We start from the raw sequence: 72,089 nt of genomic DNA, 5'->3' as shown, positions 1-72,089 counted from the left end.
CGAGTACGATCATCAACAAACAACACAAAATATGCAAGACCATGAGAATTAATATTGGGAGCCGGACCCCATACATCCGAATGGACTAAATCAAACAGTTTATTTGCTCGAGTGATACTGGGAAAATAAGAATGATTATGGCTCTTAGCCAGTACACAAGTTTCATAATCTAGAGGAACAGTACAATCATGAAGTGAAGGAAAAAGTCGATTTAGATAACCAAAAGAGACGAGTGACCTAAACAACGATGCCAAGTCCACAAGTGGTGAGCAGAAGATCCGTGAGCAAGCATTGCACTATTATTTTGAATCACCTCATCAACATAGTATAGTCCATCTCGTTCAGTATCACGCCCAATAATTGTCCCTGTCTGAGCATCCTGGACAATACAACCATCAGAAATTAGGAGCACAGTACAATTCATTTACATGGTTAACTGGCTTACAGACAATAATTTATGAGATAAGCTGGGAATTAACAAGCAGTTTTTAATATGAAGAGAGGGTTAAATATCGACCGACCCTGCTTGGTCAACTGGTACACATTCCCCATTAACTGTCTGGATATGGGTTCGGTTGGTGGAGTGAGTTGGCAGGAGATCACAAGGGTCAAAGGTCATTGTGTCCGTTGCCCCGCAATAAAATATCCATTGAGAGTTTGTTTTGTGGCTAAAAAGACTTGTGGGTATTTTGTGGTTTGGGTTAGAAATATTTATGGGCTTTTTATTTGGGTCAAAACTTAAAAACAAATGGGGTTTTGTTTTTAAAATTCCACCTGGTTTTATGTGGGATTGGGTTTGAATTGTGTGAGGTAGGGTTTGTGTGGAAGTAGTATAAATGATTTGGTTAGGAAGATTTCCATGTCCCTCCCCATGTGTTGCTGTTGTTTCTCTCAACTCTCTTTGTTCTTTGTTGTTTCCAATTACTGTGTCCATTAGGTTTCTGGTCACTGTTTCTCCTTCGTCCCCCTTGCAGTCCTTCACATTACCTGATATATCACATGATGATGGTTGGTCAGCAGTAGTTAGGTGAGCCTTGCCGCCGGTCCGGCTTGTTGGTGCCTTGGTGGCGGCTTTCCTCTTCTATAAATCGTCCCACTAGTCTGGGTATTCCACAAGCTTGAAACATCCCTCCTTAGTATGGCTTGAGCCACTACAGTGAGTAGATTGGAGTTTTCTTCGGTCATCTTCATCTCGATTTCTATGGGGGTTTTTGTTTCGCATGGCCAACTCCGATCCAATCTCTGAGAGACTTATTCCCAGTGATGAGACGCCGTTCATTATTTTTCGTCGTGATATTTCTCTTCTTATGGTGGCGTAGGCCACCTCCACGGTCGGTAGAGGATCATTATTGAGAAGGTCTCTTCTCTCCTTGTCTAGATTGTTATTGATTCAAGTGAGGAATTGGTAGTCTTTTTCTTTGTATGTATTTGTTAAATTCTGTGATGTCCTTTGGGCACACCATCGGATTTGGCATTCTCCGGTCAATTTTCTTCCATAAAACATTGAGTTTACTATAGTAAACTTCAATAGTGTCATTTGCCTGTGTTAAAGTGACTGCTTTTGAATTCAGATCAAAGATCTGGAGTTCGTCCCTACCACAGCCTAAGAGGTTTTCAATTCCCTACCATAAACTATAAGTGGTGGTGTAATCTAAGAATTGAGTGACAATTTCTCCGTCTATATTTCCAATGATCCATGCTATGACCATGGCATCCCTCTGTTCCCATTGACCGAATTCGGGGTCTGTCGGTGGTGGAGGTGCGGCAGTGATGTGACTGAGTCGCCCTCGACCACCAATTGCTACGTGCATTAATTTGCACCATTTTTTGTAATTATGGTATGTTATTTTTTTTGAAATTCGGACTGTGGTTGGATTTTCTGTTTAGCTGGTTGTTTGGTTGAGTTTCTGAAACATCTGTAACATTTGCTCCATTTGTTCCATGGAGATTATTTGTTTCTGTACTGGTTTATCTGTGGATTCGACCATTATAGGTAAGACAAGGGAGATGATGAGTTCTTCCCGGATCTAAACCCTTAGTCTCTGATACCATGTAGTATTAACAGTTGGGGAAGGTTAGGGTTTTGGGAATACTCTTTGTATTAAATAAATGAGCAAATCATCCACCAATATATACATGAATACTAATCACTGATTTAGGAAACTAAATATTCTATAGACTAATTAAGGGAAAACAGAATAATCTAAATATATGAAATTATATATTTTCCCACACATTCATTATAGTGTCGATTCACTCGTTTATTATCAATAAATGGCAATTGAGGTGTTTAAAGTTATTTTCAGTTTCTGTTTTTCCTATTTTCTCTCCTCTTTATTAGTTTGAATCTTTTGTATAATCCAAATTATATTTTTATTCATGACTTCTAATTGTGAACTTTTACAATTAAGATCTGCCCATCGAATTTTTGATTTTTTTCATTTAGAGCAAGAACATACAATTGGGTATTTAGAATGTTATAGAACGTTGTAATCTTTGGATTTCAATAAGTGAAATTTGCCATAATTATTTTATTAAATCAAAGGTTTTTAAGCACTGCTATGCTATAAGTTGTGTTCTATGTACTTGAAAACATTTATCTGATTCTTGAATGAGTAGATTAGGATTGAGATAGCCACATCACATAACACTCAATTTTGTATGTTATTTTTGCCTTAATATTTCCGTTACTCAAATAATAATTTTGAGCTAGAATTTCTTTGTTCTTGTTCTAAAAATGACATGTATTTGTTCTTTTTTACATGTTTAAAGAGCTTCTTAATCTGTTCTCACCTCTTATTGTGGACATTGTAAATAATAGAAATTACTTTGACACTAATTATTTGAAGAGTATTTCCTTCATCTGCAAAAGAATGCTAGGTTTAACCATATTTTATAAGTCTATAAAAGGGCCCCAACTTATAATTTTGCCTAGGGCCCCCGAAAATAAAGTTAGTCGACCTGAAGAGCAACCTATAATTATACTGATAAGTTTGCTAATCTAGATCCATCATCTTTTGGGAAGTATTATGCACATAATTTAAATTTATGAAGCGAATCCTTTTTAATGATTTAAATGATGATATATTTGGGTTCAATTCTAGAAAAATATCTCAGAACTTTACAAATTCTGATGTTTATGATGATGTGTACTTTAAATGTTCATCAAGAATAATAGTTTTTCAGGAGGTGTTGGTAGGTAAGGGTGTTCAAAAATATCCGGTTCGAAAAATCCGACCGGACTTATTCGGTATTCGATTTCCAAAACTGAATAATTTACCCGGTTACTGAAATTCGGATAATCCGGACTAGGTAACCAATTTTAAAACCGGGTATTTAGGTCGGATACGGATTGCACTTTATGCAAATCCGGATACCCGGTATCCAATTTATGAATTTATTCAATTTTTTTAATATATATTTTTGGAAACCATAATGCTAATGCTATTCATTTACTCTATGTAATACGTCGTTTCATAATTCATTTCATCACTTACTATCTTCTAACTTTTTAGTATCTTCTTTCTCAAAAGTTTGAGTGAAACCTTTATTATTTCACTCCTCCATCAAGTGGTCATCACTCATCACTTGCGTTTAGTTTTCGGTAGTTTGATCACTGGCTAACTTCTTAGTATGTTCTAACTTCTTAGTATCTTCCTCCTTAAAATTTTAATCGCTTGCTTTTAATTTTTAATAAATTTATGATTGTATTTCAATTGACTTATAGTTGTATTTTAATTTTTAAACTCTTTTTATCACTTATCCTATCATTTATCTTTTATGACTAATTAAGTTAAATATTTCTAAAGAGAATTAGTACTTGAATTTTATATAAAAAAATTCTAAAAGAAATAAGTGAAAAAACAACATGTTTAAAGAAATAAATAAAATCAGGTAGGAACCGAGTCAAATTTTCAGGTATCCAAAAAATTGAGTATCTGGATTTCTGGATTCAGGTCGACCCGGTATCCGATTTTGAACACCCCTAGTGATAGGGTCATAGTCGGGGCCGTTTTGAGGATCTTTGTAGCACCATTGGAGACTATTAAGACTCATTTGATGGTTGGAAGTAATGGACATTATAGACAAAAGCGTTTAAGGATAGTGGTATTGGAGGTGTTGTATGGTGGTGATGGTAAAGTTGACATGAGAGAGATGTTGGAAGGAGGTCCAAGATGAAGTTCGTTAGGGACCGAGAGAGTTTTTTTTTTTTTTTTTCTTTCTTTTTTTTTTTGTTTTTTAATTTTTGAATAAAATTGTAAGAACATGACATGTGACGTTTTAATTAACAGCCGGCCTCCTGAGAGACCATTTTTTTTAGAGACGTCTTTCAAGTCCAGCATATTAAACCTTAATGTCCACTTTTTGTATCCTTGATGCTTACTTGCATTTTCCTTAATGCCTACTTATAATATACTTAATACCCACCGAAAAAGTACTTAAAATGCCTACTTATAATATTCTTAATGCCTACCGAGAAACTTAGCCTGCTAACCTACTTACCATATCCTTAATGCTTACTTACAAATTTTTAATGCCTACTTACATTATACTTAATGCCCACAGAGCAAGTAGTTAAGTATTTACAATATTCTAAATGCCAACTTACAACATTTTTAATATCTACCGAGAAAATTACTCTATATTTTTCTTTTTGGACAAGGCTAATTAGAGATGGTTTCTCAAAGAGACCGTCTCTCACAAGAATTTGTGTTTAATTGATGAGATGGAGTAACCTGTTACTCTAGCTAACCATTACTTAGTAGCTCTTTTGTGGCAAATAGGAGTAAAATGTTGAACCTCTGTAAAATAAAAGCAAGATTTGCCCTTAATCTACAGATGGATTAAAAATTAACATTTTAAAAGCAAATTTTATTTTTTTAAAAGTTCATTACAAGGTTAGTTTCATAAATATACTTTCAGCTAAATATGAGAAAACTTTTGCTACAATAGATTATAATTAATTAGGCATTTATTTTAAAAATATTCAAAATAAGAACACGTAATAGTAAAAGATTATGCTGGAATCATAATATCATATTAATTAAATGTACTTAATTTAAAAGATTCTTTTTAATTAAAATAGGAAACATTGTTCATAATAATTCAATCTTTGTTCAATTTTTTTATAATAGCTCTAACTTTTGATTAATCATGAATAATATGAACTAAGAGGGGCATTTTCCTTTAACATCCACGTAGGTAAATGAACCTACTATTGTAGATAATTTGATTATAAAAAAAAAACAAAAAAAAAAATTAAATCAGCCACTTCATACTACCACCAATCCACCACCATCAACCCACCATCACCATCCCTCCTTTTTTTCCGACCACCACAGCTTCCTTTCCCTTTTGACACCTGTCCATGTCCCATTGCCAATACCAATCTCACCTTCATCTTCCTCTTCAACCTTCATAACCCTTTAATGGCTTTCATTTTTATTTTCTCTCTCCTTTTCATCTTCAACCTAACAACACTATTTTAATGACTTTATCTTAGCTTTATCTTCAACCTTCATAAATTTTTAATAATTTCATCTTGAACTTCTCTCGAAAAAGTCTTAATAAATAACAGTGATTTGTAAAGTTAACACACTTTTATATAATTGGATTTGATAGGGTGAGAATTTTGGAATTTGAATTTACCTTATTTGATTTTGTTTATTTTATTATTATTATTATTATTTTGTCTTTTTGTGATGATTTATAAATTATGATTATTGATTAGAAATTATTGTTTTCTCTTTCCTCTTCATCTTCAATCTAACAACACCACCACTTTACCTTTCAACTTTAAAATCCTTTAATGGATTCCATGTTTTCACTTTAATGGCCATGGTGGGGAATTGACTCGACGTTGAAGGAAGACGGGGTGGGAGAGTAGGAGCGTGAACAAGCAGAGGAAATGTACGTATTTTGAAATTTTTTTTTTGAATTTTCTTTTTTCTTTAAGTGATACTCTCTCCATACCAATATAATTGTCACACTTACTTATTTTGGCAAAATAATTAGGGCTGCACACGGTCCGATCTAGTCTGGTTTGACAGAAAAATCAGACCAGACCAGAAATTCCGGTCTGGAAATTTTTCAGACCAGACCAGACTGGACCAGACCAGACCGTTCTAGAACGGTCTGGTCTGGTCTGGTCTACGGTTTTTTTTTTTTTTTGAAATTTTTTTAATTGAGTGAGAATCTAAGATAAACGATAATCTGTAAACAAAATACATCATCAAATCCAAAATACATCATCATCAAATACATCAGCAATATCCTGTGAAATATATGTGAATTATATTCTTGTATGTTATCAGTATCATCCCCATTTATCCACATTCCCTTTCTAAAAGAGTCAAGATTGCTTAGTCAAGTTGTAACACAGGCCACCAATTAATAACATAAAATGCCAAATTGTCAATAGTAATTAGTTTAACATATGATCGCATTCTCAATTTACAACTCATAAAATGCCAAACATATATTTCAATTCATTAACATGAAATTTAATATCAAAAACAAACACCCAGATGCAAATCATATCCAAAAACAATCAAACATAGACCCTAAACATAAACCCTAACAATTTTTCCAATCGAATTACTCTCAAAATGCTCTAAATCGCATAAATTTCACATAATCAATCACATAAATTTCAATGCATAAATTTAGAACCCTAATTCGTCCATAACCAATTAAACAATCCAATAAAATGTTGATTCTTCCAAATTCCAATACTGCAAATAAACAAAATGAAGATTAAGCAATCTTTTTGAAGGAAGTTGAGATTATTTCATTTAACATTCAACTGAAATCAACCAAAAGCAGAGATTAAGCAAATAAACAAAATTGAAAACTGTATATTTAGAACCCTAATTCGAATTTAAACAAAAACTGATAAAAAGAACCCTAAAAAATCAAAAAATCAACCAATATACTTACATTACGAGATTCTACACTTGATTCCAAGGTGAATGGTGAGATTGAAGAATGAAGATTGGAGGAGGAGCGTCGAAGAACCACTGAAGCAGAGCGTCGTCGATGGGTTGAAGCTTGAAGAGTTGAAGGAAGCGAGGAAGAAGAAGAGTCGATGGCGTCTCAGACCTGGGCTGCTGGGCACTGGGCAGGATGCGAGGAAGAAGAAGAGTCGATGGCGTGGCGTCTCAGACCTGGGCAGGATGCGAGGAAGAAGAAGAGAGGATGCTGGGCCTGGGCAGCTTTTGCCTTTTCTAATTTACGGCAGCAGGATCAGGAGAATAGGAAGAAAATGTTTGCCCTAATCCCTAATATTAGAGTCTATTACGGTTTATTGGTCCGGTTTGGTCTACAAATTTAAAAACCGGGACCGGACTGTAAACCGTTTAAAAGAAAAAAAAAAAAACCGGACCAGACCATTCAGACCGTAGACCAGACCAAATACTTAAATTACGGTTTGGTCCGGTTTGGTTTACGGTTTAGACCAAAACCCTGTTCAGCCCTAAAAATAATATCAATTGTCACATTTCTATTTTTGTCAATCTTGTTTTTACCTAAATATCCTTTGTTCACACAAGTAATTACGAATATACCCCCATATAGCTTACTTACCCAACTACCATTCACTACTTACCCTTCACTAACTACCCTTCATTACCTACCCAACTACCACCTTTTTAATGGACCTCACACCACTCTTAATATCCGCGCCTAAGCAAATGAGACATTTATATTGGTGTGAAGGGAGTATGTTTTAACAAGTATTAGGTAATTTGGGATGTTAGTGGAAAACACACCTGTTAATTGGTATTATTCATGCTTAATTAAAGGCGGGATTATTAAAGGAAAATCAAACAAAAGTTAGATTATTCTGAGCAATTTTTCCTAAAAATTAAAATTAAAATATACATAGACCAATAAAATAATATCATAAATTCGTTTTTTTAACCTCCTATAGTGGTTATTTACATTAAAACAAGTACCCTTAATGTTGGAATCATATCTTCATACAATTTAATAAAAGGCTATAAAATTTTACGTGCCATCTTTATGGAGCCCTGATAGATTGAAAAATTTTATTGGTTTATATTGCCATATACGGCAAATAAAATAAACCAATATGTCATTTATAGTCTTCCTAAAAATTGATTAAACTAAATAACTTACCATCTTTAAAAAACAAATAAATTGAATGATTTTTATTTACAATGAGCTATATAAAATAAATTAATGATTGGATTTTATCACCTATTGTAAATTTACCATTTTTATAAACTAAACAATTTGGATATTTTTATAAAAATAATCAGCTAATACTTTTTAATAAAAAAACTATAAAATTTCAAGTGGCATCCTCATAGAGCGTCGCTAGATGGAAGTAGTTTATTGGTTGGTTTTAGCTTATATGGTAAATAAAATAAACGAACATGTCATTTATGACCCTCCTAAAAATTAATTAAACTAAGTGACTTACCATTTAAAAAAACAAAATAAATTGAATGATTCTTGCTTAGAAAGAGCTATTATAAAATAAATTATTGATTGAAAATAATTAACCATATTTATAATTTAAATAATATGAATAATTCTATAAAACTAATCGGCTAAAAAATTTTATTGCATAAAATAATATAGAATATGTCATATGTATATCTTAATTATTATTACTTCATATTTAATATGTAGTGTGATTATTATTAAAATATTTTTAAAATATACATATATATATATATATATATATATATATATATATATATATATATATATATATATATATATATATATATATATATATATACACATATATATATATATATATATATATATATATATATATATATATATATATATATATATACATATATATATATATATATATATATATACATATATATATATATATACATATATATATATATACATATATATATATATACATATATATATATATATACATATATATATATATATATATACATATATATATATATACATATATATATATATACATATATATATATATATACATATATATATATATATATATACATATATATATATATATATATATACATATATATATATATATATACATATATATATATATATACATATATATATATATACATATATATATATATATATACATATATATATATATATACATATATATATATATATATACATATATATATATATATACATATATATATATATATACATATATATATATATATATACATATATATATATATATATATATATATATATATATATATATATATATATATATATATATATATATATATATATATATATATATATATATATATATACACTAAGAAATTTGTGCATTATATAGAGTTTTATACTAGTACTCTAATAAAAACGCAACATTTAATTTTTTATTATTAGAGCACCTAAAATTAAAATTTTTAAAGTCATTTTTTTTCTTACCATTTTCTTCAAGTGGACAACCTTTATTTTAAATATTAGCCAATTGTAGCATGCAACTAGTCTCTTTCTAGAATGATATGAAGATCTTGAATTAGTAAACACTCTACAAAGTTTGGGATGTGCCATACCATTTATTGTGCAACTTGAAGTTAATAGCTTATCCTTGGGCTTCAGAAAATTGTTGCCATTATATGCCGAAAAGATTTAAAAATATAAGATTTTATGTACGTATTTTATTATTACCGTGATCGCTATATATAATAGGATTTAAGAATATAATTGTTCCTATGTTAAGAAAAGTGTTTAAGAATATAATTGTCTCTAGGTATGGAGAAGTCAAATTCATAATCGATTAGACAGTATAGACTTGTTAAAATCTCAATTTTTTCTCATTTTTATTTAGATCTGATTAAACATTATACGGTTTCATTGTAAAATATTTTCTATATATTAAGCCGGCTCATATAAATTTAGTGCACTAAAATGATCACTTACAACATAATTATAAAGTGATCAATTATATTATTATATAACGGTTTAGCCTACCTTAACAAAGACTATAATAAGATAACATATCAATGAATTAAAACTTAAACGCCAACTTGGTGATTGGCGTGCGTGCTCACGAGTCCCGGGACTCGTTGTGCCGGCTCCAACTCATCCTCCACACGACGACTTAGAGACTTAATTATATCTCCAATTATAACTTAAAAACTTATTTAGATCTCTAAACATCTATTAAATTTGGATCATTTATAAATTATAGTCGGAAGGTTCAAATATTAAAAATTATTTATGAGTTATAGTCGTAAAGTTTGAGTTATCTATAAATTATAGCCACAAATAAGAGTTGGTATGGGTCTAGACGCAATCTAACCCTAAATTAAAGATTTGAATCCACCAATGTTTGGACCCTACGGATCCTGGGGGAATTGAGTCCATGATTAGAGTCAAAATTTAGGTATGGGTCCACACTTTTTGAGAAGCATACCCGATCTGTTGACCCTTTTCCATTTACTTTTTTTTCAAAAATGTAAAAACTATAATGTGTGTTTGTTTGTTTATTTTGAAAATTTGTTATATTTAATTTGGAAATTGAGTGATTTGTAATTGAGAATTTGTCTATTTATGTAATTTAAAATGTAGTCATTGTAGTCATTGTATTTAAAGAACATAAATGTTAGAAAAACTTTATATATTAGCCGCTCAATTAGTACAAGCTATTTGAAAATCCTTGTTAGTTAAATATGTTTAAATAATTTTATACGAATAGGCAAAAATTGTATAATATATTTTTAGAAAAAAATATATATTTTTGAACCCCAAATCTAGACCCTAGACGCCCTAAACCCTAAGAGTCAAGGTCTGTGTCCAAATTTTCTAGACCAGATAGACCTGAATTCAGGAGTTTCTCCAATTGAAAAATAGTGTATAGATCTAGGTGTAGCTTGACCCAATCTAAATTCAACCTATGCACATCCCTAGCCAAAAATTTTCTATATTTACGAGTTATAGCCGCTAAAAATGAATAAGTACAATCTGTAACCACGTCACCTGATTTCGATCATTGACATTATAAACGACCATTGACACTTGTTATATATATATATATATATATATATATATATATATATATATATATATATATATATATATATATATATATATATATATATATATATATATATATATATATATATATATATATATATATAATTGGAGTTTATTTATGGAAAGAAGGTACTAATGACTTATAGAGTGTAAACATCATCTTTAATTTGTCAATATGTGACAATCAATCCCAATACGAACCAAGTTTTCCCGATTGGCATTACAAAGGTGTTTGGAATATATACTTGTGTCACTATAATTGTTATGTACAAGCTTTGTAGCGTTTTCAAGGGTATTGAAAAGTAAATGAGAAGTGAAAAAATAAATTTGTATAAAATAAGTAGTTAATGAGATTTAAAGAGAGATCTTGAATTTATGAATACAACATAGAGAGATACGAGTATTATTCCTAATTTTAGAATAAATGAGATAAATTAGTATGCATATAATTAAGTGTCCATTTAATACCTCAGAAAGTTAAGTTACTTAACACCTATAATACATGTTGCACATGTCGAACAACAAATCTGGTAGAGAATATACTCCTAAAATGATGCTTTATTGAAAATAAAAGATAGTACTAGTTAAGACTACAAAGATAAGTATTATACTCTATTAATAATATTCTCTTACACATGAATTTTTATGTTAGAAGTGTAGATGTAATATTGCTCTGATTATTTTATACATGAAAAAAAAAATCTAACGATATTTTAACCTACAATGTAGGTTTTGATTATCGGTCATTTTAAAGAATTAGCAACTAAATCATTGATTATATAACACATTTTGAGGCAATAATCATATATTTAAGTTTTTGGCAGTGTTATTTCAAAACAAAATTCTATGATTCTCTAGCTTCCAAGGTTTCTCTTCTCTCATCCAAGCTTTTTCAAAGTTCAAAACTTTGACGAAGCTCTATTCCTCTTCTACAAATTGTAACAAAAGTTTTAATTCCCTAACAGCATATGCCATTGTCATGCAAAGAAGTGACACTTTCCCTTATCTTCTTCATGACAGGATAAGAATGTGAAAGATTACAATCTTAGATTCCATTCAACAAATTTTCGAATCATTTTTAGTTTATATTCTTCTGTCAACATAACAACTCAATCAAAAATTTAAATTAATATCTTATGATCGAAGTCACTCAGAATAGGTTATAAACACTAACACCCCAAATTTGAACTATATTATAAAGTAATCCACATTTATTCCCATATCGATAATTAGATAGCTTAACTTACGTAATAAGTATTATATAATATGAGTTCTTTTTATAAAAAATTTATCACCAACACACAAATTATGCAATTCAACAGTTTTCATATACTCTTATATGACAATATTGTATCTTATACTCCCTAGTACTCATTATTATCTTCTCATTTACTTTTTTGATATTATTTTTAATCATTCTTAATATGATTTATAATTTGAAATATAGTCAAGTGAGATCTTGTTTTATTCGTCTCCATGAAGATTTCACACCATCAACATTTTATAATTTTTAATTAAATATAATTTGAGATTTTTATAACTAAATACGTATATTGGCTAATGTGCAAAAACCAAAATAAGAGAATAATAAATAGGAGGGAGTGCTATATTTTCTTTTTTTGTTCATAATATTTGTATTGTACTTCTACTTCATATTAATTCTTTAATATTGTATAATTTTCTACTTAGATGGAATAAAAGAATTAGCTAAATATATGGATAATAACTGAAGAAAAATTATGGATAATGATTAAAATAAAAATGCGATAAATTAGATGAGACCAACTAAAAATAGCGGTGAGTGACATTCCTTTGCTTGTGAGAAAGAGTATTGGCAAGGTTTAAAAGTATAGGTTGTTATTTGTTCACTGAATCTTCACTTAATTGAATGGATATTGGCACGTTAAAAGGGCATCTTAATGAAGTAGGGGTCAACATTCAACAGTTTGTAGTTGATGCTGTCCAGAATTCTGACATACTCCTGACTATAGCTGTGCAACGGGCCCAAGGCCTATTGGAGACCCTTATTCAACCCTTAATTTCAAGGTTTTAAAAAGAATCGGGTTAAAAATAAAACGGGTTGTAAACGAGTCTTACAGACGATGCGAGTTGGATAAGGATTGTAATGAAAGTTGACGAAGGGCTGTAGTGAGTCGATTGCGAGTGAATTTGTCTGGAGTCCTGACATATTCTTATACTCTCATTTGTAAACTTCACATTGGAGATTTCCACACAATATAAATGATTCTTTGACAATCAAAGTGGCTCAACTGTTAACATGTGTTCATAGTGCCTAAAATACAGCTGCCTCTTGCTAACTTGTAGAAGTATCGCTTTCTTTTCTTCTATTGAATGTGTGCTTCTTTTTATAAGAATATTACTTTTGTTATAATATTTAAAATATAGAAATATAAGGTTCTATCACAAAAACTTAGTTTTCGAGGGGTTGTAGTCTTTTTAACATTCGAAAAACTAAAATTTTTTTAAGATTCAATTATTGACATGAAATGAAATAAGTAAATATCGGGATGAAAAATTATACTTTCATAGCGTGAATCCACTAGCAAAATATAATCACGAGACTAGAACAGCAAATGAAGTTCCTCTAGTGTAGTCCACCCACATCTCGTATACTAGTACGATGTTTTTAATAACAATTCTTAGGGCATACTTAATTTAAGTGTACATATTTCATGGGGAAAATTAAGTCAAACTAATGAAATAAAAGCAAATAGAGATGCATTTGAAGTAGTTGACATAGTTGTGAAAGATGAAATGAGTATTAACTAAAAATAATAAAGGAAAAATAAGATGATTTCCCAATACATTCCCTCACCCTTCTCTAGGATAAACATATACCCCATAAAATTAAGAGCTCTCTTCATTTTTCATCACTTTGTAACTATTCTTCCATTTCTACAAGAATCAAATATCACTAATTTCTTATTTATCAACTTCATTTTCTTATTTTAATTTTTTTTTCAACCTTAATATTTACATCCAATCTAAACATGTCCTTAAACTAATTTTATATGTATAGAACCCTTGTATTTTTACTCAGAATTGCTCTCAAATTTTTTTTTTTACAGAAAACCCACAAAACCTAATGTGTGGCTTAAGCTATATCTTTGAAAACACATATAACCTTTTCTTTTAAAGACTTTGGAAATCTCATTCTATATGAATGCCGGTTATACCTAATAATGCTAATTAATTAGTAGCTCAATTGGGTGTTTTGAAGAGTCTCATAAAAAACATTAAAGGTTAATGCTAAGTAGTTACATACTTAATTTTATTTAGTTGGTATAACCATTATATTAAATAGTGAGATTATGAATGATATCTAGTCCAATTAGATTAGTCATATAAACCTAGACTAATATAGGTCCAAACACACAAAATGATCTCACGCATTGATATAGTGTGACCCTATAGGTTTAGCAACGTTAAGCTCGTATCATTATCAAATAATGGTTCAGTGACGTATATCGGTCTCTAGTAAAACATAAACGTTACTCAATGTCCACTAAGTTAAAGTCTCATTGTATACTCACTAAATTACGTTTAACGACTTACAAATATCAACTTGATTATTGAACATTTCTAACAGTTTTTAATTATATGTTAATCTGATACAAAAAGAGGATTATTATGTGAGAATTAAATTCAACATTTTTCTACATAAGATAATATATGTTCCAATTGAGACCAAATCAAATTCTTTAACAAAATGTTACTAGGGAAGAAATTTAAAATAGTACTTTATTTGTTTAGTGTAATGAAAAAAAAAGTTGTCTTAAACAAGAGATGTTTTGGGGTAGGTACAAATCACAATCAATACTTCCATAAGGTCAACACTCTCCGTCGCACAAGTGTGTACTCACTTTATAAAGGTATGGACTTAGCACCACACTCAACTTGGATTATTGAATAGGAAAGGAAAATGCTGAATGTTTTGATGAAAAAAGGTACGTGGAGTCATAGCTGAATTAAACCTTTTTGTAGGTCATTGCAATAGCTAGTAATTAACATTAATAGCTTAAAACTGATTGAAATGATTTAAACTGATTGAAATGATTTAGACATGTAAAGAGAAAGATTGTTGACACACCCGTCAAAATCGTAAAACACATCTTACTTTTGAGTAAGAGTATATAGTCGGGGTAAACTTAAGATAACGTAGAAGGATCAAATTAAATTAGACATACATCGCTACACCTCTCATAGGACCTGACTGGAAATAGAAGTTGTTGGACACGTCAAATCCTTGTCCTCGACTTTTGATTACCTGCATCTTTTATAATCTTCTATTTGTTTCGGTTTACATACATTTTTCTACATAGTTAATTATGCTTTTAGTACTCATGTATAAATGTTGCTGTTTGTTGTTATTTATCCATTATTATTTTATGTTCACACAAATTTATCTCAAATAGTGAGTTACCGCAAGTGCACGGTGTTGTAGCACATACGGGTCGAACACAAGGAGTGGAATGCGAGACTTAGGGCCTCTTAGGTATTGGGATAACATAAGATAGGGGTAGATGATGGTTTAAACTATGATTGTAGCTAACAAAAACAATAAAGAAAGAAAACACTGGGGTAGGGGCTGACTTACATGCAATGGACTTCATATGACAAGTTATGGGTCAACATCGGGTTAATTGTAAAGGTGTGGATTCAAATACGAAGAGCGATCCGATCCTATATCGGGCTTGGGATCGCCTCCGAGAATCCCATTCCCCTCACTCTCGTGACCGAGAATAAGACCCACGGGCAACAAACATCCAACAACCCGTCAATCCTTCCCTACTCTCGTAGGCGAAGGGTGAAAATCCAAATCTGTGGGGTAAGTGCAAGGTTCAACTCTCATTGATCCCTTACTCACAAACCATTATGAAATTGCAAACTAACAAAGAAATAACGTGATTAGAGCAAGAAGGAATATACCTACAAAGTTTTGGAGTGATTGGTAATCAAAGATATAAAACCCAGAAATCGCAATAGCTTCAACTTTCAACAATGGAAGTTGAGATGAACATAAACCCAAAAATAGTGAGAGAATAGAGAGAATACTTGAAAGAATCAAAATCAGAAGATAAATTTGATTACAAATTAATTGAAATGCTAAAACATAAAATCTAGGGTTCTTTAGACAAATAAAAAACAAAATAGAAAGCTATAAACAAAAATAACCTACAATAGGTTAAGCTAAAACTATTCTAGGGCCTCCCCTTTTTGCTATTACATCAAGCCTTATATATAGGAAAACACCACTCATGACCTAAGACCTCTACTAAAAATAGATATTATACCCTTAGAAGGTAGTCCAAATCATAATTGGGCCCTAGGAAAACGTGCACTTGAATTGGAAAAGCCAAAGGTTTAACTCGAGAAGTGATCGATCGATCGATCTAAAGAGATCGACTGATCAATCTCAGCTGTTGCTCATCACAAATGCATTGAGGTCTCTCGAAAAGGGATCGATCGATCTAAAGAGATCGACTGATCGATCTCAACTATTGTCACCATGAACCTTCTGGAGTTGAAATGAATAGGATCGATCAATCGATCTCATGCTACTACTACATACTGCTTCTGGAAATGCTGCCAAATGAGATCGACTGATCAATCTAAAGTGATCGACCGATCATCTCATAAAAATCTCCCAAAATGCTCATGTCAAGGTCCTCTTGCCGCCTTGCCTTCATATGAGTGCTTGGGACTATCTCCTATCCTCGGTTTAGCTCCGTTCCCTCTCCAAAACCTCTGAGGGATTAGGGACGCATCGTCCCTAACTTGCTTTGCTCGGGAAAAGGTGACCACTCTTGTAAAAACGAGCAAAACACAATATAACCTACACAAGGGCGATTAAATCCTATAAAACTAATAAGAAAGAATAACAACTAGATGAGAATGTAAACTAAATAAGCATAAAATAAGGGTAAAATAGAGAGTTATCATTTTATAATGGATCGGCCCTAGTTTGTGCGGATAGCTTCCTAGTATGTACTTGGTACGACTCACGTGAGACTCTTATTTGGGATTCTCTATGACCATATTTCTCATGCCTTCTCTTTGAAGGGTGTAAGGACAAGGTTTGTAATTAGTTTGATACCTCACACCCTTGCTATGCAAGGGATTTATTGGGAATGATTGTATGGTATAGTATTATGGTACCTAAAATGGGATTTATCAAAGAATTCTCACATATTATGTTATCCAACTTAATTTTTAATTTCAAACCATGTTTGTGATCATCAAATCATCTAACTTGGTTAATACCAACAAACAAAGCAAAAGTTCAAGCTCAAAATACATGCTTGTTCGAATTAGGGGTGCAAGTAATTTGGTGAAAAACTGAACACCGAACCAAACCAAATCGAATAAGTGATTTGGTTTGACTATATTTTAAATTTGGTTTCGTTTGGACTGACTTTTAATTATAATTCGGTGTTCGTTTTGGACTCGGTTTAGGGTCTAACAAAACTGAAAAACCGAAAAAATCGAAATATTAAAGGCATGTTAAATTTTCTGTTTGATTTGTTTGAATTTTTGCTTTTATTGTTAGATTTTTGTTAAAAGTTTTTTACTTGTTTAAATTAAAAACCCTAAAACACTCTCCACCTTTTAAGTAGGTCAAATTTTCATCTTCCAGCCTTTTTATTGTTCACTTTTTGAATCGTTAAAAATAAAAATTAAATCTTGTTAATTATTTTCTCTCGCCACCTTCTTTATTTTCTCCAAGATTGGTGTCGTAAACGACGTACTAAATATATGAATTTCGGTCATTCGGGCTTTTCAATGGGACTGAACATGCCAGTCCACATAAGTAAGGCAGAATGCGGGCATTACCCAAATAAAAGTACCATTCCAAGGATAGTGACATTCTTTATAACCCCGTGTGTGAGTGTGTGTTCTCGTCATTTTCCCAAGGCAGCATGCTGATATAGTGAGATTAACATAATACACTTGCAAGCGCCAAAGTTATAGGGAGACGACCTCAGACCTCAATAATCGAGTAAATGATAGCGAGAGGAGTTAATCTATTAATAAGACACTAACGAATCTCTTAGGATTTATGATTAAGCCTATGAAAATGTATCTAGTAAATAACTATATATATTTCTAATTACTAGAATTAAACCTATATGAAATGTGTATATGATTTTGTTCTTTGAACTTATTCTTAAGGGTGATATATTTTAGATCGACAAGGTCTACGACAGCTGAAAGCACAAAGATCAATAATAAGCAAAGTAATCTTATACAATCATATAAATGAATAATGTAAATAAAAAAATCTTTTATTCCTTTTTATTTTAGTGCTTATTTTGAATTATTTGAGACAATATTCGATCCTACAAGGTGAGCTACGCTTAAAATGTGCGGCAATTGTGCTAATGGTTGATTGTATTTTGAAATTATTATTTTATACTGATAAGGTAACTCTTAATGTCAAAGTAAAATTTTTTTGGATATTTGATTCACAAACGAATCTCAATTGGATTTTCTGCAAATATTTATGTATTAAAAAATGTATTTAAATTCTTGAGAATTATTTAATTTACTATACGAAATGTAATTTCTTTGAATATATTTTAAAATTTGATATTTAAACCTTCAGGTAGTTGTTTAAGTGGTAATATAATCAAATTAGTAATTGATTATATTGTCAAAGTAGCAGCTCACACTACAAGAAAACTTGTTTTTAGCAATAGAAAAAGTCGTTGCTAAAAACCTGATTTCGTTGCTAAAAATGTTTTTTGCAACGAATTCCATTGTTGTGGGTACAGCCGTAGCTAAAGGTTTTAGCAACGACTATGGTGGTTGCAAAAGGTATCTGTTTTTTGCAACGAGATCTATTGTTGCAAAAGAAGTATCGTTGCAATTCCTTCCAACGTTTTTAGTAACAAAAAAGCTCGTTGCCAAATTTTCTGCATTTTTAGCTACAACTGTTTTCGTTGTTAAATATATGTTTTTCACAACAATTCAAGTTGTTGCAATACATGATAGTCAATCTTTTGCAACGACTTTACTGTAGGGAAAACAATTAAGTAAATTTGTTATTAATGTGTTTAGCAACAACTATTACCGTTGCAAAAAATGTACACATTTTTCGCAACGACTTTGTTATCTTCTAAAACAATCTACAATCTATATATAAACTAGACAATTAAAATAATAAATAATTTATAACCAACTAAACTAATATCACCGATTATCATTATATATTAATTTGTATCCCAAAATATTACACGTCCCAAATATTATCGTGTGTCAAAAATACACGTAATTCATATACATGTAACGTATAACCAATTTTCCAAAATAATTCTCCTACCATATACAAGTTTTCATGTAAAAATTTACAAGTGATAGGCACTTTGCATTCTCAATCTCCATAGTTGATGCTTCAATTTCATCTGCTTCCATTGAATCTGACACCTCCGTTTGTATTGAATCTGCAAAATAAGCAAAACATCCATTCAAAACTCTCCAAGCAATAAACATGTAAAGTACTTTGTTGAAGCCCCGCCTTTCAAACTAACCCATGAAACTAATGACCTGTAAGAGAGCTCAAATGGTCTTAACTTATTAGCTACCTCATATTCTATTAATTTTTTAGTCTTATTTTGGACAAACTCGAAAAGAGAACAGCAAACATACACCAATACAGAATTATGGATCCCACTATATGCAGCACATAAGCATAGTACATAACTCATGAAATAACGTACTTAATTAGCTACCTCGTATTCTAATACTTTTTCGTCTTATTTTGAATAAACTCAAGAAGAGAACAGCAAACATACACCAATATAGAATTACGGATCCCACTATATCCAGCATAGTACTTACCTTATGATATAACATACAAATCAACTTGAATAAACATTACCAGCTTCAATTTGAAAAGAACAATCTAATTTCAATGCTCAAACATTACCAGCTTCCACCTCTTCTCTTCAATTCCTTGATTTGGATCACCATCTCCAAAAACAAATGAGAAGACCTACAGCAAAGCAATCATATCAAACAGTATCAATGCTGGGGTACAAAATACGAACGTCATGTCGTTCGGATAATCGAATAAATTTTTTTGAAATCGGATAATCGGATAATCGAACAAAATACGATAGTTGAGTTGATATTTTGACATAAACAACTTACGTAACGAGAAATCTACAATTTTTTTCAGTTCATTCCAATTCATCAAAGGAACATAATTGAACCCAATTTTCAAAGTACTGAATGTTAATATTATAGAAGAATTTCTGACCGACAAAAACCCAAAACCCAGAAAAATCTTATCTTGAAGAACCTAACACGAACAAATTCCAAAGAAATACAGGTATTTCAGATTATTATTTAAAAATTTTCATAAAACTTTCTAGTAAATGGAAGAAATTATTAGTACCCATAAACACCAAAGAGAAAAAATGCAACAGAATCTCTTGAATTATTTGACAATTCCGGATAAAAAACAGCAACATGAATTATAAGGCTATTTAGGATTTCTAATGGAAATTTTTCATAAAATTTATAAATAAAAAAAGCTTTTGTGAATTAATTGGAAAAATAAGCAGCATTATCAACTCAGAAATAAAAATGTAATACAAAAAACAAACTCATTAACAGTGTTGATTAGAAAAATACCTGGTGTACGAAAAGGTGTATTTGTGTTAGATGGTTTTAGAACTGATCGACGCCCACGAATCCTCATCGGAGATTTCGCAAGGTCGCAAGCGGTGGTTTTTTATCAGTTTTCATCCTGCAAAGTCAAAGAAGCACAATCATGGAAAAAAATTACAGATTTAGAGATGAATAAACAAGAAATTGAAGAGCTGATATGAAGAAATAATGAAACAAATCAGTAAATCAACAAATTATAATTAGGAATTTAGGGAATTAGGGTTCATAAATGAAGAAATTATAATTAGGGTTCAAAACCAGCATCAAAACGAGTAAACGACAGTTGACAAAACCAACATTCAAAAATCAAAACCGTAAGCATCAAAACCAGCATTCATATTTTGATTCATCTTCACCATAAAATCAAAAAGAAAACGAATGATGAAAACCAGCATTCAAAACCAACATTCATCTTCACCATTTGATTCAGAACATCAAGATCAAGAGAAATAGAGAATCAATATCAATTATCAAAACCAGCATCAAAACGAGTAAACGACAGTCGACAAAACCCACATTCAAGCATCAAAACCAGCATCAAAACCAGGCCAGCATTCATATTTTGATTCATCTTCACCATAAAATCAAAAAGAAAGCGAATGATGAAAACCAGCATTCAAAACCAACATTCATCTTCACCATTTGATTCAGAAAATCAAGATCAAGAGAAATAGAGAATCAAAATCAATTATCAAAACCAGCATCAAAACGAGTAAACCACAGTCGACATACTCGACAAAACCAACATTCAAAAATCAAAACCAGCATCAAAACCAACATTCATCTTCAACATTTGATTCAGAACATCAAGATCAAGAGAAATAGAGAATCAATATCAATTATCAAAACCGGCATCAAAACGAGTAAACAACAATCGACAAAACCAACATTCAAAAATTAGGGCTTATAAACGATTACACGTACGGCGTGACGGCGGTGGCCGGTGGCACTGGGGAGGCAGGGACAGGAGTGCCGGAGGTACGACGTCGACGTGGGGAGGCCGGAGGCGAGGCAAGTAGGCAGGAGGCTTGAAGCAGGGAGGAGGCGATTTTGCTGTTTCGCGTCGCGTGAGGCTTGGCTTTCTGAAGCAAGCTTTCTCTCTTTCTCCAATTTCCCGTGTTTTTGGTTTTCAATTTTTTTTTTTTGCAATGACATTGTTGGCAATACATAAAATAATTTTTCGCAACGACTCGTGTTGTTGCGTTACCTAATAATGCTTTATAGCAACGACTGGTATCGTTGCAAAAAACAAATATTAATTATTTCAAAGCCCGCACTCTTTTTTTTATGACAACGATTATTTTAGCAACAACAATGGATTTCGCAACAATTTGTATTTTTTGCAACGAAAATAATATAGTCGTTGCTAAAACTTGTTGCTAAAAACAAGTTTTCTTGTAGTGTCAATAACACGTTAAGCTTCCATGTTTGTTCTAATTAATCTAGTATAAGTAGCTGATTATTTGTGGCTGTTACAAATATATTTCTTCCACTAACCTTTTTGTAAAAAAAATGTTATTCAAATTAGTATCATCCATAGAAACAAGCCCTTTGTTCTCTTGACGATTGTAGAGATAATATCACCTTTTTTGTTTAATTTACATCAAAATTTTGACATTAAAAATTACTATAATAAATAATGTACAAAATATAAACGATGAGAAGATTGTAGTTAAAATTACAAGGGGTTGTTTGGTAAATGGCTTATTGTTTAGCTTTTAGCTTTTGACATTTAGCTTGTTCATTGTCAAACAGCCAAAGAAAATATATGGTAAATGGCTTTTATGTCAGTTGAAAAGCTGGCCTTTAAGTCAAAATAAAAAAGCTACTCTAATTAGCTTTTTTGGTTGGCTTTTGGCTTATTAACCTACTTTTTTCTAATAAACAACCAATATCTAAATTTACCAAATATCTTTATAATAGCTGGCTTTTTCAGCTAGCTTAAAGCCAACAAATTAAAACAACTAACATTTCTAGATGGCCAAACTATATAGCCACCAAAAAAGCCAATAACCAACAACCAATAATCAATTGCCAAACACCCCCAACAAGTAAATATTATAAATAATTAAATAAGTGCAATCATTGTTATTTTATTGTTAGTCTACAAGTACCGAACAAATGTACGTTGAAAAGGTAGATATTTTGGAATTATGACATCAAAATATTATATTAGAAAATTTATCTTCTTCAAATTACATGATGAAGATATATGTACCTTTATATTACTTAAGTTTCAAGTAACATAATAAAAATAGATTATCTCTTAATATGTCTTACTTTGTAATATACTGCCACCATAATACCAGTAAGAATCTTTTATTTTTTGGTACAATTTTGACTTATTAATATTTATATGTATGACTTTATAGGACTCAATATAAATTATTAGCAAACTAATGTAATAAGTATTGGGATTAATATTAGTTTATAGTAAAACGTCATAATCGATCACCTAAATAATGGAAAATATTTTATCTATTGTAAATTGTCCAATTTATATATAATGTTTAAATTTGAGCAAAGGACATCTAATCGCTCCGGCAAGAAGGCAGTGACAAGAAGGTGTTGAAGCACGATAGGGAACAGATAAAGAGTGTTGTTTTTTTATTGGCCTTATAGTTTGCTAATTAACGATACACCATTGTTTAGTGATTGTACTTGATTTGATATTCAAATAACCCTAATTCAAGATTTGAAGCATCCTAGATTACCTATGTTCCCTACCAGCATCCTAGGCATTAACTTGGCATTACTAGATCAATATGATTTTTTATTTGACTATTTTATCTTTTCACCTTGTATTTTTTTTTTATTCATTTAATTTTTTAATAATACTAATAAATATATTGGAGATTTAGAGTATATAAAGATCTCTTTTTCAATAAACTACATAGTAAGTATAGTGGTTGGAAAATATGTAATAAATAGCAACTCCATAATATGCTTTAAAAGGAAAATTGCAAATTGGAGTTAGCAAAGCTGACTCATAGCCCCGTAAGCGACAAGTCGTTGCTTGGTTACTGCTGTGATTCATTTGAGAGAGAGAACCTAAAGTCGAGTCATCTTTTCTGGCAACGACTCGTCGCCTGCCCTCTTTTTCGTTTTTGAGGTTTTGTTAGTTTATCTTGTTAGTGTTGTTTGACTTCAATTATCACTAATGATTGATAACTTTTTTATAGAGGTTGAATCTAATGAAACTTCATCTTGTTTTATTGATGAGCTTTGAATGAAACAATCTCTTATTTCATAAGCTTGGTTTGGATTAAACAAACTTGTTTCATTAGTAGGAATTGTTTGATATTGTCTTTTATAAATAGGAGTATGCAAACGGAATTCCACCCAATTCTTAGAGACAAATTTCTAAATTCTCTTAGAATATTCATCTTTTTCCCGTTTCTTAGCTTCTTTACAAGAGATTGTCTTTGAAGGAGTAATTAACTTTCATTGCTATCAAAGTTCATAATCCATCTACAATACTTTGTCTTACTCTTGCAATATCTTCTGTGCTAGAATATTGTTGTATAGGTTGTATCACATTATAAATTTCACCATCATCCCAAGCACCCTTGTAGGAAAAATGTAACAAAAGGAAAGTGTTCTCACACCTCTTATATATAAATATCAGGTTTTCAAGCGACTTGAATTCGGTTGTCGCAAACTTATCTTTTAGTGTCCTTTTGTTGTTTAGAAAAGTTTCATAGTCAATTTGAAGGGATTACAAATAGTGTAGTACTTATACTTGTAACACATCTATAATAACATTATTTTGCAATAAATTAGCGTAAATTTTTGAAAAACTATTATAGAAATACTCTAGTCAAAACAATTAGACGAACGAGTTTTAGGTTGAATCATTTTTAGTTGAGTTATTTTCAACTCAAGTCAACCCCATATGAAGTAGTCAAGATAAAAACTAGCTTCTGCATTGCTATTGTAGTTTGAATACATGCTATGGTGAACCAACATGAAAGAATTTTAATTCAAATTCATTAAATGTGAAGACTCCAAAAATTTATTGTTCTAGTGTTACATATCAATGACACTTATAGAAGATGAAAGGTCTTTTTTTAAAATTTTTTTTATATACATTGTAGAAGTTGGTGCTAGTTGTAGTATCAGGGAGATGTTTGAGTATGGACTTAGGACTACATGAGATGCTGAGCTCAAATTCGCATTACAACTATTTTTTTTTTTTTTTGTTTCAAATATTTTGTAACTTGAATGACAAGACGGGACATGGTGAAATGGAACTACTTTCTCCGTTTATATACTTGTTATGAGTGTGATATATTGTGTGAAAAAATATAACTATTAATAGCAAGTATTATGGAACGGAGGAAATATAACATGGATAATTAAAGAGTTGTTATTCCCAAGATTAACACCCTTGGAGTTAATCTGCTAAATGTCCAAGTGTCGTGCACCGGCGGTGGTACTTGGTACAACTACATAAACCTCAGGAGAAATCCAAACAAGGACAATAACCACTACTTTCGGATCATATTTTTCTTTGAGGTCATTGGTCGGACATCAATATTTTTTGTTTCCAAGCCACTACTATACATCTATTCGAAGCATTTCGAACAAAAATCCAATCTGATTGACTCAATCAAGTGATCATTTTTTATTTATTGATAAGAAAAGGAAAACAAGTAACTATATTTTGATTCTCACATTTATTTATTTAGTCACTTTTGTATGAGACCATCTGATCGTGAGCATATTTATTGATGAGAAAAGTTTCTATTATTAGACTATTTAATCCAAATATGAGGCATATCTCACACTGAGACCATCTCATACAAGAATTTGTGTTATTTATTTTGAATCATATAAACGACAATCTTTGCTTAGAAAAACATATTATCGATAATCTTGTTGTCATTGTCGTATGAGCATAGTATTGCGAATCATAAGTCATTATCTGACATGGAAGAATCCAAAATAAAACGAATCAATTAAAGATCCAAAACTTAAAAACAAAAATAAGGTAATTAATGATATAGAAATTGCAATAGAATTGCTGCATTGAACTTGAGCATAAAAATTGCACAATAAAGAGAGGATGATTCTTGATTTTGTCAAGTTGTTGGGACTTAAAACCTCAAATCAATTAATTAAATAGCCAGATCAGTCTTTTAAGATTTAGCTATTTTGTGATTTTGTCCAATGCTATGAGGCAATGAGCCCCCTAAATGTCCTATCTATCATTCTCTCAAATACATCAAAACTACCCAATTATGGTCCACAAAGATCATGAATGGCATGCCTTTCACCCACACCCTCCCCTATTAAGACTAGCCCATTTGTTCTTCACATGTCCCATGGCCCCATTTTGTACCTCCTGGATTGCTCTTCTTCAACAGATTTACTTATACTACTCTTCAGTCTTCATATATTCCTTCTTATCAAATCTTTCCCTAAGATTTGTACACACAATATCCAAAACCCCACCAATCCTCAATTCTATTTATGTTTTATTTTCCCATGCAAACATAAGTATGACATTACCTTGTGTGCAACGCAAAAATCTGTACGCATAATATCTTATGTTTAATCAAAATTATGAATTGGCTTAGTGTTCATACACTTTTCTTTAGCCTTGCTATAGAAATTCAATTATTACCATCTATAAAACGAAAATATGCACACATAATATATTCTGTTGAGGATCATTGTTTCGTCTAGTGTTGAAATATAAGTTCGATTATCACAGCCTATGAGACAAATCAATTTCAAATATATTTCCTTCTTACCTATTAAGTTTCTTCTAAACCCATATTTAAAATTAAATATCGTAAATTTACGAATTTTTTTGCAAATTTAACTTGACTAGTAAATTGAATTTTATACAAAAATAATCTATGCATAAAAGGGATCTTTACTTATCGATCGTTAACGTGTGTTAATTAAAAATAAGGTGTTGTATAGTTTGAACAAGTAGTCCCATCGATTAGAAAAAATGCCCATTGTGCTGGATACTGTGGGGAAAAAGTGTTCAAATAGATTTGGTGAAATCTTTATTTTGTTGTGGCTTTGTACATCTGATGGAATCTACACGAGGCACCAAAGGATAGATATAAACAAAGTGTATATTTGGCAAATAACTATTGGTCGGAGAAACTGACTTGTCTAACTAACTCTTAAGTATAGAATGATTTATTAACTATTACGCTTATTATTAAGTCTACTGTTAAAGAATTGTACTGTAAATCAATTGGATGTTGGTTATATATTAGTGTAAAATGTGTTAAAAAGTTAAAAGTTAATAAAAAATATCTTTTATAATAGTTTTTTAATTTTAGCTGACTTAAAAGTCATTATTAAATGCTCCCTCTTATTCATTTAAATGTTTCATTTGATTTTGGCACATTTGTCAATGTATGTTTTTAATCTTAAATATATCTAATTGTATTTAAGTAAATATTATAAGAAGTTGATATTGATAAAATTTTAAATAAGACAAATCAAATAAGATCTCACTTTAATATATTTTAATATAGATTTCTAGATTAAAAACAAAACACAAAATAAATTGATGAATAGTGTTGAAAATCAAATAGAATATTTAAAGTGAATAGGAGGAGAGAGTTTTTTTTTTTTTTTTTTTTTTTGGGGCTATTTAACTACTGAAAAGCTGACTAAATTAAAGATTAACGGTAAATTAAATCGAAAATTTGAAATAAAAACACTTAAAATTCATGCGCACCAAAGTAGGCAGTCGCCATACGATTTCTGACCCCGTGTATATGAGAAAGTAGTTGACTAAGCCACTGAAGATCACCTATAAATTCTCTTCATTTTCCTTTGATTCTCTCACACCTTAAACTTTTCTCCAAAACAAGCACCTTTCATCTACAAATCTCCAAAACCCACCTAAAAATAGAAACCAAATTACAAAATGAAGTATCGAACTACTTCTAAAAACAGAATTAATTACCTTAACAAAACCTTCATGATCATGTTCCTAGCTACAACCATGGCTACTATCATACTTCCTTCTTCTCACAGCATTTCTCTTCTTCTAGAAACTGTTCCTTTAGAAGGTCATTTTAGCTTCAAAGAATTAACCCATGCAGCTAAAGATTTTGGCAATAGATTTCAACAACACCCTTTAGCTGTTCTTCACCCAAATTCTGTTTCTGACATAGCTAATACTGTTAAGTATGTATGGCAAATGGGCCTGAATTCTGGGCTTACAGTTGCAGCAAGAGGGTGTGGTCATTCTCTTCATGGGCAGGCCCAAGCCCATGAAGGTATTGTGATTAATATGGGCTCACTTCGGGCTAGCCCAATGAAAGTAGTGCAAAGTGGGGGAGGTGTAAAAGAAGCTTATGTTGATGTTTATGGAGGTGAATTATGGATAAATATTCTGCATGAATGTTTGAAATATGGGTTGACACCTAAGTCTTGGACAGATTATCTTCATCTTTCTGTTGGAGGTACTTTGTCTAATGCTGGTGTTAGTGGACAAGCTTTTCTTCATGGCCCACAAATTAGTAATGTCCTCCAATTAGAGGTTGTTACAGGTATGTTTATGTCCCTTAATCCATCAGAATTAAACAACATGATCATCTATATTTTTGTTGTGAATAGCAAAAGGTTGAGTGGACAATAGTTAAGACACTCCACTTGTAACAAAAACATTGGTAAACATACCAAATAATTTATTTTAGACAAAATCTTTATTAAGAACGTGTCAATCATGAAAAAAATCTTAATTGGACTGCTTGTATAGACCTGTTTAATGGTGAGATGGTCTCATATAAAATGTGCAGTTTGTTTCGACTTTGCCCTACACATTACGAGATGACTTAAAAAAAGAATTTAGTCCTAAATCTATCTAGCCCACCTCGGGTCAGACAAGTTGGTTCTATACACATATAAAGATGCAATGAGTATTAACCCATTATATAATATATATACTAATACTTTAAATTCGCTACTGATTAAAAATATCATTTAATCAGAGTTTGAAAAGAAAGCAACTAATTAATAAGTCCCCACACTAATCATGAAATATTATATGATAGTACTAGAACTTATTAGAAGTTGACTTGAATGCAGGTAAAGGAGAAATTGTCAACTGTTCTAAGAAGCAAAATTCAGAACTGTTTTACAGTGTCTTAGGTGGTCTTGGACAATTTGGGATTATTACTCGAGCACAAATTTCTCTACAACCTGCACCTAAAATGGTATGTTTTAGACTATCTCACCAAAAAACTCACCTTTTTTATGGGTTAGATAGTTCATCTAATACATATTATGATAATATGGGCTCCTTGTTTGAGGTTGTCTAATCTCACTAAGAGACGGTCCCTCACAAGAGTGCTCATGTTTTAATTGCATTTTATAAGATCATTTGTACACACAATATATGTTGGGATTATTTATCCCACATCGATGAATTAAAGATGGTGTGTACACTTTATTAGTTATTAGAGCCCTTGTTCCACCATATGGCCTTGAGATGGTAACTCTTTGGCTTATGAAGTGTGTACAACTTGTGTTTTCCGATTATACATTGGCATTAACAATAAATTCAGCTTAATTTAACAATATACATATTCTTTTGTATGTTTATGTAAGTGACAAATATTAACATAAGAACTTGTTAAACAAACAGGTAAAATGGATTAGAGTTTTGTATTCAGATTTCAAGACGTTCGTTAGAGATCAAGAAAAGCTGATATCAGCACAGAAAACATTTGATTACATCGAAGGTTTTGTGATAATAAACAGAACAGGCCTTTTAAACAATTGGAGAATATCTTTCAACCCACAAGATCCTGTTCAAGCTAGTCACTTTAGCTCAGATGGGAAAACACTCTTCTGTTTAGAAATGGCTAAATACTTCAATCATCAAGAAGCTCATATTTCAGAACAGGTATAGCAACCCATACAACTATCGGTAACTCTTGTATCAGATCATATCATTATTAAAAGGACTCATAGCTGTTTTTCTATTTAATCAGTTTGAGATTGTAAGTGTTCAGTTTAACATTACTTAACAACTGTAATTAATCACTTTAATATTTTATGTGATCACTTTAAGTCTATAAATGGTGAAAATGATAATGTAAAGTTAATGTACTTTTGCTAGGAATATCTCTTGATAAGTTTAATTGTCATGTTTGTTCTCGTTAAACAATCATATTTTCTTCACAAAATCATTCTAATGCATTGCCATTTGACAATCTAATTAGATGGAAATAAAAAAAAATTGTGAACAAAGAAATTATGTTTTATGATTATAATTTATTACCATGAGAATAACATGACACGTATCATGAAAATTCACATTAGTACTAATAACGAAACAGACCGTTAAGATTATATTAGTATCTACTCTTATCATATGGAGAACTAAACAATTAATTCAATTTTATTATTATGCAGGAAATAAAAATGTTGTTATCCCAACTAAGCTACATTTCATCCACACTCTTCATAGCAGAAGTTTCATATGTAGACTTCTTAGATAGAGTTCATGTATCAGAACTCAAACTAAGATCAAAAGGATTATGGGAAGTACCACATCCTTGGCTCAATCTTTTCATTCCTAAATCCAGCATTCACAAATTTGCAGAACAAGTCTTCGGCAACATCCTCAAAGACACCAGTAACGGTCCCATCCTCATCTACCCCGTCAACAGATCCAAGTACGACAAATACAATAACTTTGACTATTATTTTTTCTCATACAGAAAAACTAAAAAAATGGATTTTTTGTTTTTGCAGGTGGGACAACAGAACATCAGTAGTAATTCCAGAAGAAGATATATTTTACTTGGTGGCATTTCTATCTTCAGCCGTACCAAGTTCAACAGGGAATGATGGCTTAGAACATATCTTGAGTCAGAATAAAAGAATTCTAGATTATTGCGAATCAAACCAGCTTGGTGTGAAGCAGTATCTGGCCCACTACACCACACAACAAGAATGGAAAACACATTTTGGTCCAACTTGGGAATTCTTCAAACAAATGAAATCTACTTATGATCCTTTAGAAATTCTTGCACCAGGACATAGAATTTTTCATAAGTCTATTCCATTTTCATGACCCTACATATAAAACATCGTTTTATTTAATTAAGAACTACATTTCTCCTAAAAAAAAAAATAAAATAAAAAAAAAAATAAAAAGTATATACAATCCCTTAGTTGATAGTAGTTTTTAACTGAAAGGAGAATTCAAGGAATGGTTATAATGTTTAGTCACTCTCTGAATAACTGTAATTATGAGAAGGACACGTGATTAGAGTGTGGTTGGAACTTTTCTTTCAAGGATATGTTTATGTATGTAGTCATAATATACGTGTGTAGGGGGACTTAATTAGGCTTAGATGCCTAGATTGTAGATACCCTTCAAGATTGAGCCATGCTAATGATTAAATAGCCTAGCTATTATCGACTTTATGCAACATTATTGCATTGTATACAAATTTGGAGCTTTAATGATGTATGTATAGCAATAAACTATTATTTCCTCCCATTAATTTACTTGTAATATTGGAAATAATTGCATTATTTATATATTTTTCTTAATTTGTAATTAATTTTTAATCTATAAGTTAAAATATAATCAAGTTGAATCTTATTTGATTCATTTTAATGCAAAAATTATCAATATTAAATTTTTATAATTTTTTATTATATATAATTATAAAAGTAAACTTTACAAAATTCAATTTGAGTATAAATGAGAGTTATACCTCTTATTTTGTTTTTGAGAGATTAGATTATAAATGAGAGTTATATTTCTTATTTAAAGATAGGAAAATGTATCCCTTAAAATTTTGGGCTATCTCATCCTTCACTCAGATTTCTTCCATCCCAGAGGTGAAACTTGGTGTCGGCCGGAGGGATCATCCCCACCAAAACACAAAAATTTATATGTGGTGGTCTCATGCGCGCAACTAAAAACTTTTATACATGTCGAATTCAAGCTTTACAATACATATTTTAAGACTTAAAAAGCCAAATCTAACACAACCCCCTATTCAAGGCCTCAATTTTCCTTCTCCAAATGCTTATTTTAATGTTATAGCTATCGATAACTCTTAAAACACCTATTTCACCTTAAAATGTCAATTATAACTCTTAAAATCCCTACTCTAACTCTATTTTACTTACCTACTATAACTGTAAAATATCAATTTTAAGACTTAGAAGCCTATGAATTTTTTTTACATTATTTATCAATTACTTTTTATTTGTATTCTACTCTTAATTTATAAGCTAAATTATACTTTTTTTTATTTCATAATGAAGTTCTTATAAGAAATGTTCACGAGAATTATAAAAAAAAATAGAATTATGTATATAGTGAATATATTATTTTATTGAATAATAAGTTTATAGAAAGAAAAGTGGTGATCATAAACATTAAAAAATACTAAAAGAAATTTAGTGGAAAAAATATAAGGACCACAATTAATAAAAAATATTTTATAAAGTTAGTGGGAAACATGTGGGCAGCATAAGGAATATAAAAATTTTAAAATGAAGTTAGTGTAAGACATATGGGGATTACAAGCATTATTAAAATGTTAAAACGATAATGAACAAGATTATTTTTGTCCAAAATATATAATATAAATAGAAAGATTCTTTATGAAAATAATAAATGGAACACCTTAAAATACATATGAGAACTTTTTTAAGGAATAGAGGAAGTAGTTAATTTAAATTTGTTTAATTTATTTCATGCAAAAATTATTAATAGTGATTTTAATTATTAGAGGTATTAAATGACACCATTTGAAAAACATATAGTATTTAGTAGTGAAGTTAACACTTTGGATAGAGATAATAAAGTTCAAATATTTGACACCTTATATTTTTAAATGAAAATTGCCATTTTAGTTTTTATGGATAGATCCTCTGAATATTTTATTCCCTTAAAATTTTAACACAAGTTTCGCAACTGCAGAATGCACACATAATCCTGAAATCGGGCTGCAATCTGACGGTGGAATTGTAATGTAATGACTCAGATGCAAAGAAAAAGATATGTGAGCATCAGATTCACTGCTTTAGTTCTTGGAGACCTATTTACTTGGTTGGACCTTTTCAAATCAAACTCACCTAAAAAAGTACCAAGGAAAAATTCTTTGATAACAATTTTATCAATTGATATATGATATGAATAATTATTAGTATTGATTATTTTTAAATAATTTGATTTTTTTACTTTTTAATAATAATTTTTGCTAATAATCGGTTATTGTAGGAATTTACTAGCCGTTATGATCGCTTTTTTTCCTCCTTTTGCTTCTTCATCTACCCTTACTACTCTTTAATGGTAAGCACCAATAATAACTGGTTAAAGTGTGATAAAAGGTGTTGTCAGCAAAAAAATACAAATTTTAGATTATTTATAAATTATCAATGATAGCAAATTATTCACAATGTAAGAGTATATAACATATTCTAGGGCTTCATCTATCATTTTAAACTTTTGGTTGAGTTGGTTCCTTGACATGGTATCAGAAGCCAACGTGACAAGAGGTCATGAATTCGAATCTCAACCACCCCTTAATTAAAGTGAAATATTCAACGTCTATGCGCATCCACATTTCTAATACAATAGACTCTCATGTAAGGGGACGTATAAGAGTATACACAGTAGATGGAAATAAATAGAATTATTCCGTATGATAAAGAATATATTCTCTTAACCTTCTTTAGTTTCTAGGGTGACACTTGAGATGATTATAAGCAAATCAAAGCAAAAAACATGGTGGAAAATGATAAATCTACATGGATTATATCTTTAGCTTTGTCAGAATTTGACACCATTAACTTATGTTTTGTTAAAAAAAAAAAAAGTAAGGTAAAAACAGGGTAAAGTAATAAACAATACTAGTAGTACTACAATGCTTTGGGCGGCAGATTAGACAACATAAACAGAATTATTTAGTTTTGTAGTAGTTTGTCATGAAAATGCAAGTTATGATGATATAGCCCATAGAAGTTTAGCCACGTTCCACGATCTAGGAACATTCGTTGCCAATTATTATGAAACACAACCTAAATCATTTAAGTTGATATTCCCATATAGATGAACTTTTTTAAAAGGTAATTTGGCCTTTATTAACAAACTAAAAAAAAAAAGGAAAAACGAGATGATATCTAAAAAATAAAAAATTCCATTTAAAAAAAAATTCTTAAAGCAAAAAAAGTCATTTTAATTTAATTTTGTTTTCAAATATATTTTCTATACATGATGTATCTCGTTCTCAATTATTCTTGTTTCCCTCTCTAAACCGAATATCCTTTCAGATAACAATGATTGAAAATGCATTAAGATAGTGGTTATCTAACCAAATATGCGTACAAAAAAAACTTAATAGTTTCGGATAATGTTTGAGTTGTTTGAATTAGGGGTGAAAGTTTGATTTAGTTTAGATTTGATACAAGTACTGTTTTCTTTGTTATTGTGTAGGTTTTAAACATAAAACCTTAAAACCTAATCATCTTGCTCTAACCAAGAAAAATCAATGTCTTTTGTTTCTTTTGATTTGCAGATCTTTCAAAGAGATGCAAAAATATGAATTTGTAGTTAGTACTTAGTATAGCAAACAAAAATTTCTAATTAATAACCGTAATTTGTAAATTACCATAAAAGACAATAATAATAATAATAAAATAAACAAAATCAAAAAAAATATATTAAAATAACAAAACTCTCACCCTATGAAATCCTGCCACATATGAGTGATTTGTTAACTTTACAAATAATCGTTATTTACTAAGACCTTTCGGTATAGCAAGTGTGGTCAACAAATCAAATAAGAAGATAGATGTTAATTCATAGATGAAAATAAAAGAAAGTTTTGAAGCAAGAGGAAGTATCATAGATCATGCTATAGCTTAGTTCATAACAAGTAACAATTGTTAAAACCAATCTTTACCAACTAAAACCATTATGTCAAAGAGAATATTTCCTAATAATTTGTAGTTTTAAGCTTATCTCACATCTTATCCTCTCTATTAGTTAAATCTGACATTATTATTGCAATCTTTTTTCATTTATTTTAGAGGCATGTTAAAGAATTCATACAAAGTAGAGAGAAAAGATATTTAATTTTTCTTATATGCGTTGAAAATTTTTGCTCATTTATCCTATTAGATTTGCATCAAAGAGAAAATAGAATAACTTTTAAGAAAGTAGTAATAAATGAAGAGAGAAAAAAAATTGTGTGAATGAAATTAAAAGAAAGTTAAAATATATAGATGCGATTAAAAAAAATGATGGTCATTGTCCAAAATAAAAATGATGCAAATTATGTGAGACGAACTAAAATAGAAAATACTGCAAATTCAATGGGACGGAGGGAGTATTAGGTATTACAATACTTTTATTTAATACTCTCTCATATTCATTGATTTAGGAATATTTACTTATTGGGTCAATTTATTAATTATGTCCCATTTCTATTTTTATCATTCTTTTTTACCTTTTTACCCTTACTATTACAATACAAGAACACATAAATATCAATACCCTTCATGGAAAAAAAGAGTTTTCCACTTACTTTTAAATAATTCACCACCCCTCCTTAGTTTGGTGCAAAACCCAAATAAAAGGGAGTATATTTTGAGGTGTCTGTGTTCCTCTCACTTGCTATACTCATAACTCATAAGAGTAGTCTTATATGTGGACATCATGTGGTCATTACATTCTTCATGCTTTAGTAAGATTTGCATTTACTTGCACGAGTCGCTAATTGAAACTATCATGAATTTTTCTTTAGTAAGAGAATCTAATATTGTGTCAGTTAAAATATATATTATTTCTTTAGTAAGATTTTAAATTGGAATTTTATATATATATATTTTTTAGGTCTATTTTATGTTATAATAAAAAAATTTCAGAATCCTATATTCTTAGGCTTGTTGATTTGGTTTCCCAAGGTTGATGCTAATTGCTAAGGTGCGCATTGATGCCCAAATTCCCCATATCTTAAACCAAATTTGTTGTAACGCTTTTAATTTGCGTCAAATGTAAGTAATTGACTTGGTTTCCTCATTTTGCATACAAGTAAGCTACTTTGACTCCATGGTGAATGGTGATAGTAACAGATTCTACAATCAATTCATTTACCAAATAAAGTCGTTATTAAAGTTTAATATGTCCATATCCACCAATCAACACCTCTTTCTTGTTATCCTCGCTACAAGCATTCAATCTATAAAATCTCTACCACATGGAATAATTTAATTGGTTAATTGATACTCCCTCCTATTCATTTTAAGTGTTTCGTTTTCTTATTTGATCAAGTCATTGTAAATGTCTCATTTCTATTTTGGGTATGTTATCTTTACTAATTTATCTCTACTAAACTTAGCTTTTTCACACCTTTACACTTATTAACCCCACTTTACTCCTATAAAAATTTAAAAACACTATACTTTTTTCTTTCATATGTGGTCCTATTTAACCACCTAAAAACGGTGAAAAGTCAAATGAGACACATTAGATGAATATGAGGGAGTATAATTTATTTTTACGTGCATGTGATAAAAATTTAAAAAAAATTAATGAAAATAGTTCACAATTGGATCAAAACTATTCTGACAATGTTTTATGCTATTATTTTAGTAAAACAGAAAAATAGAAATATATTTTTATTACTTAATGTCTTTAATTGAGGTAAGTATATATGTTAATGCAATTAAATGCTCGGAATAAACTTTTGATATAATCATTTGAAATTTAAAATATGGTTATTAATAAAGAAAATAAGTATATATTTTAAGATAGGATAAATTTTATCTATTTTGAACATTTAGACATAATATTATTGGTCAACAATAAGGCATATAATTTAGGTATATAAGTTAGGCAAGAGAATTGTATTTATTCTTGATATCTTTATGTGATAAAAATGTTTAGAAGGTATTTTTCGAGCTCAAAATGATTCATTAGCCGCATTATTCTTTTGGGTATGTATTAACGTCTAGGCGTTTACCATTCCTTTTCACACCCAGAGCGTAATATACTATGTACGATGATGACGATCATAACTTTATACATAAACCGAAATATTTATATAATTGTTACTTTAGTGTTTTAATTATACTAAGATATCTGGTACTATATATTACCATAAAATTGAATATTAATATGTTTATCATAGTCAGCATATTTAAAGTGTTTTATAATATTATAATACACATTAGAGTAAATTAATTGGATAAACTAATTGAGTAAAATCATACTATTAATTAAAAAAACTAGAAAATTCGATGTGGCATACTCACATCGATTTGCCACATGGAATAATTAAATCGATGAATTGCTATATTTATTTAACTAAATAAGGTATAGTTGATTATATTTTGTTGCATGACATTATATCATACAATTAACTAAAAGGACTTGAAAATTTTATGCAGTATCCTCACAAAAATGAGCCACATGGAATAACTAAGTTGGTTAATTGGTACATCTATTGAACTAAATAGAGAAAATTGTGAGCAATACGATTAACTAAAAGAACTGAAAATTTTCATGTGGCATACTCACAATGATTTGCCACATGGAATAATTAAATTAATGAATTGCTATATTTATTTAACTAAATAAGATAAAGTTGATTTTATTCTGTTGCATGAATTATATCATACAATTAACTAAAAGGATTTGAAAATTTTATGTAGTATCCTCACAAAAATGTGCCACATGGAATAACTAATACTATTAACTAAAAGAACTGGAAAATTCCATGTGGCATACTCACAACGATTTGCCACATGGAATAATTAAATTAATGAATTGCTATATTTATCTAACTAAATAAGGTAAAGTTGATTTTATTCTACTGCATGACATTATATCATACAATTAACTAAAAGGACTTGAAAATTTTATGCAGTATCCTATTGAACTAAATAGAGAAAATTGTGAGCAATTAGGAATAAACAATAGTAGAGTTTATTTTCAATATTATACCAAAGCATATTATTGACTAAAGAACTGAAAAATTCAATGTGAAAAAAACAATTCAAAGGTATGAAATTACATATTTTAAAGGAAAGTGAAAAAAATATATCTTAATATTAATAAATTTTTGCATTACACGAGTTTTTATATTAGTATACTATTAATTTCAAGAACAAATTCAAACTGATATTTGGTTTATTTAATTTTAAGTATCTATACTTCGGTATTATCCTGTAGAACTTTTTATTGATACTCAACATTGTTTTATATAAGGATATTTTATATGGTAAGCATCAACTATGGAAAAATGTGAGTGGTAGAAATTTTTTAAAATTTTTTCCACAAAATATCACTCAACTCTTGAAAAATTAACTACAGTAACATTATGGAGGTAAAAACGTCTAACTTTCGTTAAGTTTCGGTAAAAATAATAAATGCACTTAATAAATCCCAAATTTTTTCCACAAAATAGTACTCAACTATTAGAAAGTTAACTACAGTAACATTTTCATTAAGCTTAATTTCCATTAAGTTGGGCTTTACATTTGAATTTATTAGGGGTATTTATGACTCTTATCAAAACTTAACAAAAATTAAACGTTTTTACTTTCATAATGTTACTGTAGTTAATTTTTCAAGAGTTGAGTGCTATTTTATGGAAAAAATCTTAAGAATTGCTACCACTCGCCTTTTGCAATAGTTGGTGGCTTGGTGCTTACCATATAGAATATTCCTTTTATATATCGCAAAATTAATTTAATAAATCCATTACATTAATTTTTTTTTAATTTTTTTTTGAAATATATTTAGTCATCATTATCATCTTACCCAGTATATCGCGCTCATAGAAAACTAAGACTAGGGTCTAGGGAGGGAAAGATGGCGGCAACTGATACCCATAAAGGAGAGCGCGGCCAAAGAAGTCCCCCGGCTCGAGGAAGATAAAGAGACGTGGTTACACGTGAAAGATGACTTAAAGGCCTATAAAAATAAAGTAGAACTATTACAAAAGGAAACAAAGCGCTAAAAGAAAGGAAACGTTAAAAGCAGGGGTTTAAGGACACTAAAAGGTAAAGTAAGGGGACATCAGTAATCTAAGACAAAGATATGGCGTCTCCAACTGCTCCTATCCCTAGTCAGGTCCGCAGAGAGGTTTAAGTCATGTAAGTCAACTCTTATTTGCTCACCCCAAGTTCTCTTGGGTCTTCCTCGACTCCTTTTACCCTCTACTATAACATCGAGTCATAATACCGAGACGGCTGGGGAGATGCTTCGAGCCACGAGGAATCGACTGCAAATGAAGAAAAAGGGAGGACTTTTTCCAGCAGAAAACGCCGACTCGGCGTATGGAGGGAAGAAGTGAACGCCGACTCGGCGATATGTTCTAACAAGGAGGTGGTTTTTCCATAGACAAAATCCGAGTCGGCTGAAGGTGTCCTTAAAATTATTTGTTTGTGTACTTTCAATTTGATGATTTGATGATTTGATGATTGAATCTGTCTATAAAATTAGGATTAGAGTGATTAAATTGTGCTAATAACCCTAATTTAAAGATGCTTTGTTGGACTAATCAATAAAACTAGCATGTGAGATTAAGATCAACTTTGCTTTAGTGTAAATTTTTGTTAAATTTTTATTAATTTATTCAATAAAACTAGTGTGTGAAAATTGAATTAATAGGATCTAAATCTAATAGTTAATCAATAAAGCGAGAGTTTAAGATTAACAAGATCATGCTAATTTAACCACACAATTAATCCGATATTTTATAGACATTGACACTAGTGGAAAAAACATCATTTGCTGCGGTTTTTTGGCCACAATATGCTGCGGTTTTGACCCCAAGCATTAGTGATAGCAGCAGATGACCTATTTTAAATGCTGCGGTTTAAAACCGCAGCACAAAGGTACACAAAGGTACCCAAGTTTACCCTATTTAACCCTATTTAACCTTCATATTATTTAAATTATTCAAATTATGTGTATTTTAATTAATTAACAAACTACATACATAATAAGTAAACTATTGTGATTATTCATACATAAGTAAACTACATACATAATTAAACTACATATATAATTAAATTAAACTACATACATATACATAAGTAAACTACATACATAATTAATTAACAAACTACATGCATAAGTAAACAAAATACACAAATCAAAATAATTAACAAACTAAATATAACAACTTGAAAAGAATGTAAAACTTAAAAATTAAACAACTTAAAGAACTTAAATTAAGAACTTAAAGAACTTTAAAAAATGTAAAACTTAAAAAATAATCAACAAACTAATTATAACATCAAACATACAAACTTATAAACATATCAAACAAAATCAAAATAAAAAATGGGAAAAATGTAAAAAAGTACCTAATAATTTTTTTTTTTTTGCAAAAAAGTACCTAATAATTTTTTTTTTCAAAACAATACCTAATAAAAAATTTTCTTTTCAAAAGTGTACCAACTAATAGCTGGGGTTAAATTTTCCGTTATCTTTTTTACCCATCTTTAAAAAGAGTACTTAATAAAATATTTCTTTTTAAAAGAGTACCTAATAAAATTTTTCTTTTCAAAAAAGAGTATCTAATAAAATTTTTCTTTTTAAAAAAGTACTTAATAAAATTTTTATTTTCAAAAGAGTACCTAATAAAATTTTTCTTTTTAAAATAGTACCTATTAAAATTTTTCTTTTCAAAAGAGTACCTAATATTTTTTTTTTGTTTTTTTCAAAAGAGTACCTAATATTTTTTTTTTGTTTTTTTCAAAAGAGTACCTAATAAACTTTTTCTTTTCAAAAGAGTACCTAATAATTTTTTTTTTAAAGAGTACCTAATAAAATTTTTCTTTTCAAAAGAGTACTAAGAACACAACATAATTATCCAATACAAACACAACATCATATATAACTCTTAGAACATCATCTATAAAAAAGTTCACACATTATCCAATATAAACCTAGAGGTTCATTACAAACACAAAATATGACAAATGTTTCAAACTTAACTACTTTGGCCTACTACATCATTAACATAGGTTGATTGTTGTTGACTGCCTTGTGTTGGTGTAAACTTGTCCGGCTTCTTCCTCCTTGCAACATGTTTAATCCTTCGTTGACCATAATTGGCTGTGGTTGTGGCTTGGTAATTTTAGGCTGTTGTTTATAAAAATAAAAAAAACTTTAAAACTGTTTATTCTAAAATAACTAAATTTCAAGGCTCTAGTTAGTAATTGATTTAATATTTAATATATGGACAAAAATACGGTAAACTTTAAAAAATGGATTAGTAATGAAGAAAATACTATTTAGAGGTTTACTCATGCATTTAGCATACGTGGTTGACTCACAAATGGTATGCTATGTATCAAGAGAAGAATTTGTTAGTTTAGTAATCAATGACGATTTAAGGTCGTAAACATAATCATATCCCCAACACAATCCTACTTTAGTGGCATACATTGACTTCATTATTGAATTTCAAGTCTTCAAACATGTTTTACAATAATTAATATTAATTTTAATAGCTTTTTACCATTTCTTTGCTTTTCTTAAATAAGACCATCACTATTCTTTTCACGTCTCATTGACCTTGATTATTATCATACAAGTATAAATGTATGAAGTTTATTACTAATAAATAAAAATTTTAAAGAAGTATGCAATGTCATATCATAATGAACATGATTTGAATGTCCCATATCACATTTTAACCTCTAAAAATGCTTTCACTTGGTAAAGCTCTATAAAACTGTCATTTACAATTTTCCTATTTTTTTATGGTATTATATGATTCTATTATTTGGTTTCATAAAATCTTTTTGAAAACTTACCTTTGATACATAAAATCATGATTAATGTAATAAAATATTTTGAATATCAGACAATCACACTTGAACCTGCAAAAATGTTCCGTTTGCAAAACTCTATGAAATTGCCATTTGGAATTTTTTTTTCCCGTTCTTTTATAATATTGTAAGATTGTATGATATGATATAATGATATGATTGTATAATTTGATCTAATAAATTTTTTTAACAACTTATCTCTAATACTTAAATCATAATTGATATAATAAAATCTTTTGAATGTCACACAAACACATTTTAATTGATAAAATACTACATTTGGCTAAACTCTATAAAATCGCCTGGTGAATATTTCTAACTCGTAAGTTAAAGAATATAAAAGGTGAAGATTTTAATACCATTGATTTTTTTACTGAGCACATGATTTTATAAGTTATACAAAAAGTAATATATTTAATATCTATCAAATTATAATGATTTTATAAAGTTGCTAATATATTTATTCAAATTTTCATCACGATAATACAATTTATGTTATTCAATTATGTTTTCTAGAGAAATTGTAACATAAGATCGGAGAATTGGATCTTGTCTGATTTGGAGTAAGTAACGCTTTCTTTATTTAAGGTTTTAAGTTCGTTTCTCATGCACACCTCTTCATCCCTCACACTACCGTGTAATACAAAAAGTATTTAATAACACTAATTCTCTATTGAGACGGTCTCATCGTGAGACAACCTTCAATTAGGTCAGTGCAAATTATTAAAAAGAAACTGCTTCTTGTACAAGTGGAAATTAAATAACACAAATTCTTGTGAGAGACGGTCTCTTTGAGAGACCATCTCTCATTGGGCTGACACAAAAATTAAAATATAGAGTAAGTTTTTCGGTAGGCATTAAGAATATTGTAAGTAGGCATTTTGAATATTGCAATTAGACCTGGGAAAATTTGATCCGACCCGAAAATGAACCCGGGACCCGACCCGACAAAACCCGAACTCGACCGACCCGAAAGCGACTTAATCCGAAACATGACCGACCCGATAATTACCCGACCGAAAATGACACGACCGGAAACCGACCCGTTTTGACAGATTTAATATCAATTTTTAGAGTAATTTCAATGTTAGAATTCATTTCAAATAAAATTTTAGTTTTCAAAGTATCTCAACATATTGAGTATATCACTTGAATCCTAAAACTCATCAATAGATCTAAAAAAACACGTATTTAACGTCTTTTTAGCCATCGTAATATTTTTTCTTTAAAAACAGGACGTTATAATTATCTTAATTGAATACATGTATCTTGTTAAATCAGTCAAATGAGTTTTTAATTCTTCTACATTTCAGTAAGCAAATCAATATAATTTATACGAACGTTTCGCACGTTTGAATGAGCTTTTCAAAAAACGAATGTCGCTACCCTAAATTATAAAACGCGTATCTTATAAGACGAAATAAGTACTTAGTTAGTTGTATATCTTTCCAACATGAAAATTGTGAAGATAATTTTAACGTCATTTTTATCTAACGTTACAATTATAATAAACAAAATAACTTTTATAAAGCGCGTATCTTACAAGTCTTTCAAAATAAGTATTAATTCCCCTATTTTTCTTGCACTTAAATGAACCTGACATACCAACTATTTTTTGAAAATCGTACATGTAATTTCTCTAATGATTTTTTTTAGACATTTTAATGATTTTTTTTTATGTTGAATTAGTCGATTGGATATTCTAATGTTTTATGGTAACCCGTTGGGTCAATCCGAACCTACCCGAAACCCAGAGTGATCCGACCTGAAACTGACCTGATCCGAAACTGACCTGATCCGAAACTGACCCGACCCAAAAATGACCCGACCGAAATTGATCCGACCCAAAACCCGACCGACCGACCGTTTTCCCAGGGATGATTGCAATTACTTAAGTACTTTACTCGGTGGACATTAAGTATATAGTAAATAGGCATTAAAAATAGGAAAATTCCACATGGTAGCATCCAGTTTTCATGAAACGCTAGTGGTAGCACTTTTGTAAGATTTTATTACATGGTAGCATCATTTTCCGTTAAATTCTTGTTAATTTATGTTTAATTCATCATTTTGTAAGATTTTTCACATGGTAGCATCCAATGTTTGCTCTCAAGTGTTTAATTCACCATTTTAACTTTAATTCATCGGTTAATTTATCAACGCTCTTAAATGTTGTAACAATTTTATTTTCATTCAAATTATTGGTATTATAAAGTTCAAAAGGTGCATTACAAACACTAATAATAATTCAAAAGACGTATTTTATAAGCTCAAAAGGTGCATTCCAAGAATACATATCTACTTAATTGTTACAACATTTAACAAAACGTTCATTTCATAAGTTCAAAAGGTGCATTCCAAGCACGAATACATATTTACTTAATTGTTACAACATTTAAGGGTGTTGATAAATTAATCGGTAAATTAAAAGTTAAAGTGGTGAATTAAACATATGAGAGCAAAAACCAGAAGCTACCATGTGAAAAAATCTTACAAATTGATGAATTAAACAGAAATTAACAAGAATTTAACGGAAAATTCTACGAGAGTTAGGTAGTGCATAAACTGGATGCTACCATGTGGAAAAATCTTACAAAAGTGCTACCACTGGCATTTCATAAAAATTGGATGCTACCATGTGGAATTTCTCTTAAAAATATTGTAAGTAGGCATTAAGGATGCGGTAAAGAGACTTGTAAGCTAAGTTTCTCAATAGGCATTAAGAATATTGTAAGAAGACATTTTAAGTACTTTTTCGGTGGGCATTAGCCGCATTAAGTATATTGTAAGTATGCATTAAGAATAATGTAAGTAGGCATTAAGGATATAATATGTGGACATTAACGACCTGTTTGTTAGGTAGTAATAAACGGTGGTAATGAGAATAAAAAACTAGTGTAATTTTGGTTGAAAAATCTTTTGTTTACCTTGATGGTCATGCTTGTCCAACTTCAATCATTTCATTTTCTTCATAAAGTTCATTCCAATGCATTACTATTAGGAGATATGGTATTAAGTGGTAATGGAAATTTATAAACAAAAAGACTTTTTTGTGATCAAAGTTTCATTACCATGGGATTAATATGGAACTTTTGATGAAATTTTACACTATAAATCATTTCCATTACCACCATTTAATCAGGGCCGACCCTAGTGGTGGGCAAGAGGGGCCACCGCTAGGGATGGTCATGGGTCCAGGACCCTATTGGACCCGCTTCGGATCCGCCCCTTTTTAAGAGTCTGGGTCTTATTTTTTGAGACCCATCGGATCGGGGCCAGATTTGGTTCTAAAAAATATTTGACAGGTCCGGATCCTGGTCCTAGTGTGTAGACCAGGATCCGGACTCGAACCCGAACCCAGACCCGACCTTTAGACCCGGACCCTAGACCCGCCCCTTAAACTCAGACCCGAACCCTATAAAATTTGATATTCTAATATTTAAAATTAAATATTCTGACCCTAATTTCACTTCATATATAAATACTTCAGTCTTTATCGTGTTTGTGTATTACTGTATAGTATCATTATGCACTGCTAACCATAATTGCTTATATGCTCCACTTGATTATCTTAATTTGCTATGGATGTTAAATTAGTATTAAATATATGTAAAATACGATAATAAGTAGCTTACAAAAATACGAAAAAGACTTGCAAAATGTTCATATTTGACAAATCAAAGATACTTTATTTTAGACCCATTAAGAATCCTAGGCCCATCAGATTCGGAGGGTTTGGGTCTGAAAAATTTTAGACCCTTAGGGTCCGAATCCAGATCTAAATCTATAAAAAAATAAAAGAATCCAAATCCGAATCTAGCTAAACTCACCCCATGACCATCCCTAGCCACCGCCTAGGCCCAATTTTAAAAAGTCTAAATGTAATAGTAGAAAGGCCCAAGTGAATAATAAATTAAAAAGAAAAAGGCCCAAGAATTCAGACAGAAGGGAGGAAAAACGGTAAGACTGATAAAGTACGAAGCCTAAAATTACTCATTTGGGAAAAGCTCATACTTTGGAAAGGAAAATTACTTCTTTAAAAGTCTAATCCTCTTCTATACTCTATACTCAACAATGGCAACCAAAGGTTTTTTTTCTTTGCAAATTTAAATACATTTAACTGATTTTTTTTTTCTCTACATCTTCTCACTTATGCAAATTAATTAGTTGCAGAGATCCATCTTACCTTCTCCAATGTTGACATCAATTCTACTAATATAAGTTAGTTTTCCAATTCATACCTTTTTATGTCCAATTGACCATTAAATTCAATAGTAATGAATCCTCCATTGCTTAGTAAAGTTTCATTTTCAATAACAAAACTTGTTTGCTTAGATTAATTTGGCCCTTGATTTAGTAATGATGGAGGGGAGTCTTTTTATGGTGGTGGTGGGTTGGTGTTGGGCTAAGAGTATGAGCAGTGGTAGCAATGGTTTTGTAAGTAGTTTGATTGATGAGTTGTTAAGTAATGGGCCGACCCTATATTTAATATCACTAATCAAATGAACTGTAAAGTTTAATGGGTTGGATCTGAAAAATATTCTTTACTTTAGATAGCTTATATAAGATTGGCTTTTTTTTTGTATGATCATTCTAACATAAATCATCCAAAATTTTCCGACAATACAAAGTTATTGGTCTAAGATGGATCATTACCCAACTACACATCATCACAAACATTGGATGAAGTCGAACGAGTTAGCCTATAATCTATATTATTGCACTCTCTATTGCAAAAATTGAAAATAAAATAACCAATACATCCTTAAAAAAAAGAATATCGGTCACACTTAGAGTATTTTACATTATTAATTTAAAATAGAGAGTTGTGGACTTGTATATATATTGGGTGGGCTAATCCTCCTATTACTATATGGTTTTAAAAAGTAATGAACCTCATCAAGTGTATGAGCAAGTCAACGCTCTTAACCCGTGGGTTTGTAGACCTGAGCCCAGGGGGAGGCCCTGTCCACACATGTGGGCCACGGTGATATTATGTGACGAATTATAACAACCTAATATGGTATCAGAAGCTTGCGTGGCTGGAGGTCATGGGTTCGAATCTCAACAACCCCTCATTTAAAGTGGAATAACATTCAGCGCATGTGCGTATCCACACTTCTTGCCCAATGGACTCTCGTGTGAGGGGGCGTATTAGAGTATATAACATATCGTGGGACCTCAACCATCAACTTAAACTTTTACTTGAGTTGGTTCCTTAGCAATAAAAACCCTAACTTTTCTATACAAAATTTAGTTTTAAATCTTTTGAAATTCACGATCATATACAAAGCATTTAAGTGCAAGTTAATCTATATTATTTTCAGTTTATTTTCTTATTTCACGATCGAGCACACATATACAAACAATAAATTCACTAAGGTACACCAACCTTTCGATGCACCCTATATAATTTCGGTGAGTTGACACCTCTGATTAAAAACCCGTAAGAAAATAAAATAAAAAAAGAAAAAACAAAATATAAAACATATTAAATTGATATGTTAATCACCACCTACAAGCTAAGGTTACAATCAATGTAAAAATGTAGACAAACATATATAATTAATTAGACGTTCTTGTGTGATCTGATAGGACCTGATATTTTTTTAAAGCTTGGCGATTTCTGTTGAGAAGAAGTAAAACTAGACTTAATACTAACCTTACTAATACCACTACAAGCTGCCTCACTATTTATAGAAGACATGGGTGAAAATAGCTTGTTTTTGTAAGGTGAATCATTATCCGAATAAGCTTCAATATGAAGAGATCTTAACCTTGGTGAGTTTGATGGTCTCGCTTTCGCTTTAGCTGATTCGGTTGCAGCCATATAAGCTGGAAGATTCAAGGGTGAAATCGGGTTTAAACCCTCTTCGCCACACGAATTTTGCTTCTTGTGTGTTTGATATGATCTTCGAGGTACAGTCGTTACCTCGAAGATGTTTAGGCCATCAATGTGCCTTAATCGATTCGGTTTTCCTCCGAAGTTGTCGTCTTTTTTTGGTTGTTCATCACTCACATACTGCTCTAGCCAGTGCCTTAGTCTGCCCTGTGTTATGCAATCTTCTGAATCTGCAGAATGCTGTGAAAAAATAGTGTTTTGAGTATAAATACATTGAGCATGTTTGGCAAAATAGCTTACCGAGCAATTTTCGTTTATTTTGATACAAATAGTGGTTTGAGTGGTCAAGTCATCCAATGCTAATGTTTGGTAATTTAGTTGATTGAAACAACTTATTATTATAAATAAAAAGGAAAAATTACCGTGAATAATATAACATTTTATTAATTTCCCTACAATAATACGAACTATTGATTAATCATGAATAATAACAACTTAAAGGGGTGTTTTCCTAGAAAATCCATAACATATTAAAAATCAAACTATAGGTGGTTATAAGACAAGAAAAATTAATATATTAGTTAATAAACTAAAGTTGGTATTATTCTAGAAAAATACCTCTCTAAGTTGGTATTATTTATGGTTAAGCAATAGTTGTATTATGTAGGAAAATTAACAAAAGGTCGTATTATTCACCGCAGTTTTTCCTTATAAATAAGCTATTTTTGAACAAGTTGTTCGTAGTAGTGGGTTCAAAATTGGCTATTAAAACCGGCTAATAAAATCAATTGTTCAAATTAACCACTGTAATCAGCTATTGGTCATTTACCAAATACCCCATCGCTATAAGGCTGGTAAACTTTTGATGTTTACATACACAGCTGGTTTTGTATGAGACCGTCTCACCATGAGACGAATTTATATAATTAGCCTATTTTTTGTTTGATTACTTTAAATTGTAAGTGATCATTTTAATAGACTAAATATACATAGATCAGCCTACGTGAATCAGCTTAATAAAGATATTCTTATTATGAGACCTTCTCATCTAAGAATTTGTGTGATATGAAGGTTTTACCCTATGATTAAATGAATATGCTTTGATTCTTTTGCTTCTGAGGATGGCTTCTTTCTTTTTCAAAATGATGTCAATTTGCTCTTCTTTTGTCAGAAGTTCACAATCCTTCCTTCGTTGCCTAGATGATTGTGTCTGCATTGTTTATGACATACACCATAATTAACTTAATAATTTATAAAAATATTTGTTTTCAATAGGGCAGTTTGTAGGCTGTTCGACCGCACAAAACCTTTAAAATTAAAGGCTTTCTAATATTAAATGGCACATAATTAAGTAGATTAAGTATGAGGGTAACTCAATCAAAAATTTAAAACGATGGTTGAAGCCGTAAGATATGTAGTATTAGGTCAACTCAACCAAAAATTAAAAATAATGGTTGAAACCGCAAGATATTTTTCTTCATGCAAGATATTTTTGGCTGAAGTATTGATGCAATATATGCTCACCTCATATCAGTGGCTAATTAATAAGGGTAAATTAATGAAATTCAAATTTATATAAACCTTTCGTCACATAATTTCTAAATATTATTAAATTCAACTAAAAGATTAATCAAGAATCTTCAAATTTATGTAAATTGTAATTTTGTGAAAATATCTCTGGATTATGGAGTGTGAGTTAGGGCTGGGGCTGTTTTGTTACTTGCTATTAAAATTGCCATATGAGGTCCTAATTATTCAAGTGGGTCAAGAGATATTATTTTTATGCATAAATTTAAATCTTGTAATTCTTGGATTAAGACTTTGAAATCATTTTTGGTTTTTACCATAAAAAATTACATGCATAATATTGTAATTTTAAGTTGAATCAATAAAGATTTAATATAAAATAACTCTTGAAGAATATGCTTCGTCTTTTAGCTTGATTTAAAATTGTCAAGAAATCACTTAAAGCAACAATTTAAGCAAATGGTTATAGTCATATATACTCTAGTTATCAGGCTCATTCTTACAAGAGCTTTTTCGGCTAGAGACTAGAATCATCCCATACTCTCTATATAAATATTTTTTTTCTTAATTTTTGCTTTTCGTCTTTTTATATTTGAGTCTCTTTATTTCTAGACAGAGAGAGTATTTGGCAGCATAGCCGTCGATTAGCATGTGCAAAGCGGTCTACAACACAGGACCCTAGTATCAGTGGGCGTCAAAAGTCTAGTATTATACTTATTTGATTAACTGTTTCAATTACCATAAACATATGTATTCTATTTTACACGAAAGTAATAAAGTAAGAAAAAGTCAAATATTATGAATTTAGATTAAGAGATAGTATTATATACTAATACTTCAATATTTTCTTTTCTTAAATCATAAGGATTTATAAGATAAAATTAAATTGACATAAAAACCATAAACTTTACAAAGAGGACCTTGTTTGGCAGTAACAATTCCAAAAGTAGGAGGGACGATAGAAATTACTAGCAGTAGAATAAGAATGTAGTAAAATTAGTACCTTAGGATGGTGAATTTTAGGATCCTGCAGGTCATCATGATTGGGTGACTTGGGTCTTATGAATTGACATCTTTGAGCACAAACCTGTGATTGTATCTTAGCAATTGACTGTAAACATTTCAGTGTCGTCATTGCCTGCCTTCTTACTGCTCTTCCTCTTATTATTGCTTGAAGCCTTACAAATCCTTTCAGTGCTCTCAATGCTTTCCTTGCCTGCACCAATTTTTTTCTCTTTATTATTATTTCTCATAAATATTAAAAATATATATATTGTTAAGAAAGTAACTCAACCAAAAGCTTAAACAAATAATTAAAGCCCCAGGATATCTTATATACTCTAACGCGCCCCCTCACACGAAAGCCCTTTGGGCTAGATGTATGAATGTGACACAAACCCTCCTCATATCTGAAGTTTAATATTCTACTTTAAATGATGGGTGGTTGAGATTCAAACCTGTGACCTCTTATTGCTCTCACTTTTGATACCATGTTAAAGAAGAAACTCAACCAAAAGCTAAAGCTAAGTGGAGATCATAAATATTAAACAGAAATTTTAAAAATTTGATGCAAAAAATCTTGGCATCACAACTAATAAATTTTTTTTTATCAAGTTAGTGGGAAAATGTGGGACCAAAGGAATATAAATTTATTAAAATGAAGTTAGTGGAAGATATATAGAAGATCTAAGTTAGTCACGGTGATTTTGATTTGTAATCACCACAAAAGAAAAATTAAGAAAATAATCAAAACAAAAAAGAAAAATAAAATCATTAAAGTCATAGACCAATAAATACTTGTCACCTATGAGTAATTTGCCAAATTGTTAAATCACCGTTATTTACCCAGCAAACTTCGGAAGATATGTGAAAAACATAATCATTATTAAAATATTAAAATTAGGCTAATAAAATTATTTTTGACCAAAATTTATAATATAAATGGAGAAAATTTAATGAGAATAAGAAATAAAATAAATTAAAACTTTTTTACAGAACTAATAAGAATATTTGTTTAGTTAAAACAAGGAGTAATTTGTATCCGTATCGAGTACTTTTTTTGATTCATGATATACCAACAGATATATGTTGTCTGATTCTGACACCATCTGGTGAACTCCACATGATCATCGTACACATTTGCCAACTCCACCTTGCTCAATTACTATATTCAGACAAATTCTCTCTCACTTTTAATTTGTTTTTTCTATTTTTAGTTTATAAATTAAAACATAACTAGATAAATTTTATTTGATTTATTTTAATATAAATTTATAAAGATTAGTTTTTTATAAATTTTTTAATTAGATGAACAAAATCAAATAAAAACATTAAAAATAGCTAATGAATCACCTCAATGTGTTAATTTGTTCTGTTAATGAAGATAAAATAATGTTTTTAGTTAGTAAGTTAATAAATACAATAAAAATATTTATTATCAAAATTTTGATGGGTGATTTGATGATAAAGTTATTAATATTATCTTAAAAAATAAGTATAATTAAAGTTATGTAATTTCAAAATAAAAAAACATTCTAAATAATTTGTTATTTGAAAATCCTTATTATCAAGTATCCGAAAGTATTTATCAACAAGCTCTCAAAAAACGTGGCAAAAAAACACATCTTTAATTTCCTTAGAATTTGCCTCAAATATGAAAAAAGTTGCCAATTCCGGAAAAACAATTTGGCAAGTGTAACAAATGAAATACACCAACTTCTAAGGCAAGAGCTAACGTATATGTTTAAAAGTTCATCAGAAAATAGATAAAGAAAAGTAATATTTATTATTCCAATTGAAGAATAATTTGTGAAAAAAGTTACTTCTATAATTTAATATTATTTCAGGTGATATAATTTATGTTTGTAAAATTCAAAATATAATTTTATTTAATATTTTTTCTTGATTTTGTCACTATTTGGTTTGGTTATGTTTGTTAAGGAAATTATTAAAACCTTAATATTTTTAATTGGGCATAAGTTAAAGTTATAAATAGTTAATATTAATAATTTTTGCGTTAAGGCAAATTAAATAAGATCTAATCTTAATATATTTTAAATAAATTATAAATTAAGATTAAAATATAAATTAAAAGTGAATTATAAATAGCGTTAAAATCCAAATGTGACAAAGTCAAAAAAAATGGAAATATCTAATATCAATTCATATCCCTATATATTATTGAGCATCAAAATTATGAATTAAGGATATCTTAATTTGGTTAGTAGGCTAAGTTTCTCTTGGAAAACCTGCTGTGTTTTTATGTTAGAAAAGTTGTAAAAAAAAAAAATAATTCTTATCTCAATTAAAATAAGTATTATTTTATGGATCAATCTTATCATCTAAAAAAAATAAATAAATAAAAAATAAAAAATGAGAAAAAAAAACTTACAAGATAACCACGATAAACAGTTTGAATCTTGATTGCGGCTACAATATTCACATGATTTTGATGTTGAAATTGGATGGAAGAGATTATAGATTTATTTGTAATGATCTCTGGCAACTGCACTTCACATTTCAACATAATATGTTTTGAAGATTCATCATCATCTTCAAATGATCTGCTCTGATCATCTTCAAACTTACTCTGTTTTTGTATAATTTCTGGAGATGATAGTGATAGTGATGGAAGTGTTTTTTTCTTTTTTAAGATCTTTCCCATCATCCATCTTCTTCTATTTATCTTCATATAGAATTACAATTACAATTACAATTACAATTATTATAACAAATATAGAAAGTTAATGTAGTGATGTAAATAGAAATGTTTACCTTTTGGGTTTGATGATGCTGCTCATTTGTTTGTAGTAATAAAAGCTTTTTGATGAAACTCAACCAATTCCTCTTCTTAGCCATTTTGTGAAAATCAGACTAAAATGGACCATTAACAAGTTTTTGGACTTATATCTGTCATTTTGGAAAACTATCATTCATTTTCCATTGACTAATACAACTACTTCACTTGTTTCCATGGGCTAATATATATATTTTCCTTGTTCAGCCATTTATACTTATTTCTATTAAATGGTGGTAATATAATAAGAAAATAAATTATTAATAATAAATTAATTTTTTGATTTGTTGAAATAAACTTGCAAGCTTTTTTTTTTTTAAAAAAAAAAAACAAACATTTACCTATTAGGTATATTTATTAAAATTTACTCTCTTTATTTATTTTCAAACGTCTCATTTGCTTTTTGAGTACTGTTTATCAACCACATTTAATTTATAATTAATTTGGATAAAATTACTGCAAGTAAATCAAGAGATATATATAACTCAACATTCCCAACCTATAAGGTAAGTAACTAATTCTATTGAAAACCCATTAAACTCATCGTTTGTAAAGTAATTCTCTTGTATTTACTCTTGTGTAGAAGAACATTTATTAAGGTTTCACGAGGTCAACAACTAGTCAAGTCCCTCCAAGCTAAGGCCACAATGCATTTGGAATTAGGCTTCATAGATACTTGACTTAAATTTTTGTTGAATTGAATGCCCTCCGATCCATGAAGGTTCTTGTTATTTGTGTAGATTAGGTTATTGAAGTGATTTCATTGCAAGGAGATCTAGATAGTAAAGACAACCTTAGTACTAATCAAGCTTAGTACTAAATAATTGTTTCCAACCCTTGATTGGAATAATTATATTAACCTCTATCACCATTCGTCTATTCATCAGAGGAGTATAATATCGACTATAATATCTTTATTATTTGTTCATTTGAATGTTCAGACAAGTAAATTTCGAGTATAATATCTTTTATCAAGTTATTTTTTATTTTTAAGTAAACATAATATTTCAGATTCAATAAGGTTATTTTCAATTTCGATTAATTGGATGAATTTCAGTAATTTATGCAAATATGCCCAAATGAGATGCAACCGTTTTAATTGTATATAAAAAAGGCCTTTAGAGGCGCATTCATATCTTTCACATCACTAATTATTCAAACGTTTGGATGATCAGTTTATCAATTATTAAGAGCTTGTGAACATACTAGTAGAAAATATTATAGTAATATGTTTTTACTTGGTGCATCAGATCTTTATAATTTCTTCGTTACATTATACTTGCTATATTTTACTATTTATGTAATTTAATACGTAATTTTGATTATTTGTATCTTAAGTTATACTTAACTAAAAATTATAAAAATTTGATATTATAAAAGTATTCGATTAGATGATTCAAAAAAGATCTCACTTGATTATATTTTTTCTAATACTTTAGTCACAACATATAAATAAGCTCGAAAGATAAATAGTGTCAATAGTCCTTATATAGCAACTATTTCAGAACGGAAAAAGTAAGTTTTATTTTATATGCTATATTTTTTTAAAGTTTATTTTATGTAATTTAATTTTTTTTAATTTGATCATTTATATAATAAAATAGCTTAACTGAAAATTAGTAAAAATTGATAATAAAAAAATATACGATTAAACGATTCAAACAAGAATTCACTTGATTATATTATTCTTACAAATTAACCGTAATGTATAATATTGAAAACTAAATAGTAGCAATAAATCTAACCTAGTGAGTGCTTCTCGAGAGTAAGTACTGATAAGTGCAATTATTTGCACTTATTATAGTTTTTTACTACAATATAATTTGCTTTTAGTGGGATATATTTGATGACATTTAATTTAAATGTAACTACTTCAAAATTCTAATAGTATATATAGTGGGTTTAACGACATTTATTAGACCCTTTAGCAGCATACTAAAAAATCACACTAAATCTTTTCGTGATATAGGATTTAGTGACATTTCTCATAAATGTCACTATAGGCTATACCGCTATAGTAACAATTACATATGTCACTAAAGGCCAAATAAAGTGTCACTAAATCACTTTATAGTGGAATTTAAAATAAAAACCAACAATTATTACACTAAAAATATAACTCAGTAGCAATATTTTAATGCCACTAAATTCAATGTCGTAAAAAGTTAAATTTTTTGTAGTGTTTATATGCTCATTTTCGGACGTTTAGTGGTGATTTAGGGTCCTTTTGTAGCTTATTTGCTCAAATTGGTACTTCGTAGCCAATTCGTGAGAAAATGAGTTAATTATGACATATTTGAGTTATTCTTGTGTATTGTATGGCAAATCGTTTATGTAGGACTTCAAAGAAGAATCAAACTGTTGAAAATACCAAGCCATGTGAATAAAGTCAAGCAAGAGTACCAAAGCTCAAGTTATGAAGGTAATATAATGTCCACCATGTTAAGCCGAGTCGACTGAGGTGTGCTCTAAAGCCTCTGTGACTTGGTGGTAATTGAAGAAAAAGACATTATTTTCCAGAAGTAAACGCCGACTCGGCGTGAGTAGAAGGACAGGCACCTTCGACTCGACAGTTGCTGTTGACAAAATGCCCATTTTTTCAGAGCCTGAAGCCGACTCGGCGTCAGCGGTTGCCTCGTTTTCATGGAAGCCGACTTGGTGGTATGTCGACAAGCAACACGTGCTTATTTTGCGGCGATTTTTCATTATGTTTTAGGTTAATTTTTCATGTGTAGTATAAATAAGCCCTCAAACCCTGATTTAGGGCTCCTCCTCTAGACTCTCTTTTACTCTTTTCATTACTCTTAGCTTTTATTTCATCCTCTAATTTGGATATTCATTAAGCTCTCCATTAATCTTCCTTGAGAATTGTAAGTCTCCCTTAGTATTTAATTTTCCTCGCACTTAATTTCTTCTACTAGTTTTAATCCTTCATTAGTAAACCTTAATTACTTTATTAATTATCCTTTAATAAGAATTAGTCTTGTTCATCATTATTTGTCTTTTGATTCATTGTTGTATTTCTTATTGTTCAATTATTGATTCTCTTGTAAGTTTCAATATTATCACATTTATTTATGTTTAGTACACTACAAATAAGTATCGAAATAGTGATGAAAAAATAGCGAGGGGGCGGGTTGGTCGCCCCTGGCGACGGCTAGAATCGACGCAAAAAGGAAAAGCAAATTGGCGACGGGCAATGTCGTCGCCCATCCTTCGCCGCGCCTATTTAATTTTTTAATTTTTTTTAAATGTTTACCGACGGGGATGTCGGTCGCCAAGTAGTCGCCACGAAGCCAGCATTTTTATAAATTTTTTTTTAACATATGGCGACGGGCTTGTTGGTCGCTAAGTAGTCGCGAATATGATTTTTTTTTTATTTTGAATTCGTTGGCGACATTTCTTCGCCAATGTTTTATCAATTTGAATTTCAAAATGTGGCGATGGATTTGTGATCCCCGTTTTATCAATTTGAATTAATTTTTTTTATTTAATTAGTACATATTTTATTTCATTTGTTATTTACTTGAGTTTTTTATATTTTTTTATTGTTTTATATTTTATTTTTATTGTCATTAATTTTCCTTAATAATTGTTATTAGAATAATTATATTATTATCATATATTGTTATTTTCATGAATTGTTTTATATATTTTTATTTTCATTAACTTACTTTACTAATCAGTTGAATAATTATATTATTATATTATATTTAGGTGTTAAAAATGAATTTTAGTGTGTTTCCAGATGGTGCATGATATTTGTGCTATTGTGAACAAAGTGTTACCAGAAGAGAATACGATGGTAAACAGTTTCTACGAAACGAAAAAACAAATAGCTGCCCTTGGATTACCCGTTGGGAAGATAGATTTTTGTCCAAACGGATGTTTGATATATTGGGGGAATAATGCGAATGCAACTTGCTGTTATATTTGTGAAACTAGTTGCCGCCAATTCGATGGTTATTTGGATACGTATCATCTTAAGGCCTTTATTTATGGTTTTCACAATAAGTAATGAGTAGATCCATTTTCTAGGGTTAGGGTTTGAACCTTTAATTCATGTATGATTTGATTATTCGAAGTGTCTATAAAATTAGGACTAAAGTGATTCAATGTGCTAATATCCCTAAATTAAATATGCTTTTGTTGACTAATCAATAGAATTAGTGTGTGAGATTAAGATCAAATTTGATTTAGTTTTAATCCGTATTTTTATCGCATATTTAGTTTATTAGTTAGGCAATCAATTAACTATTTTTCTCTTCAAGCAATTAAGTTAATAGAGATTAGCAAGTTCCTTATCCCGACTTTCATGTGTTCGATCCGCATATACACGTACACCGTGCACTTGCAGTTAAATAAAATTTGCACATCAAATACTCAAATAACAAAACAAAAAAATTTAAATAATACCATATTAAGGAATTAATTTAACTAAAAACTTATAACAAAAAAACTCGATCAAATACTTAAATTGGTGATTAAAGCCGATTATATGTTTTATGCCTAATCGGTTATAAGCAAGGTGTAGACGTAAAATTGTCATTTGTTGTTAGTAGTTGAACCAAATGACGTGCAATTTCTTGTACATGCATTCATATTCTACAAGTGGGGAGTATCCACTAGCTAGCTAGACCTATGTAGGTAGTACTATATTATCAGATCCAGTAAGTTGCATTGTTCAATTCATACAACATCATCACATATTTCATGTTTTCATATCCTATAGTGGTCCTCATGTAATCTCTTCCTATATGTAATGTATCAATAATCAACGCATTATAGTCAAACTTATTGACAATTTCATTTCACGCACATTCTTAATTACTCCCTTCATTCTGAAATACTTACATTTAATTGTGATGTATTATATAAAAAAATATCAATATCAGTATCAAATATAATGGAACATAAATAGTGGTTATTTTTTCCTCCCTTTTCACAATATTCTGATTTAAAAAAAAAAAACATATCGACAGCCTCCATTGAATTGCATCAGAGAAACTGAATAGTGGTTTCATATTATTTTGGCACTTTTGTTTTGGTTAGTTTGTTTCATAGTAAGAGTAATTGGGCTTCTGTTTGCAGAAGAGTAATTGGGTCTTATATAATTTCAATTTCTTGAATTTGCAAACAGCAGGCGTAGTTAAGTGATTTGTTTTGGTTTCTTTATTGAAGGATTTGGTTTATTTGGTTTGTTTTCATTATTAAGGGTTTTGGTGCTTCGCCATACATGGCGTAAATCCTCTGTCTGTTTATCTACAACAGTAACAATAATATTTTTATCCACAATTCAAAGTAGGTGTAAGTGTAATTTTTTTTTGAGCATCATTAATTTGTGTTTTGGCCGATTGGTATTTATTCGACAAGTTTAAGGTATTTTATCTTCTCCTTTTCATTTATCATGGCAACACATTTTGTGCGTGAAACACAAATACCTCGTGTGATAGCTTTGGTATCACATCCTCACAATGACGATGTTGCTTATGGCCAACATTTTAATGACATTCTGCCTGGGATACCGAAAGTACAATAGCAACATTTTCGTGAATGGCATGGTAACTCTTCAACAAGCGATTCTCGCAATCGTGTAAATGGTAGTACTTCTTATTGGCTTATTGATTCGGAAGCTTCCCATCATGTTACTGGTAATTTTGATTTGTTGAGCAATATTCATGTTGTTACCAATTGTCCGATTGGGCTTCCAGATGGTAAGCAGGTTGATAATTGTGAAAGGTTTTCTGTGGGGCATCGAAATTTTCTTGCAACTATTGCCGCAGCTTCAGAACCTCAATCCTTTAAGGCGGCCATGAAAGACCCCGGTTGGCAAGAAGCTATGCAGCTAGAAATTCAAGCATTAGAAAACAATGGTACTGGTGTGTGACAGATCTTCCTCCATGGAAGAAAGCTCTTGGTAGTCGATGGGTCTATAAAATTAAATACAACTCAGATGGTAGTGTGAAGCGCCTTAACGATCAGTTGGTTGTGTTTGGCAACCATCAGGTTGAAGGGATTGATTACTCAGATACCTTTGCTCCAGTAGCGAAGATGACTACCATACGTGTTTTTCTAGCTGTAGCTGCTACTGAAAATTGGGAATTGCACCAAATGGATGTCCACAATGCTTTTCTGCATGGAGATTTGTCTAAAGAACTGTATATGAAAATGCCACATGGTTTTCACAGTGCTAAGCCTGGTAAGGTATGTTGGTTGCAGAAATCTCTTTATGGCTTGAAACAAGCACTCAGATGTTGGTTTGCTAAGTTGGCTACTTCTCTTCGAAATTATGGTTTCTGGCAATCTTATTCAAATTATTCTCTTTTCACTTATCATAAAGGTCTTGTTCAGCTTAATATTCTCATTTATGTAGTTGATTTAATTATCTCTGGGAATAATTCCGCTGCTCTTACTGTTTTGAAACAATATTTGTGTTCATGCTTTCATAAGAAGGATCTTGGTGTACTTAAATATTTTCTGGGTATTGAAGTTGCCAGAAATCCAAAGGGTATTTATTTGTGTCAAAGGAAGTATGCTCTTGATATCATTGCTGAATCGGGTAATCTTGGCTCGAAACCCATTCTTTTTCCTATGGAGCAAAATCATAAGTTGGCAACTTCTACTAGTCCTCTTCTTGATAAAGGTGAGCAGTATCGCAGGTTAGGTGGTTGACTTATTTATCTATCTATTACTAGACCTGATTTGGCTTATTCTGTACACATACTTTCTCAATTTTTTGGCACTCCACGTCGCGATCATTGGGATGCTACTATTCAAGTGATTCGATATCTTAAAAGAATGTCCTAGTCAAGGCATTCTTCTTCGTTCGGATTGTGATCTATCTTTAAGTGGATGGTGTGATTCAGATTGAGCTAGTTGTCCTCTTACTCGTTGCTCATTATGGGGTAGGCTAGTTTTCTTTGGACATTCTCCCATTTCGTGGAAAACCAAAAAGCAAGTTACAGTCTCTAGATCATCAGCCGAAGCAGAGTATAGGTCTATGGTTGTCGTGACTTGGGAACTTAAATGGCTCAAAGGTTTGCTTAGTAGTTTGGGAGTGCATCATCCGAAAGCGATGTCTTTGCTTTGTGATAGTCAATCTGCTCTCTACATTGTTCAAAATCCAGTATTTCATGAGCGCACCAAACATATTGAAATTGATTGTCACTTCGTGCGAAATGCCATTCAAGATGATATCATTAGTCCTTCTCATGTTCCTTCTACTACAAAACTTGCTGATATTTTCACTAAGGCTTTGGGACAAGTTCAGTTTTCTTTTCTTCTTTGTAAGTTGGGCATTTGTAATTTGGATGCTCCTACTTGAGGGAGGGTGTTAGATTTTATTATGTGTTTGGGCCTATTGTTTATATTAGTAAGGGGCTCTATGTATTAGGGTTTCCTTCCACACTTGTATAAATACCTTTCTTATGAGTATTAACCAGATAAGGGGTTTTAGTTTTCTCTACATGATATCAGAGTCGATGGTTTGATCAAAAAAATTAAAAAAATGGTAGGTATGAAAAGAATGACGTTCTTACCGAATTGATTACTCCCACATGCGAACTTGACTGAGGTTCGCATGTGGGGGGGGGGGGGGGGGGGGGGGGGGGTGTTGGGATGGTTTATCCCACATCGACAAACAAAAGATGGTGTGGCACACTTTATAAGTTATTGGAGCCCTTTTTCCCATCGCCATACGGTTTTGGGATGGTATATATCTCCTTGGCTTATGAAGTGTGTACACCTCCTGTTTCTCCGTTAATATGTTGACATTCGCAATAAGTCCAGCCTAATTTAACAAATAGTACTTTATAAAGTAACATTTATTATGTGAAAAAATATTTAACTTGAATAAAACCTTAATAATTAGGAGAGGAATTCGAATGAAGTGAATCAATCTTGCAGGCCGCTTGTGAATTTGGAATACTAACTTCAAACATTTTTTTTGAAAAAAAAATGTTAAAGCAAGTGCCAATAATCTTAGTGATGACGTTCACTTTAAACATATAGTCGAACATGCTTTGTCTTGTACTTTAGAGAGGGTCGATAAAGATGTGTCGAATATAGGTGGTTTAAGATTTGGAACGGTTGATGAGAGTTGTTTGATCAAAGCAACAAGAAGAGAGGCTGACTGTGTGTGGCTCGAACAACCGCTCGTTCGAGCAAAGAGTGGCTCGACCGGTCGAGCAGGGGTGGCTCGGTCGAGTAACATGTCGAGCGAAGTGTGCAGAACAGGTCAGTAGCTTCTCTGGAAGCTCGCTCGACCGAGCGAGGTAGTGGCTCGGGTCGAGCGGAAGATTAAAGGTATACATTGGATTCTGTTTTGGTCAGAATTTCTGTGTAGTCATTGAATAAGAGGATTACTTCCTGTTTAATGTAATGTTTATTGTGATGTTTATTACTATGGTTAATTGTCATAGTTAATTGGGTTGTTAAATGTGGTTTATGGTGATTTATGAGGGAATACTAAGAGTGATGAATATCTTGGCTATAAATAGGATTCATCACTCATAGTAACACACACCAAAAACACACATATTGTTGAGAGGGCTATTGCATTGTTAGAAACTTGAGAGTGTTCTTACTTTGCTTTAGTATTTGTGGTCTTGAGAGATTGTTCTCAAGACAAGGGAGTTTATTATACTTGTAATTGTTGAATTCATTATAATAAACTACATTTGAGGGGGAGGTATTCAAGATACCTTATAAACACTTGTGTTCTCATTTTGCATTATATTTTTCATTTGTTTTTCTTTGTTGAACCTCTTTGAGGCTTGCGCTTTCAATTGGTATCAGAGCGGGAGTGCGTCTTGGGCTATTTGGAGTGTGAAAGTGAGGTTAAAAGAACAAGAAAGACACAATGACTGATGGGAAAAGCTTCTCTATTCAATTGTTTGATGGAAGAATTAATTTTTCCATATGGAAGAGTTCGGTGGAAGATTTTTTGGTGCAGCAAGGCATCGATGATGCGCTATTGAAGGAGAAACCAAATAATGTAGAAGCAGCAAGATGGACAAAAATGAGAAAGAAGGCGGTAAGCACAATCCGGCTTGCCATTGCACCTGAAATCAAGTATCACTACTTGAAAGAGACCGATCCCGGTGAGTTGTTGGAAAAATTACAAGCGGTGTATGCTTCCAAATCCCTTACTAATAAACTTTGCTTGAGGTGGGAGTTGTATCAACTTATGAAGGATGAAGATACAACAATGCAAGACCATATTAACACGTTTAACAAGTTGGTGTGCCAATTGTTAAATGCGGATGAAAAATTGACCGATGAAGAACAAGCTCTATTACTTTTGGCTTCACTTCCCAAGGACTATAGAAACATAGTCCAAAACATTGCTCATAGGTAGGGATTCTATCACTCTTGATCAAGCATTGGCGGCATTGAGAGAGAATGATAGGTTCATGGTGAGAAGAGAGGGGGAAGAAAAGAAGGATGTTGGGGAGGGCTTGTTTAGTGAAGGTTCTAATAGGGGAAGAACCAAAGAAAAGGGATATCAAGGAAGGGGTAAGTCTCAAGGGAGGGGTGACCTTAGTAACAAAGAGTGTTACTATTGTAAGAAAAAGGGGCACATACAAATGATGTGTAAGGAATTTAAGGAAGACCTTAAGAGAATGAGAAACTTAAGGGATAATGGAAGAATTGAGAGTGAGAATAGCGGGAATGCCGCTCTAGGCTTTATTGATGATGATGATGACTATGATGGGGCTCTACTAGTTGATGGGGGAGTGGTTCATAGTAAGGAATGGGTAATAGACTCCGGTTGCTCATTCCACATTTGTTGTGAAAAAGGAAAATTTACTAAGCTTAGTTATGGGGATTATGGCCTTGTTACTTTACCAAATGATGAAAAGGTGAAAGTAGAAGGTATTGGTGAGGTTATTATTGAGACTCATGGAGGTGTCAAGAGAAGACTTGGTGATGTAAGGTATGTACCTAAGTTTGAGAGGAACCTTATTTCATTAGGTAGACTTGAGAGTAAAGGATGCACTTTCAAAGCAAGTGGAGGGGTTTTGAAAGTCATTAGAAGGAGCATGGTGCTCATGAAGGGAGTAAGGAGTAAGAGGAACTTGTATGAGTTACAAGTTAATTGTGGTAGCCTAGGCCACAAAAGTGTTGGTGATGGTGTGTTTGGGTCAAAGAGAGTTACTTTTGAGGAGGATAAGAATATTGGACTTGAGGGGGAGATTGTTAAAGCAAGTGTCAATAATCTTAGTGATGACGTTCACTTTAAACATATAGTCGAACGTGCTTTGTCTTGTACTTTAGAGAGGGTCGATAAAGTTGTGTCGAATATGGGTGGTTTAAGGTTTGGAACGGTTGATGAGAGTTGTTTGATCAAAGCAACAAGAAGAGAGGCTGACTGTGTGTGGCTCGAACAACCGCTCGGTCGAGCAAAGAGTGGCTCGACCGGTCGAGCGGGGTGGCTCGGTCGAGCAATATGTGCAGAATAAGTCAGTAGCTTCTCTGGAAGCTCGCTCGACCGAGCGAGGTAGTGGCTCGGGTCGAGCGGAAGTTCAGCAGACTACTTTGGATTATGTTTTTGGTCAGAATGTGAAGTGACTATGCAATTATTTCGTGCATTACTCTATTGTTTATTGTAATGTTTATTGTCATAGTTAATTAGGTTGTTACATGTGAGTTTATGGTGATTTATGAGGGAATACTAAGAGTGATGAATATCTTGGCCATAAATAGGAATCATCACTCATAGTAACACACACCACAAACACACATATTTTTGAGAGGGCTATTGCATTGTTAGAAACTTGAGAGTGTTCTTACTTTGCTTTAGTATTAGTGGTCTTGAGAGATTGTTCTCAAGAAAAGGGAGTTTATTATACTTATAATTGTTGAATTCATTATAATAAACTACATTTGAGGGGGAGGTATTCATGATACCTCATAAACACTTGTGTTCTCATTTTGCATTATATTTTTCATTTGTTTTTCTTTGTTGAACCTCTTTGAGGCTTACGCTTTCAGTAGATGGAAGGAAAAGAATTAAAGGAGTAGAAAATTGTGGAATGACGTTTCCCTTATTTGAATATCAAAAGAAGAGGGAAGAAACAGAAGAAAATAAATTGGAGGGAATAATTAGAGCTTCAATGTATAACTAAAAAGTGTTAACTATATACTGACAATAGATTAGCTATATTTTGACAATCAAAGCCTAAGCTATATTTTGACAATCAGAGCGAAATCAGCAAGCAATAAACAATCATCAGCAGCACACAGCCAAACAGCCTTAGTTCAGAGATCATGAAGCATAACCTTAATCCTAAAGTCCAACATAATAGATTTAATCAGAGCTAAGCATACTCAAGCATTATTTAAGTTTGTGTCAAATATTCCACCTTTTGACATCATTCAAAAAGAATTGGAGCAATCAAAACCACAACACTAAGCATATAGACATAGTCAAAGAGAGAATGAGGATGCACAAAGTAAAAAAGCAGTAACAATGAATGCAAACAAGATCAGCTATGATTAATCGTCACAGATAGTTAGTAGCATAAAAGAAGTAGTTCATAGTATGAAGTAGATAAACAGTACCCCAGCTGGTACAATTGAAAAGCAAGAAAAGATTGTTTGATGATAGTGATGGTTGCAACAAATAAGAAAATATTATGAGTATCAGGAGAAATTAAGATGCAGGAGCTTCTTCATCTATATATTCTGTTTCCACCTCTACTGTGTTGAGCTTGGCCCCTAAACGCTCTTCCATTAGGTCCATTTAAGCAGAGAGTGAGGCTATGGAGACACGAATTTCATCCTTAAAAACAAGGAAGCTTGTCTGCAATTCTGTGAGTTTTAGGAGAATGGAGGATAGAGGGGCTGTAGGAACTGTAGTGTCACCTAAACCTAGATTTGGTGATGTGTGTACTGGTGGTGCTGACGATGGTATAGATGACTGTGGTGGTGAAGATGGTTGAATTGGTGATTGTGGTGGTGAAGAAAAATTATGGAATGATGGTGTGGCAGGTTTAGGTGAGGAAGGATGGCTTGGTTCAGCTGTTGTATATGAGGTTGAGTCATCATCAATAATAACAACAGGTTTCTTTCCTTTGGAAGCTAGCCTACGACTCTTCCTAAGGTTTGAACCAAGTAAAGAACTCTCCTCATCTTTCTTTTCTTCTTCCTCCACAGCATCCTCCACAGGTTCCTTCTCAACTTCCCCCTTACATGAATTTTCCTCCTGTTCCTCTTCAGAATGCCCCTCTGCCTTCTCAGTGGCAGAGGGAACAGGCTCCTGTTCCTCCTTATTTACTTCCTCCTCCTCAACTTTTTCTTCAATTTCTTCTTCATTGGAGCCCTCAGATTGTTCAAAAACATTCTCAAGAGTCCCATTTTCATTTAATCTTAGATGCAAGTTATTCAAACACTTAACACCTACTTTGTTGTTTGGACCCATGGGATAATTTGGACCATCAAGAGGAACACCCAACTTCATAAATATCCAAGTTAAAAATCCACCATATCCTACCACATTACGCTTAAAAATACAATCATTCAAGTGACAAATCATCAAAGAGGGAAAATTAATCTTGATGTTATTAGCCATACAATATATTAACGTAGCATCCCTTAAACTAACCTCAATTCTTTTAGATGTGCGAGGCAGAATAAATCGTCTTGCTATATTGTATAACAGCTTGTGCATTGGTGACAACACATTGTGACTAACCTTTCCTCTTTTCTCTTTTATCCCTAGAAACTTCCAAACTAACTTCTCATTTATCCAAGAAAAATTGATTTTTGATCTAACAACATATATATCAAATCCAGTGGAGGGAACACCTAACCATCCTCCTAAAATCAAACTATTAAATTCAATTTTAATTCCCTTAACAACACTAGTACAAACGCCATGGTCAAAAGAAAAGTTTGAAGCAAACTCGCGCATCAAGTTGGGATACATTGGATTACAGCAGTGTTCTGTCATTAAAGATTCCCAAAATTGATTTTGCAAAATGGCGTGAAATTGAGGAAAGAAATTGGATTCATACCATTGTTTGTCTAGCCCGAAACCAACAATCATTTCTTTACTGTAGCATCTCTTTTTCTCTTTGAGCTTTCATGCACTTCAGAAACATCCGGGGTTTCCTGTTGCTTTCTTGATGAGGACTCAGTTTCGGTAATGAGAGGTGTTGGATGAATGATTTGTAGAGGTTTGGGTTGTTTCATTTTGGGTGTTTGGTTCTTGGTTTTCATGGTGGTTTGAAGAATCAAGAAAAGGAAAAGCAAGATTGAAGGCGGATTTTGGGGTTGAGTGAATTGTAATTGAGGATGACGTGAGAGAGTGATTATAATGAGTATGAAGGGACGTTTGCTTTACTTGATTAGGTGTTTCATATTCCTTATTTAATTCATGCATATGGACACAGAATGTGAAATGGAAACAGACGAATTTAGTGAAGAACTATGATGATTTAACTCCCGCTATTTTAATGAAAATTGCTGGGTAAATATATATATTAAATATTATGAAATTTTTATGAAAATGAAAAATAAATGGAAATTTTATGCTACTATAATCTGATCAAATCAAACAAGCAATCATATGAGCATTCACAGTATATACTTTTAAATGGTGCGTACCTGATCCTTTCGATAATCGATTTTTCAATCAAGATTTTGTGGTTGATCAACCTTTTCAATTTTCATTCTGTCTTTAAGGATCACATATGTCACTCACTTCAATGCAGCTTGATCATGCCAAGTTCCAATCTCATTTTCTCATGTTGTTCCCTTGGAAGTGGTTTAGTCATGATATCTGCTATTTGCTCGTTGGAGTTTACATGCTTTAAAATAAAATTTTATTTTCAACATTATCCTTAAGAAAATGATGCCTAATGTTATGTATTTTACTCTTGAATGATGCACTGGATCTTTAGATATGCATATGGCACTGGTATTATCACAATAAATAGGAACACATTCAAATTTAATACCAAAATCTCTTAGCTGCTGCTTTATCCAAAGCATTTGGGAACAGCAAGCTGCTGCTGCTACGTATTCAGCTTCAGCAGTAGATAGTGTTTTGTTTCTTGGAACTCCATGAAACTAAACATGAGCCAAGAAATTGTACCATACCTGACGTGCTTTTTCTATTAACTAGATCACCTGCATAATCTGCATCACTAAAACCTTTCAAATCATAAACATCACTTTTAGGATAAAATAAGGACAAGTCGTCTGTTCTCTTCAAATATCTTAAAATCCGTTTTACTGCAATGAGATGTGATTCTTTAGGATTAGACTGAAATGTAGCACATAAACCAACACTGAAAGCAATATCGGGTCTACTAACAGTTAGATATAATAAACATCCAATCATGCCTCTATACATAGTTTGATCAATATTTGTTCCATTTGGGTCTTCATCTAATCTTACATTAGTAGCCATGGGTGTATGGTTGGTTTTAGCATTATTCAAGCCATATTTCTTGAGAAGTTCTTTTATATATTTTTGTTGGTGAATAAAGATACCATTAGCAGTTCGTTTAATTTGCAAACCAAGAAAGAAATTTAATTCTCCCATCATGCTCATTTCAAATTCAGTGCTCATAAGGTTGGCAATTCTTTACATAGCAATTCATTTGTGGCACCAAAAATAATATCATCAACATATATTTGAACAACTAAAATATCCGAACCTCTATTCTTAAAGAATAAGGTTTTGTCAATTTTGCCTCTTACAAAGTCATTTTGAATCAAAAACTTTGATAATCTTTCATACCATTGCCTAGGATATTGTTTCAAGCCATAAAAAGCTTTATCAAGCTTGTAGACATGATCAAGACAAGAGGTGTTTTCAAAGCCTGGGGTTTGTTCAACAAAAACTTCTTCATCAAGAAAATCATTTAAGAAAGCACATTTCACATCCATTTGATATAATTTAAAGTTCATGAATGCAGCAAAAGAAATTAAGATTCTTATAGCCTCTAACCTTGCTACCGGTGCAAATGTCTCTGTATAATCAATACCCTCTTGTTCATTGTACCCTTTGACCACGAGCCTTGCTTTGTTTCTAATAATTATTCCATGCTCATCTAGTTTATTCCGAAATACCCATTTCAAACCAATTACCTTTTTGTGTTTCGGTTTGGGTTCCAAGTGCCATACTTTATTTCTTTCAAATTCATTTAATTCATCTTGCATGGCTACAACCCATTCGGAATCCTTTAGAGCTTCTTCATAATTCTTGGGCTCGAGTGATGATAGGAACGCAAAGTGTGCACAAAAGTTTCTCATTTGAGATCTAGTTTGTGTTCTTTTATTCAAATCACTTATAATCAAATCAAGAGGATGATAACTTTGATATTTCCAAGGTTTGGGCACAAATTCTCTTGTGGGAACAGTAGCATGTTCTGGTTCATCAGCTTGATTGACATTCTGTTCAGCTACTGGATCAACTTGCTCGTCTGTGGGAACAGCTGTATTGGGAACAGTTTGTTGGTCTCGTTGAACTGGCAGCTCCAAATTATGATCAGGCCTTTCTGCTTCTTCTGGAAACGGCTGTTCACCTGCTGTTCCTTGATCTTGCAATTTCAATTCTTCATCATCGTGTTCTAGATTTGCAAGACCTATCTTAAAATTATTTGTATCCTGTTCACTTGACAAAAAGTTAGTTTCATCGAAAATTATGTGAACGGATTCTTCCACGCTCATTGTTCTTTTGTTATAAACTCTGTAAGCTTTACTATTTGATGAGTAGCCAAGAAATACTACTTCATTACTTCTTTCATCAAACTTCCCTATATTTCGTTTTCCATTCACATGAACAAAACATTTGCATCCAAACACACGAAAATAGGAAATATTTGGTTTAACACCTTTAAGTAGTTCATAGGGTGTCTTTGAAGTGATTGGTCTTATTAATACATGATTCAAAATATAACACGCAGTATTAACAGCTTCGGCCCAAACATTTCTAGGTAGACCACTAGCAATTAACATGGTTCTAGCCATTTCCTCTAAAGTTCTATTTTTCCTTTCTACTACACCATTTTGTTGTGGTGTTCGTGGTGCCGAAAAATTGTGACTTATTCCATGTTCATTGCAATAATTCATGAAACTTGAATTTTCGAATTCTCTTCCATGATCTGACCTTATGTGAATAATTTGATTATTGGTAGATTTTTATATTTTGTTAGCGAAAGAAACAAACTCATCAAAAGCTTCATCTTTACTAACTAAAAATAAAATCCAAGTGAATCTACTGTAATCATCAACAATAACAAACACATATCTTTTGCCACTCCGGCTTTGTGTTCTCATAGGTCCACATAGATCCATATGTAATAATTCAAGAGGTTTAGTGGTCACAACATTCTTTGGTCTTTTGATCTTAGTGTATTAATCAATGTATAACTAGCATGACCTAGACGCCTATGCCAAAGAAGTGGGTCGTCTTCTATAACGCTTAGACACGTTAGACTGGTTTTGGGAACAGTGTCCAGGTTCACTACATAAGTGTTCCCTTTTCTGATTCCCTCAAGAACGATGTCTCCTGTGTCATTCCTAGAAATAATGCATTTTTCAGAAGTAAAGTTCACAGAGTTACCTTTATCGCAAAATTGAGAAACGCTGAGTAAGTTATGTTTCAAATTCTCGACTAAAAATACATTATCAATGGCATGGGAACATGACCTTCCAACCTTTCCTTTGGCGATTATCTCACCCTTTATATTGTCACCGAAGGTTACTGTTCCCCCATCATAGGCTTCAAGTGAGAGAAACTTAGATTTGTCACCTGTCATGTGCTTGGAACACCCACTGTCGAGATACCAGGAGTTGTTCCCCCTCACTTGGACCTGTAAAAAATTAATGGTTAGTTACAGGAACCCAGACTTTCTTGGGTTCCTTGTCAATTTTGCATGAATCATTTTTCTTAATCTTAATGTTATCGACATAGTTTCTGTTGGAGACAGTGTACTGTTCCTTTTTGGTGCACTGGTCTTTCAGATGACCAGTTTCTCCACAGAAGGAACATATTCTGTCACTAGGGAGATCAACGTATACCTTTTTCTTCTTGCTATTCTTAAAGTGATCTAGGCGTTTTGAATTTTTACTTTTAGCTTCTTGAATCCATTTGGGAACACTTTTGATTTTCCCTTTTTCTCTTGAATTTAATTCAAGCTCTATTTTATCACTATTGGAGCGGTTGAATTCGAAGCTACTGTCCAGATTTTGAAAATCTGTACACAAGTTCTTAATAGATGCGTCGTTTAATTCCTTATTCAAGCCTAGCAATTTGTATTGCGATAACTCAATATTAAGAATAACATTTTCCTTTTTAATTCTCTCCATATTTTCCTTTAGAATTATGTTTTGGTCCAACAAACCAAAAAATCTGTTTTGGACATCGGATCTAAAGGTGTTTATATAGGAGACATGGTCTTTACTTACTTTGAGCTCCTTTTCCAATTGGAGACACTTATCATTACCATTTTCAAGTTTAATTTGTGTCTCCTTTAGCAACTCTATTAATTTATTATTACTCAATTTGGATGGATAGACAGAAAATGAGTTAGAAGAACATACCTGCTTTATGGCAAAGGCATTAATTTCTATCTTTTGAAAATCTTCTTTTTCAAATACGGTTTGGGTTTGGGAGCAATTTCATGATTGGAGTTAGTAATGGTTACCTCAAAATCTCCAATTTCGATGACTCTCCAAACTTGATAATTTTTCGCTTTGATGAAGATCTCCATCCTATTCTTCCATTATGTATAGAATTCTCCATCGAACATGGGCGGTCTTTGAGTAGAATACCCTTCTTCCATTCGCTCGTTCATAATTGACATTTTTGGGAACACCAGGATTCTGCCCTCAGAGTTTCCTGATCTACTGGGAACAGGGCTCTGATACCAATTGTAGACTCAATTAGGAACGGGAACAGCAACAAGAGGGGGGGTGAATTGTTGTTGTTACTAGTTTAAGCGTTTTTGCCCTGTTTTTGCGGAATTGAATAAAATAAATAAAGCTTAAACTTAGAGTGAAATAATTAAAAGAGACAAACGAGTTTTACGTGGAAACCTTCTGGGCCTAAACAGAAGGAAAAACCACAACCCCTCGGGATTTCTAAATTCTCCACTATGTTTAAGGCAACTCGTTACAATTACATTAAACATCTTACTTCACTCGAAGCGCATCAACTAGGCCAACTCTTCTCTCTCAAATTTCTTTACTCAAAGCAACAAATTTAGCTTCACAAAAAGCTAAACTCCTCAATAGCTTCACTCAAAGATATTAAATTCCCCCCTTAGACTCACCCGAGTCTAATTACAAGTTCTCTCAAAAACCCTTACAAAAGGAATGAAATTCTCTAAAATAAAATCAATGAGTTGCACAAGAAAATATTATAAATTCATTGGCATTTTTAAAACAAAATTTTCTTGTAAAAATTCTCCCATAATTACGTATGATTTAATGGCTCATACTAAGGCGAGTTTTGAAGAATAACCGAGTCCACTATTTATAGAGCTAAAATCGCTAAGAAAATGGAATAATCCAATCCATTATTCCTTTATCAAAAAGATCATGGGAGTAATGTGGATTAAACTACCAAACGGTTATTTCTACAATGACTTTAATAAATCAATCATACGTTTAAAACAACAATAACCGCTGTTCCCATTTTCTAAAAATATGTTCTGTTCCTTTTAAGCAGCAGTTTCACAAAACAGCAGTTCCTGTTCCAGTACTAACTGCTGGAACATTTTTGCTATTTATAGAAACGGTTATCCTTAATAAAAATAGACATGATAACCTATTATCTAAGACAAGGACTGGTTAAAAATAATAGCTAAGACCTATTCAACAACCGCTACTTCTATTTTTAGCAAATCCAATAATTACTAAATATAGATCCTAAAATAAAGGATCTTTATTTAGAGACTCACACGTAAAGTAATTTTTAGAAAACTTTTTTTCCATTTAATTATAATAATTAATAAATGCAACAAATTAATTTAATTAATACATCAACTAAAAATAATAATTAAAAATAAATAACCAGAATTTCCAGTTAACGTAGGCTGACTCCAGTTCAGGAACAGTGCGCTGTCTCCAATTTCCAGTTTTGTTAGAACATCCAACTTAGGAACAGTAGACCTGCTGTCTCCATTTTACATCCCAAGCAATATACTTCTTCTAACATCTTTCGGATCCTTTTGACACGTACATTTCCATGAACTAAGCCATAGGTACTATCAACGATCATAATTACGACCGGATATCGACCTGCACATAATCTCTAAAAACAAAAACATATTTGTTTAAATAACGTGTAGTCATCATCAAAACTCAAGAGGTCCAACAAAAATGACCCTTTTTGGTAATTTCATTACCTTATTTTAT

At 31.2% G+C, this 72,089-nt stretch overlaps 2 protein-coding genes across 2 annotated transcripts; one reads left to right on the top strand and one right to left on the bottom strand.

Annotated features, from left to right (window-relative positions):
• The first annotated feature begins 27,429 nt into the window (after positions 1-27,429).
• On the top strand, positions 27,430-31,255 carry LOC130801962 (cytokinin dehydrogenase 4-like). The gene is made up of 5 exons (XM_057665939.1): positions 27,430-28,268; positions 28,807-28,934; positions 29,366-29,626; positions 30,139-30,401; positions 30,481-31,255. The coding sequence occupies exons 1-5, from the start codon at positions 27,641-27,643 to the stop codon at positions 30,800-30,802; spliced, it is 1,602 nt and encodes a 533-aa protein (XP_057521922.1). The 5' UTR covers positions 27,430-27,640; the 3' UTR covers positions 30,803-31,255.
• Positions 31,256-47,018: 15,763 nt separating this feature from the next.
• Positions 47,019-52,911, bottom strand: LOC130801961 (protein IQ-DOMAIN 11). The gene is made up of 5 exons (XM_057665938.1): positions 52,691-52,911; positions 52,308-52,601; positions 49,920-50,132; positions 48,468-48,599; positions 47,019-47,629 (listed from the first exon to the last, which is right to left on the bottom strand). The coding sequence occupies exons 1-5, from the start codon at positions 52,772-52,774 to the stop codon at positions 47,117-47,119; spliced, it is 1,236 nt and encodes a 411-aa protein (XP_057521921.1). The 5' UTR covers positions 52,775-52,911; the 3' UTR covers positions 47,019-47,116.
• Positions 52,912-72,089: the final 19,178 nt, after the last annotated feature.

Source organism: Amaranthus tricolor, chromosome 15 (assembly GCF_026212465.1).
Source record: "Amaranthus tricolor cultivar Red isolate AtriRed21 chromosome 15, ASM2621246v1, whole genome shotgun sequence".
Taxonomy (NCBI): Eukaryota; Viridiplantae; Streptophyta; class Magnoliopsida; order Caryophyllales; family Amaranthaceae; genus Amaranthus; species Amaranthus tricolor.
Note: the sequence above shows the minus strand (reverse complement) of the source record. Positions and strands in the feature narration are given on the sequence as shown.

Bases quoted from the DNA above. Each gene is read 5' to 3' on its own strand.
- LOC130801962 (XM_057665939.1), top strand. From the start codon at position 27,641: ATGAAGTATCGAACTACTTCTAAAAACAGAATTAATTACCTTAACAAA. The intron at 28,935-29,365 runs GTATGTTTTAGA...TTAAACAAACAG, and splicing joins TACAACCTGCACCTAAAATG to GTAAAATGGATTAGAGTTTT. The intron at 29,627-30,138 runs GTATAGCAACCC...ATTATTATGCAG, and splicing joins AAGCTCATATTTCAGAACAG to GAAATAAAAATGTTGTTATC.
- LOC130801961 (XM_057665938.1), bottom strand. From the start codon at position 52,774: ATGGCTAAGAAGAGGAATTGGTTGAGTTTCATCAAAAAGCTTTTATTA. The intron at 48,600-49,919 runs GTACTAATTTTA...TAAACAATGCAG, and splicing joins CTAAAATTCACCATCCTAAG to ACACAATCATCTAGGCAACG. The intron at 47,630-48,467 runs GTAAAACCTTCA...ATTTTTTCACAG, and splicing joins CATATTCATTTAATCATAGG to CATTCTGCAGATTCAGAAGA.